The sequence below is a fragment of the Olea europaea genome, chromosome 20 (assembly GCF_002742605.1).
Source record: "Olea europaea var. sylvestris chromosome 20, O_europaea_v1, whole genome shotgun sequence".
NCBI lineage: Eukaryota > Viridiplantae > Streptophyta > Magnoliopsida > Lamiales > Oleaceae > Olea > Olea europaea.
This window is the reverse complement of record NC_036256.1, coordinates 13,803,705-13,859,564: the sequence shown is the minus strand read 5'-3', so window position 1 is coordinate 13,859,564 and position 55,860 is coordinate 13,803,705. Positions and strand designations below refer to the sequence as shown.

Sequence of the window (55,860 nt, the reverse complement as noted above, 5' to 3'; positions counted from 1 at the left end):
GGTGACGTCAAGATCCCGACCAATCGTCACCTTCTTATCATGCTCGAGCTCAATTTCCATCAATCCTCGAGATTTGCATGACGTCGTTATTTATTTCCCGAACACTGGCAACATAGCATTGTCTGGCAGCTGTCTGGTCTCCACGGACAACCCCAACGCCATTACTTGTTGGAAACTTCATGGCTAGGTGGAAGGTGGACACAATGGCTTTAATCTTGTTGAGGAGTGGTCTTCCCAGAATTGCGTTATAGGCCATTGAGACACGTACCACTTGAAAAGATGTCATCTCCATAACCTGCTTCTGGCCAGAACCCAAAGTTAGTGGAAGCTCGACGACACCCTCTGGAGTGATGACTCCTCCCCCAAACCCCTGAAGAGGAGTTTTAACCGCTTTGAGTTGGTGAGATGAGATTCCCATTTTGGCAAAAGCTTCTTGGGAAAGTATATTGGCCGCACTCCCGTCATCAACCAAGATCCTCTTTACTTCAAAATTGGCCAAAATTGCTGAGATTACCAAGGCATCATCATGTGGGAGTGATACGCCTTCTAAGTCTTCGGTCCCAAAAGTAATATTCTCCAGCTTTCCATGGGGCATCCCAGAGGCCAAGGCATATCGTCGGGCATATTGTTTTCTTCCACTGTTGGAGTCTCCTCCCGAGGCAATACCTCCAATGATGATATTGATGGTTCCAGCAGTGGTTTGACCATCCCTTTTTGCCTCAGGGACTTTTTCCCTGCCACGATCGTTCCTCGGCCGTTTGTCGTTACCGACGTAGGAACTCAAGAGTTCTCTTTTAATAAGGGCTTCAATCTCCCGTTGCCGGGCCTTACAGTTCTCCGTGTTATGCCCATGATCCCGATGGAACTCACAGTACTTGTTCATGTCCCTGGATTCGGGTGGTGACCTCATTCTGACAGGCCACTTCAATTCCTTCATATCCTTGATCTCCATCAATATATTGGTTTTTGACGTATTTAAACGTGTGAACGGCGTCGGGGGAACCTCTTGCCTCTATTTTTTTCGTTGTTGTTCTTCACGGGGGTTTGGATCATGCTGTCTCTTATGCTCGACCCTGTCATAGGATGGTCAAACCTTTCTCGGGTTCAGCGTTTCCTCCATATTTATGTACTTCTCAGCTCGGGTAAGAAGCTCGGTGACTGTCTTCGACGGAGTTTTGGATAAAGACATCTTGAAAGCCTCGCACTTTATGGCATATGTGAGGGCAGAAACTGCTGCAGTTATGTGTAGGTCGGGAATCTGAAGTCTTTCCTTGTTGAACCTGGTCATGAAGTCACGTAGGGTCTCATTTTGCCCTTGTCTAAGTTGCATGAGGGAAGCTGCTGTCTTCCTGATGCGTTTGCTGCTTGCGAAGAAAGCGGAGAACTTGTCCGCCAAATCCGAGAATGAGGCTATGGAGTTGGCCGAGGTCACATGTGGTATACCCGAGGCCCCTGCTCCGCCATTGTCAGGGGCATGTGTTTGAGCTCGAGCTCGAGCATCAGCCATAAAACCCCCCTGGGGTGCTGGTGTAGGTGACGAATGCGAACTTCTTTGACTTAGCAGCTGAGTCAGTGTGGCGTCCTGTTGTCTGAGCTCTTCAAAGGCTCCAGCAGTGACGACTACCGGCTGGGGCTCTGGCACTTCTGATGATTCCTCTTGAGGAATAGGGATATCCTCAGGAGGGGATTGGTTTGGAGCGGATGAGCTTGCTGGTGGAAGACCTGAACGTGTGTTCACCATGGCTTTTGGTAGCGTTTCCCACAGACGGCGCCAATGATGCTACCAAAAATCGTACCTGTAGATTTTCCGAGCTTGATGACGGATGTGGAGCACGAACGTGATCTTCCGATACCTGAAACAAAGGCAACGAGTTGTGTTCTCGTCGCCCCTCCGATGCTTAAGTCAGAAAGAGAAATATATGCGTGAGGCTATGTGCTGAAGAACAATGTAAAACGTACCTGAATAATGGCCCAAGGTTCTGTTTTTATAGGAGTAGGTAGTGTACTCCTAGTAGGATTGTGTTGGTTGGATGTTTTTATCCAAGGGAATTTCTATTATAAAGAGTGTCCTACTTGTAATGGAATTGTTTGACAAGTGGTGTTAGGGTTGATGTAGAATCCTTGGGTGTTTAGATTTGTTAGTTAGGTACCCAGGTCTTAGGAGGCATGTTGGTGGTGTATGTCTCGAGGACTATTCTCGAGGACATTGAGGGAATGTAAACGTGTCCTCGAGGTATCTCGAGGACTACAATATCTCGAGGACTTAGGTGACCCCGAGGACCGAAGAAGAGAAATGAGGTGGGGTATAGATTGAGTCCTCGGGATACACTCCTCGGGGTATATCAATATTGGCATAGTCAGTGACAAACAAAAAGAGGGCTTGGGGTTGAGGTCAAGAAGCTAAGTGGTCAGCGGAGGTCATGGTGTCACCGAAGAGGTTAAGGTTCAGCATGGGTTTCTTTAATTTCAGATTTTTATCTTGGTTTTGTTAAGGAATATAGAATTCATAAGTTGCACAGAAATAAGGATATCCTTCTTTGGACAATCAACAATTGCCATTGATTTGTTTCTTGATTTGTCTTCATTTAAATAGGAATGTAAATATGTATTTATAATATATATACTCTAATTTAGGATCTAAATTATTCATTGTAACCTATATTTCCAATGATATGAATCGATAGAAAATACATAGAAATTCATTTCCACTTTCATGGTATTAGAGCAACCACATTCTTGAACCTTCTAGTTTCTTCTCTTTACACAAAAGAAATTACATACTTTCTTCTAGCCAATACATATGGCAGAAAAAGGAGAAACTCAAGACTCGGCCAAGTCTGAAGCCAGCAAGTTTGATAATCCAAATGATCCTCTTTAATATCATCATTCTGATCAACCTGGTCTTGTACTTGTCGCACAACTGGTGAATGACAAAAATTATAGCACCTGGAGCCTTGCCACAAGATATTGGAACAAGCATAATGAAAGTGCTTATGAAGTTTGGTTTTGTAATATTTCAAATCCGAAATTTCTCAAGAACACACAGTGTATAAAATGAACACTGACACCAAGAATGGATGATTTAGAGCTCAGAACGCATTGTACCCATCTGTACAATACCAAAATGACCACAAAACCCTAGCCTCAAAGATCAAAATAGAGGCAGCTATTTCTATGGTTCACAAAGATCACCCAGAATACAAAATACACCTCTCAAACTATACATCAAAGAATCACCAAGACTTTGTATGTACAAATCTCTCAAAAACCGGAAGTTTAGAGATTACAGAGAAGTTACAGAGACGAAAGACGAGGGGAGACACAAAGTCGAAGAGAGAGAGACTAGAAGCTTCTTCCACAAGAAAAAAAGTCAGATGAATCGTTATTATGGCACCACTTAGGGCCTATTTATATCACAAGTCATCACCATAGATCTCAAACCGGGGCAATCCAAGGAACCAGAGCAGCACACGTATTTATCTCATTTGGGTTGGGTTTTGGGCTCAATTTCGGGTCGCGTTATTGGGCAATGGGTGTAGTATCTGATTAAAAAGGTGGGCCTTTATTTCATCATTGCCCACACATTGGACTAGGCCAATTAAATTGGCATTACAGCCCAATAAAATCTCCCCCTTGATGCCAATGATGAAGAAAAAGAAAAGAAGAACAATGATCTTTCACTGCTTCAAACTTTCCCATAATCATTAGCATCCAGAAGTTTTATACTTGTAACATCACAAAGAATTTACCCAGTATCAATTCTTAACATTTGTAGACATGATTTAAACTTAGAAGGGGGGAGTACCTTAGTTCCCATATAATTTGGATTAAATTGAGTTGGTATTTTCTCAAGTAATATGGATTCCTTTTGAATTATATCCTTTATAAAATGCAATCTAACATCTATGTGCTTTGTTCTTTCATGAAAAATATGATTTTTACATAAATGAATTGCACCTTGATTGTCAGAATAAACCACAACAGGATTAACAAATTCAATTACCTCTTCCAACAAACCTTTTAACCATAAAGCCTCTTTAATGGCCTCAGTTGCTACCACATACTCAGCTTCGGTGGTAGATAAAGCTATAATAGACTGTAATTGAGATTTCCAGCTAACACATGTATCACATAGAGTAAACATATAAGAGGTAGTAGATTTTCTGTTATCTCCATTTCCAGTATAGTCCAAGTCTACAAAACCTTTTAAAATAACACCTTCTTTACTGGGTTTATAACACATGCCTAAATCAGCTGAACCTTTTAAGTATCTTAGTAACCATTTCATGGTAGACCATGTTCAGGACTAGGGTTTGACATAAATCTACTCAAAGTACTTATAGCATGAGCTACATTTGGTCTAGTGCACACTATGGTATACATCACAGATCCAACAACATTAGAATAAGGAACCTTTTCCATGTATTTAATGTCAGATTCATCATAAGGACATTGATCCTTACTAAGCTTAAAATGACATGCAAATGGTACATTAGCAGACTTGGAATTATGCATGGCAAACTTAGATAACACCTTTTTCACATAGTCAGATTGTGTTAAAATCAATGAGTTTTGGGACCTATTTCTATTGGTATCCATCCCCAAAATTCTCTTAACATGTCCTAAGTCTTTCATTTCAAATTCAGAACTTAGAACCTTCTTAAAGTCACTGATATCACTAAGATTTTTGCCAATTAGAAGCATATCATCCACATATATCAGCAAATACACACTTACGTCATTATTTTTACCCCTTTTCAATTAAAGACAATGATCAAATGAACTTCTCATAAAACCAACGTATGACACAAAGCTATCAAACTTTTTGTACTATTGCCTAGGGGATTGTTTTAGGCCATATAATGATCTTTTCAAAAGACACATAATTAGGTCTTTTCTTATCAATAAATCTTTGAGGTTGACACATGTATATAATCTCATCAAGGTCACCATGTAGGAAAGCAGTTTTAACATCCATTTGCTCAAATTCAAAGTCATATTGTGCTACTAAAGCAAGCATAACCCTTATGGTGGTATATTTCACAACCGGGGAAAAAATCTATGCTAGGTTCTTGAGTAAATCCCTTTGCTACTAACTTGGCCTTAAATCTAAGGGGCCGTTTTGAAGAATTTCCTTCCTTAATGCTATAAATCCACTTATAGTCCACTAAGGACTTTCCTTCAGGTTTAGAAACCAAATCCCAAGTGTTATTCTTTCTTAAGGATCCCATTTCTTCTTTCATGGTTTGTTGCCACTCTTTTGAGAGTTGGCAACTAACAGCTTTATCATAAGATTTTGGCTCTTTAAAAGCCAAATCTTGATATGACAAAATAGTTAGGGACAAATAATCATTCATCCTCACAGGTTCCTTAATTTTCCTTCTTGTTCTATCCCTGGTAAGAAGATAATCATCTAAAGGGTTTCTTTGATTATTATTTGCCTCCTGAACACTGCTTTCATCTTGCACATTTGAATTTGACACATCAGCCCCTTCAAACTCACCTTGACCCTCTATGTATTTAGGGGTAGTCTGATGTTCAACATGCAGCCTATTAACTTTCTCATCTTCATTTTCATGAACTTCTTTGGGATTTCTTTCACTATGACATGGCATATTAGTTTCATTAAAGGTCACATTTCTACTTGTCAACATCCTAAAGCCCTTATTTTCTTTTACCCAAAACCTTTATCCTTTCACTCCTTCAGATAATCCATGAAAACACATTTTTGGAATCTAGGCTCTAATTTTCTCACATTTTGGTGGGAATAGGCTACACAACCAGAGGTCCTTAAGGGGGTATAGTCTGGTAATCTTTTTGTCCGTACCTTCTCCGGTGTTTTTCCATCTAAGGCACTAGCTGGGGTCTTGTTTATGATATATACAGCTGTCTTAACAGCCTCTTCCCACAATACTTTTGGGACACTTGAACTAATCATTATATACCTCACCTTCTCTAAAATTGTTCTATTCATTCTCTCAGCTACTCCATTCTGTTGTGGGGTATATGTGACTGTTTTATGCCTTAAAATCCCATCAGTTTCACATAGTTTATCAAAATCCGAATTACAGAATTCTAAGCCATCGTCAGTCCTTAAAATTTATATCTTTTTACTCATTTGATTTTCAATTAAAAATTTTCAAGCTTTAAATTTTTCAAAGGTATCTGATTTTTTGCTTTAAAAGAAAAACTCACACTTTTCTTAAAAAATCATCAATTAAGGACAGAAAATATTTATTTCCCCTTGAGAGAGAATAGATGATGGGCCCCACAAATCAGAAAGGATGTACTCAAGAATCGATGAAATGCTGTGTTTCCCAATATTAAAATGCAACCTATGCTGTTTACCTAAGGTATAGTATTTACAGAAGGGAACTTTTGAAATGATGTCTCTATTAAAAAAACCCTTTCTTACTTAAGATATGCAAGCCTTCTCACTTACATGGGCCAATCTATTGTACCATTTCAGAGTTGCATTACTTTCAGTATTAGAGGATTCTGCAATGTGACTTAAGATACTGGCCCTAGTGACACACATCCCATTTCTTTTTACGCCTCTGAAGATAACTAAGGAACCCTTAATTATTTTCAGATGACCATCTCCAAACCTACCTTGCAGGCCTATGTCATCTTGGTTACCCATGGAAATCAAATTTCTATTCAAGTTAGGGACATACCTTACCCTTTCTAAGATAAATGTATATCCATTTTCAAATCTTAAAGTCACACTGCCTATTCTTCTAACCCTGCAGGCCACATTATTACCCATGACCACCTCTTCCCCTTCAACGTCTTTAAAGTCTTCTAACCATGTTCTTTTAGAGGTCATATGAAAAGTACAGCCTAAATCTAATGTCCACTCAACTGTCTGATCACTGTTATCTGTAAAATTTGCAATATTCAAATAAGATGTAGGGTTAGTCACTACATAGACATTCTCAGGTTCTTCACTTAAGGGTTCAACAACATTCCCTTCATCTACTTTGCCTTTCCCTTGTTCATTCTTTTTCTTGAAACAGTCTTTGATGTAATGTTCAATTTTACCACACCCATAATACTTCCTATTTCCATTCCTAGACTTTGACCTAGGCCTCCCTTTTCCCTTCGTAAAGGTATTATTCCCTTGATTACTTTGACTACCTTGACCATTTCTTTGCCTAATAAGTGGTCTACCTCTAACCAACAAAAATCCACTCTCCCTACCCTGTCTCTCAACTTTAACCTCCAATTCCTTAATATTTAAGGCATTGACAACTATTTATGGGTTTAAAGTCTCTCTACTATACTTAATGGTGTGTTTGACATCTTTATAAATATCAGGTATGGAGTTCAAGAAGATCACATCTTTGTATTCTTTAGACACTTTGTCACCAGTATTAGTGATATCTTGTACTAATTTATTAAAGGTATCAAGATTATCATTAAATCTTTAAATAGATCAATCTTAAAGCTTAAGAGTCTTTGTAAAAGGAATATCTTATTGGATAAAGATTTTACCAAATAAAGTTCTTCTAATTTTTCCCATAAGTTTTTAGTATTATCAAGTTTCCCTACTTTTCTTAGTACTTGATCATATAAATGAAGAATAATAGATGTATAGACAAGTTCATCAGATTCAATTTTTTGTTCCTCAATCATAGTAGCGGGATATTCTTCAATAATAGCCTTTGAAATTTTCTATTGGACAAGAACTCCTTTCATTTTTTGCTGCCAAATGGGGAAGTCCCCTTTTCCATTAAAAACACCTAATTCAAAAGTGGTTCCAGTCATTTTTGAAAAACAGATATTTTAACCAACACAAGAAACGTTTGAAGTCAATGTCCAACAGCAGTTCACAGGCATTACAATCACAGTTATAAGAACGGTACACAAAGTAAAACAACTATAGCAGATATCAAGTACTATAAACTGATAACAACAGAATCAAGAAATATCAAAATTAGCAAGGTAATCACAAAATACAGACTATATAAGGCCACACAGTATGTTAGGATTTACCAGGATTCCGTGAGGTTCACGACCTCAGGTCAAGGCTTAATCCATAACACACATAACCATGGAAGGGGAAAATACGAACAATTAAAGAGGCACAATATAAGGAATAGGTTTAGGATGAGAGAAATTTTAACCAGCAGCTTAAAAAAATCACCCACAAAGTATACTGGTGACTCGATTGATTCACAAGAAAATCCCAGATCTGAGTTCGATCACCAAGATCCACACAAAAAATACCAAGAATCAACAGATCTCACAAAAGAACTTCAACCGGCACTAAGATCCACAACCAACTGGGTCTAGGGTTTCCCAAATGTTTCAAATCCTTGAAGATTCGGTATGGAAATTAGTTATCCACAATTAAATCGTAAGGATGATGACTCGAACAACCAAGAAATGGCTCTGATACCACCGTAATATTCCGAACTCAAAATTTTCTAAGAAGACATAGTGTCTAAAATGAACATTGACACCAAGAATGGATGATTTAGGGGTCAGAACACATTGCACCCGTGTGTACAACACCCAAACGACCATAAAACCCCAACCTCGAATATCAAAACAGAGGTAGCTACTTCTATGGTTCACAAAGATCACCCAAAACACAAAATACACCTCTCAAGCTATACATCAAAGAATTACCAAGACTCTGTATGTGCAAATCTCTCAAAAACCAGAAGTTTAGAGATTACAGAGAAGCCACAGAGACAAAAGATGAGATGAGACACAAAGTCGAAGAGAGAGAGAGAGACTAGAAACTTTTCCCACAAGAGAAAAATAAGATATATTGTTATTAGGGCACCACTTAAGGCCTATTTATATCACAAGCCATCACCATAGATCTCAAACCTGGGCAATCCAAGGAACCAGAGCAGGACACGTATTTATCTCATTTGGGTTGGGTTTTGGGCTCAATTTTGGGTCGCGTTATTGGGTAATGGGTATAGTATCTGATTAAAAGGCTGGCCTTTATTTCGTCATTGCCCCACACATAGGACTGGGCCAATTAAATTGGCATCACAACCCAATAGGTTTGATTTAAAAGATCATTTTTCGTGTACTAATAGTGTCCATCTTTTCCATGTAGAAGAAGCCATTTATGATTGTAAGCAGGACAACATGACTATCGAGGCTTATTATACCAAACTTAAAGGCTTTTGGATAAACCTAATGTATTATGTTCCATTCCAACATGCACATGTGGCACCTTGAAGGAAATTCTACATTTTCAGCAAAATCAAAAGACAATAAAATTCCTCACGTATTTATCTCGTTTGGGTTGGTGATGAAGAGATAGACCAGCCTTGGTGTACTGTCGATAACGAAGAAGTAGGTGTGCCCCATTTGCTTTTGGATGGCCACCATTCTGGATACCTAAGAATCTCGAAGCATCAGGTGTGAGAGTGGCACACTCTTCACATAACGGTGTGCCGACTGGCTAGACACGGCGTGGACGGCTTGGGTTATCCTGTGAGCAGACGAGCATAGCCAAAACTGCTAGGCGAGAGGTGGGCTGGACCAATCTCTGGGTTTTTTCTTGGTGAAGAATGGCATATCAATGCCCAATTGAGGGTAATGGATCAGTGGCTAGAATTCATGACCGGAGTTGCTGGAAACTGTCATTTAATCTCATGAAAAATTGATAAACTTGGTCTAAATCTTGAGTTTAAGACATGGTCTTTGCTGCATCGCACGTACATGTATTGACGGGTTGGAGGGAGGCTAATTCATCCCATAATTCTTTCAATTTTCCATAGTAGTTAGTAATTGATTAGCTTTCTTGGTGGAGATTGGCAAGGTCACATTTGAGGTTGAAAATTTTTGCCTTGTTGCTTTGCTGAAATCGGGTTTCCAATTCAACCCATAAGTCATTAGGTGTTGCACAATAAAGAAGGCTTCTGATGAGAGATCGATTAATAGAATGATGCAACCACGACATTATCATGTCGTAACATTGATCCTAAAGAAGTACAGTGGCTGTATCTGTGGTTGGGCGTTTGATGGCACCAAGGACGAAACGCAATTTATTTTTGCTATTCAAGGCGCGTGTCATCGATCGACCAAGCAGGGTAATTGTCACCATTTAGAAAGTCATACAAAGAATTGGTTTGGTTTATCTGATGAATGTAAGAAGTACGGGGAGGAGGTATCTGTAGGTGATTTGGTGGCGTCAAGGGTATGGACAGGGTCGACCATAGGAAGGTATGGACTCCTTCAACTATGCTCTGATACCATGATAGAAATAGATATGAAATGAATTAATTCTCATTTGTATTAACCAAACGTACATCATCATTTTATAATACAACTAGGAATCAAATCACTAATCTAGGAAAGAAAATAACTATTGTATAAGGAAAGAATCTCTATAATTATTAAGTATGGTAACTTCCTTTAATAGGCCATGAGTGATCTCTCAGGTACAATCTTCTGTGTTTATGTTATTGATAAAGAGATAGGTTGGATATTTGACAAAGGAACCACAAATCACATAGTTAGCTCTGCTGATTTATTGAGTACAAACTCCCATCTCACTATCCAAACGGTGCATCTACCTAATGGAGCTGTTGCTGTTGACACACACGGGCAGAATTCAATTTCCTAATTTTATCTTGCATGATGTGCTGTGTCTCTTCTTTTAAATTAATCTCAATCTCCATTAGCAAACTCATTCACAGTTTTCATTATTTTGCGACATTCACTAATGGTACTTGTATGCTATAGACCTATGATTGGGATGGGAATTGAGCGAGGAGGACTCTACTACCTCGATACTCCACAAAGAAACAGATGCAACACAGTCACCACTCCAGCCTTTTGTTCTTCAAGACTTTGGCATCAACTCCTTGGTCACCTATCAAATTTGATACTTCATTTACTTTCTTATTCAACAATAAACATTCAATTCTGTTATATTTTTGATTGTTTATTTTGTACATTAGCTAAACAAACTCGAGCTCTATTTCCAGTAAAGTTCTATTTTTTCTAGTAAAGTTCTATTTGCAGTAAAGCACCTTTTGAATTAATTCATGTTGACATCTATGGAGGATACCATGTTCCTTCGATTATTAAAGCATAGTATTTCCTTATTATTATTGATGATTATACTCGTTGCACATGGATCTATTTGATGTCTTACAGATCACATACTCTAGCACACATCACTACATTTATTAAGTTCGTTGAGACACAATTCTCCTTGAAAGTTAAAATTCTTCGAAGTGATAATGGACCCAAATCTACAATGGGAGAGTTTTATTTAGATGAAGGTATCATTCACCAGACTAGTTGTATCTACGCTACAACAAAATAAAGTGATCGAGAGAAAACATCATCATTTTCTCAACGTAGTCCGAGCCTTATTATTCTAAGCCAACCCTTCGAAGAAATTTTGGGGCGATTCTATCTTGACTGCTACCTACCTCATCAACTGAACTTCCACACCTCTATTCAAGGTAAAACACCTTATGAAATGCCTTTTCACAAACAACACTCATATGATCATTTGCGAGTATTCGGCTGTTTGTGCTTTGCCTTAACATAACACCACCATCCTACCAAATTTGATGCTAGAGCCACACGATGTCTTTTCTTGGGGTACCCATATGCTCAAAAAGGATATAGGGTTTATAATATCTCAACTGGTAAAGTTTTCATTTCATGTGATGTTATTTTTCATGAAGATATTTTTCCTTTATCATCTTCCGCTGTTAACTCACATCCAAAACCTCCTCATTCATCAACATATGATGATGAAAACACCACCACACACTTTTCTCCTAACAATAAAGTATTTTCACTCGACCATCTTCCTCAAGAAGGAACTCAGTCGCATTCTAATAGTGAAGCTCCTTCCCAAGTCATTCATTTTCTTGTGAATTCTTCATTCATTGATCAACCTGCTCCAGGGTTACCTTCGGATCAACAAATTCTTCCATCATGACTGACACATACTACAAAAACACTTGGTTATTTCCACGAGTATCATGTTGGTATTTCTCTTCCTTTACGAGCTGTCCTAGCATCTAACTAGGCATTAGTAGAAACTGTAGGTATCACCTATCCCTCATCTAATGTTCTTTTATAGGATAGATTATCCCTCAAGCACCTTATCTTTACGACTTTACTTTCAGTTGAAAAAGAACCATCTTCATTTGCACAAGTAATTTATGATCCTAAATGGTGAATTTCTATGCAACAAGAACTTGCTGCTTTCAAAGATAATGGCACTTGGTCTCTACAACCATTATCTTCTGGGAAGATGCTAAGAGGTAAGCAAATGTGTATACAAGATCAAACTCCACTACGATGGCATAGTGGAACATTATAAAGCCAGACTGGTTGCAAAATGATATAACAAAGTCGAAGGCCTAGACTATCAAGAGAATTTTTTTTCCCGTCGCAAAACTTTTGACAGTCCATCTTTTTCTTGCAGTGGCTTCAACTCAAATGCGTTATCTTCTCCAACTCGATGTCAATAATGCCTTCTTACATGGTGATCTTGATGAAGATATTTACATGCCATTACCTCCTGGTTTCAGAGTTTGCAAACTCCAAAAATCATCGTGTGGTGCGTCAATGGTTCATTAAACCCTCTACTTCTCTCAAGCAAGCCAGCTACAAGCGATCCCAAAATCATTATTCTTTGTTCGTCCAATACCAAAATGGTAAATTTACCGCTCTTCTCATTTATGTAGATGATGTCATAATAGCAGGAAACAATCTACAAGATATGTAAGACACCAAGTCATTCCAGAAGAACTGATTCAAATTGAAGGATCTAGGACATTTGAAGAATTTTTAGGTTGCATGGTCCAGTAAAGGCATTGCTATTTCACAATGAAATTATGCTTTCAAGATTCTTGAAGATGTTGGATATCTTAGTGCAAATCCATCTTATTTTCCCATGGAACAAAACTCATCTCTTAGTAAGTTTGAAAGAGACTACATCAGTGATCCATCTTCTTATAGAATACTTGTTGGTCAGTTAATTTATTTGACTATCACACGGCCTGACTTGGCATATTCAATACATGTTTTAAGTCAATTTATGGACAAGCCATGAGTACCACATTTAGGAGTAGCTTGTCGTGTCTTAATATATGTGAATCAAACGCCAGGACAAGGAATATATCTTGCCACAAAAAGTTCAAACCAACTGAATGCATTTTGTGATGCAGATTGGGCTAGGATTCCTGAAGCTAGACGGATAGTTATTGGTTATTTCATACTTCTTGGAAGTTCATTAATTTCTTTGAAAACTAAAAAGCAGACAACAATATCATGACCAACCACAAAAGCTGAGTACCAATCTATGGCTGCAACCTGTTATGAATTAACCTGGTTGAGAACAATTTTACAAGATTTGGGCATTGAACATTCACATCCTATCAATCTATATTGTGACAACCTGGCAGGGCTCCATATTGCCTCAAAACCAGTTTACCATGAACGAACAAAGCATGTTGAAATTAATTGTCACCTCATACGAGAAAAAGTTCAAGAAAGAATGGTCAAGATGACTCATGTAAGCATATCAGACCAGCTAGCAGACATTTTTACAAAACCATTAAGTTCTTCAAATTCTCAACTCTACTAAGCAAGTTAGGAATTATCAACATACATTCCAAAGGAGAGTGTTGCGCGGTATATAGAATTCAACAGTTGCATAGAATCTGGGATATCCTTCTTTGGACAATCAACAATTGCCACTGATTTGTTTCTTGATTTGTCTCCATTTACATAGGAATGTAAATAGGTATTTATAGTATATATACTCTGATTTAGGATCTAAAATATTCATTGTACTCTATATATTTCCAAGTCAATGGACAGAAAATACCTAGAAATTCATTTTCACTTTCAGGTTCTTAAATTAAGATTTGCAATTTAGAGCTCAACTTTAAACCAGGATTTGGATGGCTAATTTTCAAACAAGAAAGAAACCAAAAATCTTGGCATAATGAGTAGCACATGCCATTCGACTAAGAATAAAAGTGATTTCAAGTTTAATTTAAGTTGGATCAAAGTGGCTCTGATATTAAGTTGAAATTTAGTCTAAATTGATTTAATCATACAATCAATCTTGTACAAACTAGTCAATCCTACTTATAAAAGATGAAGTTAAAATTTTATCATATTATTATATTAAGTCCCTACTAGACTAGAATATAAACTAAAAGTTAAAAATGAATCTCATATTGTAATTATCCATGTAGAACCAATAAATGTTAACTAAATTTGTTGAATCATAAATTAAAGTATTGAAATAAAAAATCACAAACCTTGGGCATAAAAAATATTTTACCTTCTAATGAAGTGAACGAATCGATTTGATTTCAAGCGATTTTTAAATATCGAAACCTAAATTAAACCATTTATAAATGATTTGCTTCGATTCAAATAAAAATATTGATGGTTCCTTATGGATTCAAAACAATGATTTTGAAATAACAATTTCGTTTGATTTGCATTTTCATGAATTTTTTGTTTACATTAATTTTTAAAATTTCAATTCGAAATAATACGACAATGCTTCCATTTATCGCGTAGTTTTATTTAATGTTATTGAAAAAACAATTTTTGCAATGAAATTTCCCAGTTCACCCTTATTTAATCATCAACAACCAGTAACAATATTTAAAAATAATGGTGATAAAATTATTGTTTGAAGTAGTAAAGAAATTGAATGATTTAACTTTCAATTCTCAACATTCATAAATTCTTCTTCTCTGAACATTAAATTGAATGATTTTTATGCTTCTTAATTGTGGTCCCACTACCTCACAAGTCACAACTAATTACAAACGTCCCAAGCAAAAACCTTTTCAGATTGATTAATTTTCAGTTCTCAAATCCAACCCCCAAAAGCAGAAAAACAAAGGGAAAAGGGGGATTTGATTAAAAAAAAAAAAAAAAGTTTTTAAAAAAAAAAATTTTAAAAAAAAAAAAAAAAAAAAAGAAAAGAAAAAAAGAGCAGTACATCAAGAACTATCTCCATTGATTTGAATTTTTTGCCTAAAAACATACCTTCACCAAATGATAACTATTCACATTTTCAACAAAATTTTCAGATTGATTTGAATCAATCTCTAGATGTTGACTCACTCTACGACACCAACTCGGTGTCTAAAAATATGCATCATCCAAATAAGAAGAAAAATTTCACCTGTGATAAAAAAAGCTGTTTTTGAAATGCTACACCATGAAAGACAAGATGAAAAATTAGCAAAAAGAGTCATTTCGAAAGTTGCTAATTGCTTTTCTGTATATCTACTAGATTAGTCTCTAGAATTTGGAATGAAGAAAAATATTTTAGTATTGCAAATAGTGATGTCCAGATTTCTTTTCTAAGTTATTGAATAGGAGATGTCAAAAGAGAGTTGAAATAGATTTCGAACAAATGAAAGATATCATTTCTCGTTGTGAAACAAATATAAGATCTTTATCAAAAGCTTTGGATACGTCAAAATCAATCGTACATAGGAGAGTCAAGAAAGGACATATTCGGCCACATGCAAATCCGATGAAACTGTATTTGTCTAACGACAACAAGAAAGTAAGGTTGGAGTTTTGCCTATCAATGGTAGATGAAGGTACACTTGCATCTATACCTACTTCCGTTAGCATGCACAATCAAATTCATATTAATGAAAAGTGGTATTATATGTCTAAGACATCACAAAAGGATCATCTCCATCAGGATTGTTGGAAAATATAGATAATGGGTCGTCCATGTGGGGTGACCCGACCCGACCCGTAGGATTTTAAAAGGGTTGGAGGGAGTGGTTTGAATTCTAAATTCAGACCTATAAGTCCCAAGTAAGCACTTGAAATTTCCATATAGAAGTTGTAGAAAAAGGAACAAAAATGTGGTATGAAAAATATGGTCAAAATTCGTATGAAAAATCACACCAAAATTGAAAGGACCCTAAAACCACATTTTTGGCATAAAATCTCACAAGAAATGACACTTGAATTGTGGATAATAATCCCTTTTCATTGTGATCGGGATTTGGACCATCGGAGCACAAGAAAATGCAAATTTTGGAGATTTGTAGGCAAGGTGATTCAACCATACAAAGATCTTGAAATTCATCATTACAAGTAAGTTTGTTGACCCGAAATTCATGTCAAAACATGCTACGATTATTCTACATTGGTATCAGAGTCATAAGGTTGAATTTCTTGCTGTAATTCATGCTTAATTATGCCATTACATGATAGAAATGGGTTATGAATCTTGTATGCAAATTTTTGAAACCTTATGTGATATTTAGTGGCATCATTTGATAATTTACTGTCATCTATTCATCCATCTTCATGCAGTAAGATTAGTTTTGTTAGAAAGGTCTTCTCATAAGCTTTTCAACCATATAAAGAACTCAAATTTTGGACTTGAAACGAAGAAGTTATGAGGTTTTGAAATTCGGACGATAATCTGAATTTTTTGCATGGAACTTGATAAAATTCGAAACTTCATCACGTGATAACTTTTTATACATTAAGTTTCATACTGTCCATTTGGTATAGTTGGATAGATCTTCTCAATACCTTTCCAATGATATAAAGATAATTAATTTTGGGTTTGAAATGAGAAAGTTATGGCCTTCCAAAGTTTTGACAGAATATGAAAAATCTGCAGTTTTTAGGGACGATGAACAGTAATTGAAAAAAAAAATCTGAAACTGTTGCTGTGGAGTGGGATTCATATTTTGAAAATTGCATGTTGGTCCCTCAATTATTGTAGATGCAATTTGAGAAATTTCATGTTAGTCCCCACACTTTTAAATATTTCCAAATGCAATTTGAAAAATTGCACGTTGGTCCCCAACTTTTTTGAATGTTGATTATTCCAAATGTAATTTGAGAAATTCATGTTAGTGACCACGCTTTTGAATGTTTTCAAATGTAATTTGAAAATTTGCATGTTGGTCCCAAACTATTTTTGCTATTTTTGGATGTTGTTTATTCCAATACCAATTTGAAAAGTTGTATGTTGGTCCCAAAATTATTTTTTTTCGAAAATTGATTATTTGATATTCAATTTAAAAGATTATAAATTGGTCATGCATATGGGGATGCATGCAAGACCCGACTTCAATTTTGAAAATTACAAAATTGGTCCTTCAAATGTTCTTGATTTCTGTGTTCAATTAAAATTAATTTTCAGATGATCAAAAATATTTTTTATGGATTCAATTAAATTCTGAAATTTTTTTGTAAAGGTCAAGAATATTTGTTAAGTGGTATTTGCCTAGTGGGAGTTATTTTTTTCAAGTGTTTGATTTTTGGAATGAAAATACTCCGAAAGTATTTAAAATACCACATTTTATATACGTTTATGAGTTATATGGGTCTTGATTAGGTTATGTAATCCATTATGACTTGTTTCCAATTTTGTGCTTGATTATATATTATTGGATCTATGCACACTTATAGCATCCTTAAAGGGAATGCTAAAGAAATAAGGGTTATGGAACTTGTTAAAAAGCTACATATTTACTATAATTAAAAATAAATGGATCTGAAACATAACTTAGTAGAATACGTGAATATTTTTGGGGACATTTTCTGTGATAAGTAGAATATGATAATTCTGATGTCACTTCCCATTTGTTGGGATTGCGTTGCAACAGATATTAAAGCGTAGTTGACAATCATGATATATGTCATAATTGCACATTATGAAATTTACATTATTAGATAAATGTGCATATTTATGGAAATGCACGATATCCATTAACTCGTGCATTGTTATAAATGCTAAAGTCAGTTGAATTAGTGAGATTCTTACTATAGACCTATTGATTATCAGTTGAGTGATAGTTTAAGGATTGGAAGATTTAGAGAAAATCTCACCAAGAACTATTTAATTCATCAATTGAGTGGGAGTTCTGAAGTTGGAAAAATTAATGTGATTCTCACTTAAAACTCATGGAATTTTGCATTATTAAATTAAGTTTATGATAGTGAAACAATAGGACTGCGGACGATGATTGGTAACATAATGAACTTTTGACTCTGTGCCTAATGTTGAACTATCGTAAATGTTAATTTGCGTTAATGCAAAACTAAATATGTGCATAAATGGGTGTTGATTAAGAATAACATGTCTCTAAAAATCTGATAGATCATAGCATCAAAATCTATAGAAGTTAACATTAATAAAGGTGATAAACTAAATGCGATAACATTTGGCATGATAAGATTTTAAATGTACTAGAAGGACATGATACTTTAGAGAACATCAATCACGTAATAGACGATCTTATGTAGGTCATACTATTTAGAGAATAAAGATCAGAATTTTGTCGAGAATGGAAAGAATATGGATTTTATTACTCGAGCATTTAAAGTTGTTAAGTTCTGTTATAAATAATCTTTTTCTCAAATGTGACTTAGTTGGTGGTTAGCATAGTGTTAACATTTTTTTTGGTCATATTAATTCTAGATGAGTAGTAAGTTCAAACTAGTCTCTTCTTAATATATGGAATTTAGAAAGTCATTGTGACTTACAAATAAAAGTGTTAAATTTTTTTTATTGATACTACCCGCTATGTGAATTAAAAGACGTGTGACTTAATGTTGCTAACTCTTGAGGACATGCTTGTGTAGCAATGTTCTAGCTTACATAAGAATTTGAATCTTAAGCATTGAATGAGCTAGAACAAATGCGGGATGAATGTGGGAAACTGGTAAAGGGACTAAGAAGAACTTTAGATAGTAAGTGAATGAAAGTGGTTTTGGTAGAGGATCAATATTATAAATGTTCAAGTGCTTCAACTATATGGTTTAAATTTCTTAGCTCGAAAGCGGTTAAGTTAAAAGGATATTGCACTTGAATATATTCTTCTTAGTGTTGTTTACGTATCAACAATATACAAATTGGATCTTATCTTGTGTAGATAATGGATTCAAGGTTTAACAACCCACTTCATATGAGATCAAGAAGTATATTAGTCTATTGTTGAGTATTTGACTTGATACGAAATAGATATGTACAAATAGTGAAGATGGAGTAGAGGTTTATATGACTGGTACTGCAACTTAGTGTTGCAAAGTGGATAAACTGACCTCCTACTTGATATTGAGATAGTATCAAAGACTCCACTAAATTTGATCTGAATTATTGTTCTTCTAAGAGGGGTCTCTTACTTGTATTTGTACGTGATATTTCTGTTCGTACTCATAATGGTGATGTTTATTATGGTTTTGGATATTTGTGCAATGGTTTGAGGCTTTGAGTTGAGAAAACCATTCAAAACTGTAAGAGCTGAACTTCTATAGAATAAATCAATCCGAATTTCTTTGTAGGTCGTGATCAAGAGAGATAGAAATGGAACTTTACTTTTCATTACATTTATAGATGAATTCACGCACTTCAGTTGTGAGACCAATTTTTTTAAGTTGAAGATATTGTATTGATTTAGACTTTTATGAAGTCGAGTAGAATATCAGATTATGGAAGTGAAGATTTTAAGAACTGTTTGACAGCGTGAATCTCTATCACGAGATATCAATGATCTATGTAATGAGAGGAACTCTTATTGGATTGACTATTCTTTAATATCCAATAATTATATGGTGTATTGGATTAAAAGAATGAAATATTGTTGAATATGATGACTGATGAGGTTCAAGATATGTAATACAACTTACGTATTTGCTTTTGGAAAGAGCGTTGGTTAACTACAACATATCAATTAATGGAGTTCTCTCAATGTTGGTACCTTCAAAATATATAAGTTTTGGACATGTAAATAACCGAATATATGTTATCATAGACTCTTAATGGACCATATATGTTCTCAATAACGAGTGTGGGAATATGAGTCTATTGAGAACTAGATGTGTCTTGATGACAAACACGTAATCCAAAAAGGTACTTAAGTGAAATTTTGGATGGACATCGAGTTAAAAGAAGTGACTTTTGACATATTTTTCAGTAAGAGAGAAAAGATTGGAGAACATCATTGAAATTGATATTATATGTACTGATGAATCAATTTTGAATATATAAGTGAATATTCGAACTTTTTATTCAAGTAGGAATAATTTATTTTTGAGTTGGACCTATCTATCCGAGTGGGAGCCATCCAAGAATTATCTAATTTAATGATTCCTAGTTCCGAGTTAGATCTAAGAGCTATTTAATGCCAATGATTCTTGGTTCATAAAATCAAAAGATGAATTTTGAGAAAAACGATGAAAGTATATATATGGAGTATAGAATTTCGACCTAATTTGAGCTATAGTGAAAGTTCTATTTAGACATTATGTTTACCGAGAATATTCAGACTCTTGAAATTTAAGTGGAAGACTAATGAATTTCTAATAGATAAAGTTCATTTTTGAAAAAGGTTATGCTCAATGTGAGTGTATTAAGTTGGATAAATTTTTTCATAATGATGGGATTCGCTTCTATACATCAATGCAAGCCGTGATAGTATGTTTAAATTTAGAGTTACACCAAATCGACCTAGAGACTATATTTTTATTCTCAATTGAGAAATGATTAAAGATATCAATATGAATCGACTTTTAGATTTCATGTTAAAGGCTTTTTTTGTATAGTGGTAACTTTACAGTTACACGCATGACCAAATACAGTCATCTTGACAGTCACACTTGAGTTTTTAAGAGGGTTAAATCTCGTACAAGAATTTTGTCATATGGGCGAAAATTACTAGGTTGTAATTCTAACTTTGATATTGATGACATTGGATTGGCTAACATGATAAGGAGTGTATAGAGACCGTTTTGAAATGGTTGTCCTCAATTTTTGAGAGAAAAGACATGGGTTTAGCAAATTGTATGATTTGTGTTAAGAATACTTTTCGTATGTTCTTGCTCTATTATAAGAGCTTAATACTATAAATGCTCATGTGGAATTGCGACTATAACCATATAAGTCTTCATAAATGTCCAAAGATTTTATAAGTGCAGAAAGAAATATCCAGAGAATCATATCTAGTACAATTAAGAGTTATGAGATAGAAGTATACTATGATATGTAATTTTTCTAACAATGGTCATGCCATGGATCTAATCAGCATTTATCAATATTATCTTTAGAAAATTTATTGTGATATCTGAAGGGTGCTGCTGTCAGTTATTCTATTTCGTTGTCAAACGAATAACTTGTGATTGGAATAGATATACAATTGTTGACTAAGAATGAGAATTAGTCGAGCATAATTAGTTTTTTGACTTGTGCGCCTTTGCTATATAGAGTAGCAAGAAGCATATGTTGTACTATATATCTTGGCAGCTAAAGAAATTGTTTGGTATGGATGCATTGAACATCTAATGATACTGGTTGAGAATATGAGATCGATGATAGTTACGCAACTATCTTATATGTTAAGATCTCAAGTATCAAAATGGAACCAAACAATTAATAGTAATTCTGTGAGAGACATTAGCAAAGAAAGTGTCTTTGTGATATATCTACGTAAATGATGATATGTAATCATCATACTCTGAAGATGTCTAGAGATATATTTGTTGATAATATAGGAATCTCTAGAATTTCGTAGAATATGATAATTGGTGTATCAGACAAACTCTTGATTGGGTTTTGTGTGCCCATAGATGAACAATTTTGAGTTAATGTGTAATCTAATATTGAGATTACGAGATAAATGATTTGTATGCACATATAAAGTAGGTCGAAGGTTGAGATTGGCTTACTCACACAAGCAATCGCCTCAGACATTTCAAGATCTGCTAAGATGAGACACAATGATTATGTTGTGTACATGATCCAGTCGCATTGATAGTGATCATTTTGTTTATATGATCAAGTCTCTTTGGTAAGGTATCAAGATGATATTATAACAAGTAATCGAAATGGATTTCGCTATCCATTAAACTCGTTTAGTAGCCAGATCGAGTTCTCGATTTAAGGATGCTTGAAGGAATGAACATAAGGAGAACTCAAGTTAGGTATCGAGGAATACTTGAACTAAGATCTGTACGATATTATTTGTTCACAAATAATATAACATATGCCCTAAGAAAGGGAAAAAATATCGTAGCACGTGTTTCATACCGCTTGTGCTTTTACAACCAATATTGGGTAAATGAGTAAATGGACCCCTGCTTCCTCATTGTGTGAGACCCTAAGGTTTATGTAACCTCATATATATCCTTATAACTTTTGACTGTTTCTTAAGGTTTTATTTCAGTGTTGCTATTTTAGCATGTTGCCAATGACTATGATTGATTCAGTTTGATGGGGCATGTTTAGGAAAGTAGCTGATTTAAAATCGAAGGATTCAAGTAGGAAAGGAAAACTATTTTGACCAACATTTATATTGTATTTACCGGCCGAACAATTGTATTTAACCATTTGGGATATAGAATGCAATTGTGAATACAATGATATGATGCGGGGTTCAAGTATGCTCCACAAATACTCGAAGGATCGGAAATACTTGAATTAATGTTGAAAAATGAGTTTGCAGTATAGCGAGATGTGATGTTCCTCCTCTAGTAGAGCTACTATATATCCTTAACAGGTTTATAGCACCGTGAGCTCTAATATTACTCGTTGGTCGTACGATCTATTTGCCGTATGAATTTTTGTGAGATAGATCTTGAGAAGGATCTAAGGTGTGACATTTGTTGTCACTTGTGGTTCGGATCAACCCCATCATGTGCGAGTGAGAGATGTTGGAAAACACAGATAATGGGTCGTCCATGTGGGGTGACCCGACCCGCAATATTTTGAAAGGGTTGGAGGGAGTGGTCTGAATTGTAAATTCAAACCTATAATTCCCAAGTAATCACTTAAACTTCCACATGGAATTTGTAGAAAAAGGAACAAGATGGTGGTATGAAGAATATGGTGAAAATTCGTATGAAAAATCACACCAAAATTGAAAATCCCCTAGAACCACATTTTTGGTATGAAATCTCACAAGAAATTACACTTGGATTGTCGATAATAATCCCTTTTCATTGTGATCGGGATTTGGACTATTGGAGCACAAGAAAATACAAATTTTGGAGATTTGAAGGCAATGTGATTCAACCACACAAAGATCTTGAAATTCATCATTTCAAGTAAGTTTGTTGACCTGAAATTCATGTCAAAGCATGCTATGATTATTCTACAATGAAACGGAGCACTTTTGCACATGTAAAACTAAAAGAATTATTGCCAAGATAATGTTTTCGTTTGCCGTTTCTAGTCCACGATTTGATGCTACTACAAATGAAGAATTCAGAGGCAAAATTGGAATATGGCTATTTGTATCTAAGGAAACAACCAAGCGGAGTAGTAAAAACCGCGTAGCTAGAACTTCCTTTTGTGTTGGTAACTATAGATGTCATCTGATTATGTGTAATTGAAACTTTGTTGCCTTCAATCAAAAAAATAAAAAAAATGGCCATGTTCAAGTTCTAGGACCATCTTCATTCAACAAGACAATGGAGAGCCACATTTGGATGTTAATGATATCAATTTTGTAGAAGAAGGGAGATAAGATGTATTCAATATTTGTTTATGTTGTCAACCTTCGAACAGTCAGATACAAATGTCTTAGTTCTTGGTTTTTTCGGAGCCATTGATTCCCTTCAACATCAAGAGGCTCCAGCTACAATTGAAGAATTTGTTTTAGCGGTAGAGAATGCTTTTGAAAAATTTTCAAGTGAAGATTTGAACAATGTGTTTTTGACACGACAATCATGCATGGTTGAGGTGATGAAAAATTTTAGGATAACAATTATACGAGTACACATATGAACAAACAAAAATTGATTAGAAATTCAATTCAAATCTGAAGTTCTGGACGTGGCTAAGGCAACTCCTAATTGAATTTGGTAATTTTGTAGATTGGCATACGAGCTTTGATTTGAGCCCATAATACTTTTCGGTAAGGAAACAACAAGACAGACCGAACAAGCCGCTTTGCTGCTGCATATGATAGATTTTAGCCAGTCGAGGTCATTTGAGACTCAGAAACAGCACTTTTGTCTTTTATTTTATTTGCATTATTGTACTGTTTTCCCAATATCCTAGGGTTTGTAGGATATTTAAACATGTTTAGAACTCGTTTTAAGGGTTGGCTTTTTATTATTGAAAATTGTTCTCGGAAGATATTTGAAACTGGTATTATGCACAATATATATCTTTTGTAAATTAACGTTGTGTTAGTGATCAATCAATATACAAGAGGGAGGCAGAAGCACTGATGTTGAATTATTAATAAAAAGATACATTTTCTTTGTCATTAATTTCATCCTTGTGGTAAAATAGACATATCCTTATGGTAAATATGCATCTGTGTTGTAAAAATGTTGCAAAATCAATCATTGTCATTAAATTGCTCTAAAAAACTTGTGACACCACCTCATCCAGATTCATGGTTATGCAACGGGCCTTTGAGAAATTTACTTAAAATATTGGCACTGAACACGACATACCATTTCTTGATATCAGTATCAGCTTTATTAGCAAAAGCATCAATCTAATCCTCATAGAATTTGGGTAGATAGATTTTGATCATATAAGAAACAACACGTTAATACTGTTGAGAAGCAGAAATATAACCATATTATATTCTTTCGATAGAACATTTAAATCAAGCAATGGCCTCACCGCTTTCTTCGAGTCAAGATCAATTCTAAAAATTGTTGTATAGGCATCTTCACTAAGATTGATGAAATGTGGATGATTTTTAGATATCGTACTCATGGCTTAAAAAGTTGGAGATATTAAGTGAGATTAGTTGAAGGAATAAAAAAAAAAATCACGTGTAGAGAATCACGTGCACATTTTCAGAAGACGTGGACGTATCTTCGTTTTTGTGTGCATAATGAGAGTTGTGTGTGAATGTATTTTTGTCCATGTTTCCAAAAAGAAGTGGGAAATGCTATGAATCACTTAAACTATACTCTTTTCAAGAACCGTGTATGTATTTGGATGACTCCAAGGAATATGTAAATTAAAATCTGAACCATTTCAAAATTAAGTCGGGAAAATTGGTTATAACTAGAGAAATTAAATAAGGGTATATTAGTAAACGAACAAAACAAATACATTCTCAATAAAGAAACAGAGCTATAATTTGGAACAAGAAAATAAGAAAAGTCAACCTAGATAAACGAGGCGGTAAAAGTATTTTTTTTTCTTTTATTCTTGGCAAAATAGCTACCTCACCTATTTGGAATAGGTTCTACTCTTGCTTTTTTTTTTTTGGCAAAATATCTTAATGAGAAAGTTTAATTACAAATTATTTTAATCAAACAAAGCAATTTAAAGAATTATTAAAACATGTCTAAAAACAATTTTTTAACATGCCCAATGAAAATATGAATTGCATTCAAAAAGTAGCCACACAAGTTAAAATAGAAAATGTGTGCAAAGTTCCTTTTCAATGCAACATCTTGGACTATGTATAGAAGATTGAAGACGTGGTAAGAAAAACATAGACAATGCGAAGAAATTAGTCCAAATGAAAGACACTTCTTTAACGCTATCTCTCTTTTTCTTTTCTCTCTCTTATTTTTTTATTTTTTTTCTTTCTCATGTCTATTATTTTCCCGGTCTCCTATTAAATATACACAAGATTAAAACTTGAACTATGGAGGAAACTCATCGGAAATTAAAAATGATTAACATCTATTCATTATACATCAATACCATGTAAATTTAAAGTCTTTCTATTTACGTGTCACCTAAACAGCAATCCATGAAATACATTGAAGATTAGTCTTAAAAATAGCTTTTAACTTTTCAAAATTCTGAAAAACATGCCCGCTATTCTCCATAAAAACATCCAAATGTTTTAGAAATTAATTTCCAGATTTTTGATTAAAAAGAAAGTAGATGGGAAAGCCCTAACATTTGAGTCAAACGATATATACAAAGGTTCAGTTGTATTTGCATTAAAAACTGAGGATTGGAACTTTCCTTTATTACCCTTGTTTTTAATCACCTAGAAATAGATGGTCGATCTATTTGATAGTGTCATTTTGGCATTATTATATTTAGGATTATTCTTGGTGTATATCACCAGTTACGATGCGCCACTCCCCAAGGTGTCCATGAACACCCTTATGTACCCCCTATGTACACCAATAATAATCCTTATATTGTTTAGTAGGAATTTAAATTTAAATGCTAATATAAATTAAAGTCAATAATTAAGTTTAACCAAATATTTAATGAAACTCTCAATATTTTAGTCACACATTTTATCTATTTTTATCAAAATCTATTAAAATTTAATTTTAATCCCCCATCAGCGTTTAATGGTTATTTTCATATTTTGGATGGTAGCACTAAATAGTAAATACTCAAGTAGATATGAAATGGATGGTTGACTATAATGGCTACAAGTACAGAAGAGTTCAAACGTTGGGTACCACTGTGAAATTTACTCTTGTCTCATGTGTAATCATGTATAGATTATCAGTATAATCATTATCTCATTATTATAAATCAATGGCTGTTAGCAATTCTTTTCAAATTGAATAAACAAAAATAAAAATTCTGCAAGCCATTAATGACCTGATTTATGTGTAATTGAATTCAATATTTTACAGTCCAAACATCAGATTTTGAAAAAGATGGCCGCTACTTGCATTATTGTCTTACCAATATTCACCCGTCAGTTCATCTACTTAACCCTTCAACGGCGACTCGGTCAACCCAAATTTCTTCTCTCGCAGAAATTTAATGGCGACCCAGAAATTCAAAAAACCTGCAGAAACTCCTGTCTCCTGTAATTATTCCATAAGCATATTTATCTTGTATTCATTATTTTTTCCTGACAGTAATTGCAGACATGTTTTTCTTCATATTTGTTTATTATTAGTTTACTTTCGTCGTGAGTTGTTATCACCCTTTTGTTAAAGAATATAATAAGTCGTTTACTTTTGCGTTTTGAAATTCTCTTAGTTCTTTCAGCTATCTCAAGGTGTTTGGTTTAGTTCAATCCTTGACTTTTTATGCTTTCCCAATTATTAGCGTTGGGTTAATTTTGAATTTTATTTTTCTTGATCATTATATCAGGTGTGAATTAAGCATTGAAGGTGTTTGGTGATTTTTGAAAAATGGGTTTTTCTGGAAGGTCCCAGCCAAGTTTTGTCAAGCTTGGATTGACTTTTACTGGGTGTCTGTGCTGGATTTTGTTGCTTATTGGTGCAAATAGCCAGAAAACTGATCCTGAAGAAGGTAATTTGTGCTGTTCAAACATGCTAATGGTGAATAGGCTCTGATGTTTAGATCTACTGTGCTTTTTGGAAATTTTGTTCTTGTTTTTCATGTTTAATATATATGCATGTTTGCTATATTAGACTGTACTGACAATGGCAAGTAGACTGCTACTGAAAGGTATTGTCTTCTTGATGCAAGACGATTTGATTTCATTGAATTTGATATCAATGTATGTCTCCATATTTCTAAATGTTTGACTCTGTCGTGTACAGTACTTAAATATAACATTCGATGAGTGATTTGGTGCCTAATTTCTTCTAAATTTGGGATGAGTTTACCCATTTAACTTACCTAGTTTTTGCATGAGTTTCTGTGAATTCATTTGTTGGAAAAGATTGATTTCATTCTTAATTTGAATCTTTATTTAAAATGTGAAGGAGCAAATAACAGCTGCTTTTCTCCATTAATTCTTAAATTCAACACTTAACTAAATTAAAAAAATAAATTAAAGTAAAATAAAATGATATGGGGTGGGTACCATATTATCCGTCCCATCCCGATTACCTATTGGGGCGTGGCAATGCAGGGTATTTTGCCATCCTTAGTTTTGATTGGTGGTCTTTGGAAGAACTTTGCCCATCTGCATACTCTAATAGGTTTGAAACGTTTCAACATAATTTGATTGCATCTTCAATCCATGAGATATATGCTTGCTTACTAATAGGGCCTATCTGGATTTTAGTTGGTGGACTTTTGAAGAACGTTCCTCATCTCCGTACATGATAGGGAATTCAACATTTCTCAACATCATTTAAAAGCTTTTCTTCTGATATCCAGCTTCATATGATATAAGCCTGGATAAATAACTGACGAAAAAAGCTGAAACCATTATAAAAATGGACAAGTAATGACCATATGATACAGGTTTTAAAGCTTGAAACCATAATTTTCACAGTTATGTTTGTTATGCTGACAAAGAACATTGAAAGTATAGGAGTTGCTACATGAACGAAATATTTATCGCTTTCCCTATTGTGCACCAATATGACAAGAAAATATGATGTTTATTGTAGGAAGAGCATGAGACAAGATTACAGCAGTTACATGGTTACTGTTCATTTCAAAAGCTTTTTATATAAGCTTGTCTCTCGTTCTGATATCATTTCAGGACACCAGACCAATGACAAGAAGTGCTGGAAAGGCTTAAACCTAGCCATTTTAAATCATTTTATCTTCCTGCAAAGCAACTATTTTTCTCCCTTCAAATTGTTTTGTTTTACGATAACTTGTTGCTATACACTGCTAAGTCAAAAGTCACTTGTTTACCGTGTTTTTTTCATAATGCAGATGTTGATATATGAGTTCATGTCTAATGGTAACTTGAGAGACCACCTATCCGGTAAATTTGAACTCGTTCTTTTTTAAATTGATAATCTATATGTTTCAATAATTTGGGCTTTATGGAAGCATACTGCTTACTACTATTTGGCTGGATATTTTTGAAAGAATCCTAACCGGCATCAAGCCTTTTGGGCGGAAAGTAGAATGACACTTATGGACATTGTTGAAACCACATTTTTGATAAAAGTAGAATGACAGAAACTATCAAGAAATAAGCAGGAAAAGAATTGTAGAACTTAAATTAAACATCATTGTGGTGATCTGTAATTGTTGGAACAAAGACATTTTTAGGTGGCCAAACAGAGTCAGAGATATTCAGACCCACAAAAATAAAGTATCGGGGAATCTCAAGCCTTGTTGTTCTTTTTTCTTGTCATATTTCCTTCCTTTCCCTGACTTTATCCTCCTTTGAACTTAAATTGTCATATACCGATTGTACTTAAAACATGTCCTAAGTTTGTCGTCATTGCATCCTCCTTGTGTTCCAATCAAAGCTAAAACTAACAAAATAATATAAATATTTTGCGGGCATGTTCACTATCCTTGTATATTGGACACTATTGCATGAGGTAATGAGCTTTCCTAATTCTCACTATATCAAACAATAAAAACATTTAGAATTTATATAATTTTTATTTTGTGTAATGGGCACAATTGTGTTAATATTTGAGATATTACAGGTAACTCAAAAGTGCCTTTGACTTTTGCTATGAGATTAAGAATTGCATTGGGTTCAGCCAAAGGTATACTTTACCTACATATGGAAGCCAATCCTCCAATATATCATCGTGATATCAAGGCAAGCAACATATTATTGGACCCTCGATTTACCGCCAAAGTTGCTGATTTTGGACTATCCCGACTTGCTCCAGTTCCCGAGCTTGAAGGATTGGTACCTGCTCATGTATCTACGGTAGTTAAGGGGACCCCTGTAAGTATGATTGCACGACCAAGCTCAAATGTGTTTTTCAATTAATTTTTCCAGCAGGACTGATTTAACGGTCAAACCGGAACAATTCTAATTCAATTAATCTTATGAGCTATGCAAAAATACTGATGTGAGATTTCTGCAGGGATACCTTGATCCAGAGTACTTCCTAACTCATAAGTTAACAGACAAAAGTGATGTCTATAGCCTTGGAGTTGTATTTCTGGAGCTCTTGACTGCGATGCACCCGATTTACCATGGCAAAAACATTGTTAGGGAGGTACTATCTCGCTGCTTTGTCATTGTTTCTGGTGCATATTTCGTAGTTTACTTTAAAATATATAAATAAAATAAATTTTCTTTGCTTGAAAGTTGAAAATAAGCGATTCACTTGTTTAGGTAAGAGTTACTTCTAGAAGAAGTAACCTTAAAGTATGAAACAAGTTATCCAAACTTGTTTGGAGGCAAGAAGTTACTTACCATTAACTTCATTTTTACTCAAAACTTAGCCAAAATGCTCGTGTAAAATAGAAAGCAATGTGCACGAAATTTTGTGATGCTATATTTTATGCCAGCTAATTGCTGATGCAAAGTGGTTCTATTTTACCACTCCGTTCTTGACTATATGCTGTTGTACCGAACTTTCACTCAAAAAAATCGAATTACTGGACAGTTAAACTTTACTTAATTGTTGTCTATCTTTATCAGGTCAACATTGCATATTCTTCTGGAATGATATTCTCTATTATCGATGATCGGATGGGATCTTATCCTTCTGAATGTGCAATGAAATTCATGAAGCTGGCTCTTAACTGTTGCCACGATGATACAGACACCCGACCCTCAATGGTCGAAGTGGTTAGAGAACTCGAAAGCATATGGTTAATGATGCCAGAATCCGATACCATGATGTCAGAATCCGTAGTATCTGGTCCTGAAAAGATGTTCACTCCAACATCTTCGTCCTCTACACTGAAAACTTCTTATGTTTCGCAAGATATATCTGGCAGTGATCTTGCCTTTTCTTTTTTTTTTTTTTTTTAATATAAACGACAAGTCTTGGGAGAAGGGCTTGAAGTAAGAAATATTTTTGACCTAGAGGATCCAATCTCTTGGAATTGATTTTTATTTTATTCAAAATAATATGTATATGTCAAATTATTTTTTATTGTCTTTAACAACTCTCAATTAGACTCGACTAAATATCACTTGGACTAAATCGAAAAGAGGAAAAAGTTAAAGGAATTTGATGGAAAACTAAAATTTAGCATTATAAAATAAGTTCAACAACAATTACAGAAGTTCACAAAATTTAAGTATTTTTTTGATACTCTTTTTCCTTTTTTTTTTTTTTTTTTTTAATATAAACGACAAGTCTTGGGAGAAGGGCTTGAAGTAAGAAATATTTTTGACCTAGAGAATCCAATCTCTTGGAATTGATTTTTATTTTATTCAAAATAATATGTATATGTCAAATTATTTTTTATTGTCTTTAACAACTCTCAATTAGACTCGACTAAATATCACTTGGACTAAATCGAAAAGAGGAAAAGGTTAAAGGAATTTGATGGAAAACTAAAATTTAGCATTATAAAATAAGTTCAACAACAATTACAGAAGTTCACAAAATTTAAGTATTTTTTTGATCTATTTAGATTCGAAAGTTAAATAATGTTACATATTTGGTCACTTTGCTTAGTTGAGTCATCATATTCAACGTAGTAGTCGTTAGAGCTTCACGTAGACTAACAATAGTTAAAGCGATCAATTTTATGGTTAAAGGAAGCGACTTCAAATCTTGGTTGAATGTGATTCTTTCTCCTAAAAATCGTTTTTTATTTTGATTATCTGTAATTTTACGATATGAACACAGCTATCATAAATTGATGTTCAAGGTTGAATGGTTGACATTGGATCTAGAGTGGATATTGCCAAAGTTTGGCTAAATGCGAGCTTTTTTGCTCTTGAAATCACATTTTGTTTTGATGAATTTGTCGTTAGAGCTTCACGTAGACTAACAATAGTTAAAGCGATCAATTTTATGGTTAAAGGAAGCGACTTCAAATCTTGGTTGAATGTGATTCTTTCTCCTAAAAATCGTGTTTTATTTTGATTATCTGTAATTTCACGATATGAGCACAGCTATCATAAATTGATGTTCAAGGTTGAATGGTTGACATTGGATCTAGAGTGGATATTGCCAAAGTTTGGCTAAATGCGAGCTTTTTTGCTCTTGAAATCACATTTTGTTTTGATGAATTTAAAGTCACAACATTAGGTTCTGGGCATAGGGTGGGTCAATCCTGGTATTTCAACAATAAAACTATCCCTTACATTTCTAATATTTTGTAAATGAAATTATTTGGGCTGGAGCTAAACATGAAATGTCAATTCTTATACGGGTGTGTTAAAAACAACATAAATTCATTTCTATAGAAAACAAAATAACAGTCAACATTCTCATCGTTTCCTTTGCATCCCATCGAGTCAATGGCTCATGTGAATAATTTATTAAAAATAAAAATTTATAAAAAATTACAAATTCCCATCTAAATTTGGGCATAGGGTGGGTCAATCCTGGTATTTCAACAATAAAACTATCCCTTACATTTCTAATATTTTGTAAATGAAATTATTTGGGCCGGAGCTAAACATGAAATGTCAATTCTTATACGGGTGTGTTAAAAACAACATAAATTCAGTTCTATAGAAAACAAAATAACAGTCAACATTCTCATCGTTTCCTTTGCATCCCATCGAGTCAATGGCTCATGTGAATAATTTATTAAAAATAAAAATTTATAAAAAATTTCAAATTCCCATCTAAAGCCTGGGTTTTGATTTGAGAACTAATGACCATTCAAACCATTATCGATTTTGAATTTTGATTTCTAATTTTAATTTGTTTCGAGACCTCCATTTTTTATTCGGTTTTGGTTTAGGAGGTTCAATTCCGGTTAAAATATACACTTCTACACAACATGTACATTGTACACAACAATCATTAGTCGTTGTTGAAGTTTAACAAATTAAATCTAATATGGAGTGGATTTCATTGAAGGAGTGATCATTAGTATAATCAAGCTTTAGTTGTTAAATGGGTCAAAAGGTACTATGATGGACAATTTAAAATTTCACTTAAACTTCAGTGATCATTTGTAAACGTAGCTCGTCTGAACTATTCAAAAAAGAATTATACATCTATACTTGAAATTTTAGTGCTATTTGTGTCAATTTGTTTGTATAGTAATTTAAAATCCATTAGGACTATAATACTTTAGCCCAGAAAAATCATCGGGAAACATAAGCCCAATATCCCCCAATCCAACCCTAACTATATAAACAAAATTTCTCCAAATCTTGGAATCGTTCTCCATTTCTTTTTTTTAGGCTGCGTATCAGTAATCCGGAGAATTTGCCATGGGGAGAAGTAAGCCCTTCACCGCCATATAGATTCTTAGACGAATATGCATGTATATGTAAACGTATAGCTAGATTTATAGATATATATTGTTGAATTACATTTTGATTTTTGATGAAATGATTCTCTATGATGATGTAGGAAATATTTTGTGCGTTATATGTTTGATAGTTTGAATCAAAGAGATTTTGGAAAGTTTGTGTGTTGCTGACCTTTTTATTACGGTTGTTATGTTGGATCCATTGTTTTTATTGATATTTGAAAGCCCTTTTTAGGTTTATTTGTAGGGATATTAGGCTTTGGTGATGCATTTATGGTATTAGGGTATATAATTCTTACTCTTTGTGCTGTGTTGGTGAATGAGATAGTATTTTCAATTATGATGAGTTATGGGATTTTTTTTTTCTTTAGAAATGTGGATATTTGAATTTGTAACCTTTTTTTGGGTGCTAAGTAGGTTGTATACTGGTTGACTGGAAAGAGTAAGCCCTCTAATTACCAGTGTGATGTGTAGATTGGGCTTGTGCAGGTTGTACTTTCATGGGTTATGGTTATGATGAGAGGGGAAACTTATTGGCGAGGTTGAAAAAGTTGATTCTGTATCAATTTGTTGTAGTTGAGTGATTTTGTGTTTTGTATGAAACTTTCGTTGGCTTTGGCAGGTGATATGTTGTTTCTCATTAATCTTTGATAGGGCTGCTTGTCCTTGATGTAATTGTTTACATTTCATTGTATTATTGTTTTATGAGACTATTCTGTTTTTCCATCCGTGTAGCATTACTGTAGTGGATTGTATTTAATTCGTGTAGCATTACTGCAGTGGATTGTAAATCATACACAATGGGAAATGAAAATACCATTCTTTTTTAATAATCTTAGGCAGTAGAAAGCACAGTACCTTGTTTTGATGGGTTGAATTCTAATGCGCAGGACCTGCCAGGTGCTATCGCCAAATCAAGAATAAGCCATACCCAAAATCACGGTTCTGTCGTGGTGTACCAGATCCCAAGATCAGGATCTATGATGTTGGGATGAAGAAGAAGGGAGTTGATGAATTCCCCTTTTGTGTGCACTTGGTGAGTTGGGAAAAAGAAAATGTGTCCAGTGAAGCACTTGAAGCTGCTCGTATTGCCTGCAATAAGTACATGACCAAGTTTGCAGGAAAGGATGCTTTCCACCTGAGGGTGAGGGTACACCCTTTTCACGTCTTGCGAATTAACAAGATGTTGTCTTGTGCCGGAGCTGATAGGCTCCAAACTGGCATGAGGGGTGCTTTTGGCAAGCCTCAAGGTGTTTGTGCTCGTGTTGCTATTGGCCAGGTTCTTCTGTCCGTTCGCTGCAAAGATAGCAACAGCCACAATGCCCAGGAAGCATTGCGACGCGCAAAGTTCAAATTCCCTGGCCGTCAAAAGATTATTGTAAGCAGGAAATGGTATGCTGCTTCCCTATTGACTTCTTTATGTATCGTATTTGGATAAATTGAGACGTGTGCATATGTTAAAAGTACTGATCTCCATCTTGAATTTCAGGGGGTTCACTAAATACAGCCGCACTGATTACCTGAAGTGGAAATCTGAGAATCGTATTATGTCTGATGGTGTGAATGCTAAGGTCAGTCGTTACCTCAAAGATTAATTAAAATATTTGCAGCGGTTTCCCATCTTTTCAAGTTTATCTTTACGTTTGCCCCTCTATTATCTAACTTATTGGAGGCTGGGCTTGCTATTCTTCTGCAGTTCGACTTTATATGAGAATTTCTATTTGATTTTGCAGCTTTTGGGATGTCACGGGCCACTGGCTCTGCGTCAACCAGGAAAAGCATTTTTATCTCAGGCTGAATCTGCCTAGGATTTCTGAGATATGTGGTGATAGGCTCCATTCTAGCACATCTTGTTATTGGGTTCCGCTGTTCTGTGACTTGACTGCCTGATTTTTAAACATTTTATCATGTTTTTGGCTGAAGTGTAGGAGCTTGACTATTAAAAATGTCTTGAAAGTTTGTTTCCAGATTTTGATAGAATTTTGGCTTGGTCAATTTTTATTTCCTATGTCAAGGTTTTTATTTTTTGTACTTAGTTTGAACTGTTTGTTTATGGGTATTTTTAACATGATAGGAACTTCGTAGAGCTTGCTAGTGTTTTTCGCTAGCCATGATGTGGGCTGTTGAAGTTCAGTAGGACCTGGCCAAGATATAATCTCTTGAACTTTGAAGGTTAATTGAACTTTCAGACGTTGCTTTGACTGTGAATGTATTAATGCAAAGATTGAAGCAGCTTGACAAGAAGATATCAGATATTTTAATCAACTAACAAACAGCAAAAGATTGTAATTGCCTGGGCCAATAAGACACAATGATTGGGTCTTCAATTACATTCTAATATCACCAAATAAAAGATTTTTTTGTCGAACTTTCTATATGTAATTGTATTATCTGCTAACATCAAGAAAGAAACTCAAAATGTCAGCAAAATCGAGTATGGACCTCTAAATAGACTCAAAATTCTCGTTGATTTTCTTGATCGGTAAAAGTAGACGTTTTTGAAAAAACAAAAAGAGAACTTGGTTACTATGTCCATCTACTCCAACCGTCAAGTGAGCAAGAAACAAGGTAAAATAGTGGAATGGGTACGTGAGATTTCATATTGCCTATCATTGTTTAGTATTGTTTTTCGAATTATGTGACACGTACATAGGGTTTGTCAGGCAGTTTGATAGAATGTCAGGTGGCAGCATTGCATTGATTTGTTTAAATCCGTATTTTTATCCAACATTCAATACAGTGTTGCCACCTGACACTATTTTTTGAATCATGCTTACATGTACAAAGAGGTTTGCCAAGCAGTTTAATAGAATGCTAGGTGAAAACATTGCATTGATTTGTTTAAATCTGTTTCTTATCCAATAGCACAGTGTTGCCACTTGATGTTCTGGCATACAAACAATCCTGTACAAGGGGAAGGGGTTCAACTTTTGTTTTTCTATCATGAGTATGGGAGATGTAACATCGCCTATCCTTGTCTAGGATTGTTTTCCTATCGAACGTTACATTGTCAACTGAATGTTCTTATGAATCCTCTGCAACTATATGCGGTTGGCTTGGCATATATATTATAGCTTCAGGCTGCTATGTGACACGTACATAGGGTTTGTCAGGCAGTTTGATAGAATGTCAGGTGGCAGCATTGCATTGATTTGTTTAAATCCGTATTTTTATCCAACATTCAATACAGTGTTGCCACCTGACACTATTTTTTGAATCATGCTTACATGTACAAAGAGGTTTGCCAAGCAGTTTAATAGAATGCTAGGTGAAAACATTGCATTGATTTGTTTAAATCTGTTTCTTATCCAATAGCACAGTGTTGCCACTTGATGTTCTGGCATACAAACAATCCTGTACAAGGGGAAGGGGTTCAACTTTTGTTTTTCTATCATGAGTATGGGAGATGTAACATCGCCTATCCTTGTCTAGGATTGTTTTCCTATCGAACGTTACATTGTCAACTGAATGTTCTTATGAATCCTCTGCAACTACATGCTGTTTGCTTGGCATATATATTATAGCTTCAGGCTGTCTCGAAGGCCTCAAGGGATTGCTGTTGCTTAGTCGACTAATATGGCACCCCGTCTTGCCACAACCCACATAAACTATTGGTATAACGATTTTGAAATGATCACTCACTAGTTGAGATTCACTAACCTCTTCAGTCATAAATTCTCTTAAAATCCTGATGGGTGCAAGATAAATTCTTGGCTGCTGCCGCGTCCTTGGCTTGTTGGGCATGCCTGCACTAGGTCGAACTCGTCGCACCTGAGCCCCAGGCAAGGCACCATTTAGTAAGCGTAAGGCTTTCACCTGCGCTAGCTTCTTTGAAATATTGGACCTGAGCTCTTCAATCTGGTTAGAGTAGTCTCATTGTTTGGCTAGAGCATTTGCATTCTCGGAGTGAACAATGTGGCTTAGACTAGAAACTTCAGCTTAATAGTGACGGTTGACTGGCGTCGTTGTAACAAAAGTTGGAGCTCTTTTCTTAGGTTCAAGCAACGATATAACATGTCTACCATCCCATGTTGTCAAATTTTGTCACGATATATTATTTGTCACAATTTGTACACTAGTGAAATGAATGAACAGATTCCAAGAACGAGAACTAGCTCTTTATACATGGAATCCACCTCTCGAATGAGCAATGTCCTAAAAACTCCTAAGCAGGTAGGGATCATGAACCTGATACTCTGAACTTTGGCTATCGATAGTCTCATATATGTCTTGTTGTGCATTAGACTGGATATTTGCTATGCCATTGAGATAGTCAGTCGGTAACAATCTAAAGCTAGACCAGAACACTAAGTAGCTGTGAAGTATATATCCGAGTATCTACACGAAGAATTATATCCTAAGTACTAGGCTTTACGAGCTAAATCTCGTGGGCTATACAGACTCAAATTTTCAGTTGGGTGTCGACTCTAGGAAGTAAACGTTGGGATCAATGATATACTTCATGGCGGAGCTACGATATAAAGGAGTATCAAGCACTCATGTTTTCTGATTTGACCATGGAGGGTGAATATGTGGGAGCTAGTAAAACAACCAATGAAGCAATCTGGCTTAAGAAATTTCTCATACATCTAGAGGAAAAAACATGAAGAGTGAAAATACCATCTCTTAATGAGAGATATGGTCCATAGTGGGCTGTCGACCTATTTACCAAGAGCTTGCTAGCTAAGATTTTTTAGGGTCATGTAGAAGGCATCTATATTGTAAACACAACCTTACACCTTCCTTACATGGAGGGGGCTCACACATATTTTATATGTGTGGACTCCCCTCTATGTGAGGGGAGTGTAATATGGTTATGTACACGTAGCATTGCCCAAAATTTGCTATAAAATTGCTAAAAATACTACCAGTAACAAGCCTTATTCCAGCAGCTGTTTTAACTGCCATATATTTTATTGAACCGAATAAGATCTTCTTTCATCTCTTTCTGAGAATATTTTCTACATAACTATGATGTATGAAGAGCTAAAGCAAGTAAATAGTAGGTTCCTCTCAACTTCTACAATCCAATTCGGCATTATTTTCATTGAATCACTAACCATGAACATTGTTTATCATGTTCTCTATTGTGCACTACACCTCGAATCTTTTATAAATTATTTATTTTAATTTTATCTTCAAAGCATTAGATCATTTATGAATATAAGGAATCAAATTTGGACGTATAGTTTTAACTTCTATTAATGTCCTAGTCTTTGCCAGACAAACCAACATGAAGCATCCTATATCATGGCCATTGCTGGTGGTTGTTTGAGGTTCGATTGTTTTATATGTTTTCAGACAACTGTGTATACTTAGTACAAAGACACAAGCACATGGCCTGCCTACGTTATACCAGTTTCTTTTTGTAAATGAAAAAGAAATCTTATCCAAAGTGTCAAATAATAAATTCAAGCTGGGTTTATTACACATAAAAATATATGTAGGAAAATAAATTGGAAGCCAAAAGTAGACGATTTCCATGAAAATTCATAGACACTAGATCATCTTTTACTTTCGTTTTAAAGAAATTAATCTCGTTATAGAATGACGATTAGAAGTCGATCTAATGTCTTTTGACTTGTAATTAGAAAGAAATTGTTAAAATCAATGTAGAGATCGCTAATAATATTTTTTTCCCTTTTTGTGTTGGGACAACGGGCATCTCCATAAGAAATCGTCTATGCCTTCAAATTTGTTTATAATGAATTAGAAAAAGTCCATGTTAAACTCTCCATTGAATAAGAGCCTGTATAAATAATATATCACTTGTCAAAATTTATAAGGTAGAAGCTTACTCTTTTGGGCACAAGATTCTTAAATCAAGAAAACAAGAGTGATATTATATGTGCAAGTAACTCAAAAACATTAGGAATAATGGAATTGATATAAAGAAAACCCAAAAAAAAATAAAAAATAAAAAATAAAAAATTTAAGGACCAATTCAACAGGGCCAACCAGAGAGAAAAAAAAAAAAAATCTTGAAATTTCTCTCAAAAGGCTATAAAAAGTGCTTTCCGTAAAGTCTTGAAAAAGCTCCAAAATTTAGAATATTTTTGAATAAAGAGGTGAATTGGACAATATAAACATATATATTAAGCATGTATAGTAAGCATAATTGGACCGACCGAGTAATACTACGCATTAATAAAGTAATTAAATTAGCAATCAAGAAGAATATTGAAATTCAATTGAAACAAGTAACTACTTATGAGGCTACGTTGGTCAAAAAGAAACAAAAGAGGCATTTAAATTAATATGTTGTCAAATATGTGTGAGGTAACAAAGAAATTGACAAAAAAAAAAAACATTATGAAATAAATTAATTAGGACTAAATTCTTATCGATATGCTATTGTTATGTATTAGATATCGATGTACACACAAAAGTTCACATTATTCGTGAAATGACGGTCTTGAGTTTATTAAGGAATTGTACCCCTCCTCATAAATTAAGCTATAATAATAATAATAATAATAATAATAATAATAATAATAATAATAATAATAATAATAATAATAATAATAATAATAATAAATCAAAGTCCCAACAATTGTATCAAAGTTATTCTTTGAATACCCAATAAATCTCTCGGAAGGTTTGAATGAAGATGGGACCCTAGTTAGTCATGATATGTAGCGACTTACACCCCAAGATTGAACTATACTTTTTTTCATGGGATGGATTTAATTAACAAATGTTCAAATGAAGATGGGGCCCTTGTTAATCCGTGACATGTAACGACTTATTCCGCCATAGTGAATTTTCGAAGTGGTGGAATCTCTAAGGTGATGGGGGCATATATAGTACGATAGATATGATGCAGATTTTGATTAAGTGTGTGATCTTCTTAACTAGCTGCAATTGGGATATATAGAAAAGTTCATAACTAAAGAGGGATCGTGTTGATGAGTGAATGATGATGTGATTTTTCATTTTAGAGTGAATTTATAGAGAGATACATAAATAAAAGTCTCACATTAACTTGACATGGATGCTCTTGGATGTATAAATGATTGAAATACTCTTCCTAATTGCTTATTGTTTAGGCACAACTCCAAGTCCTAAGACTTATCAATCAAAATGAACTTGTTTTCATTTTTATTTTAAATTTTTTCACAAAATTAGCTAAAAATTAAAAAATATATATATAGAAAAAGAAAAGTCGGCTTGGAGGTCTGCCCATCCGAGTCATGCCTCGTGTTTTTGGTTTTATCAGCCGACCAGATTAACCTAGGGTCTTTGGTTGCTGATCCATCCCCATCATGCGAGATACAATTCAAGGTAATTCTTTAACCCTAATCTGGCTTCTCCAGTAGTTTATATAAATACTTGTAGACAAGTACGTACACCCAGTGGTAGACAGGCAAATTTTAAGGGCTACGGTCAAAGAAAACCACAGATGTTTTTTTCCTCGACCCCAGTCCCCACATACACTAAGTTCTGCCTCTCTCTCTCTCAGAGAGGGCTTTATTCATCTGTGTATAAATATATATCCAATTGCAATTACAAGATCACCTGAGAAATCCCCTAAACCCCATTTCTCCCTCTTTTTCCAGATTTTGTAGAGATCTTTATATCGCTCTCTTTCTCTGACTCCCATGAAGACAATGACCCATCAACCTCTCCCCAAATACAGCTTTTTTCTGCTTTCTGCTTTTCTCTTTTTCACTTTCTATTACTTTCTTCTCTCTATGACTGTTTTGTGGCTGTTGGGGAGGGATGAATTTCCCATTATACTTCATTCACGCTCTCTCTCTCTCTCATTTTCTTGAACTCTTCTTTGTCGAGATTTCATTTTCCCCTTTTTTGTGTTTTAGACGAAAGGAAGTTACTGGCATTGATCTGTTACACCGTTTAACATCAGTAAGTTGAGTATTTTTCCTCTTTTCTTATAATTGGTGTTTGTTTATGGGTATTTTTAACATGATAGGAACTTCGTAGAGCTTGCTAGTGTTTTTCGCTAGCCATGATGTGGGCTGTTGAAGTTCAGTAGGACCTGGCCAGGATATAATCTCTTGAACTTTGAAGGTTAATTGAACTTTCAGACGTTGCTTTGACTGTGAATGTATTAATGCAAAGATTGAAGCAGCTTGACAAGAAGATATCAGATATTTTAATCAACTAACAAACAGCAAAAGATTGTAATTGCCTGGGCCAATAAGACACAATGATTGGGTCTTCAATTACATTCTAATATCACCAAATAAAAGATTTTTTTGTCGAACTTTCTATATGTAATTGTATTATCTGCTAACATCAAGAAAGAAACTCAAAATGTCAGCAAAATCGAGTATGGACCTCTAAATAGACTCAAAATTCTCGTTGATTTTCTTGATCGGTAAAAGTAGACGTTTTTGAAAAAACAAAAAGAGAACTTGGTTACTATGTCCATCTACTCCAACCGTCAAGTGAGCACGAAACAAGGTAAAATAGTGGAATGGGTACGTGAGATTTCATATTGCCTATCATTGTTTAGTATTGTTTTTCGAATTATGTGACACGTACATAGGGTTTGTCAGGCAGTTTGATAGAATGTCAGGTGGCAGCATTGCATTGATTTGTTTAAATCCGTATTTTTATCCAACATTCAATACAGTGTTGCCACCTGACACTATTTTTTGAATCATGCTTACATGTACAAAGAGGTTTGCCAAGCAGTTTAATAGAATGCTAGGTGAAAACATTGCATTGATTTGTTTAAATCTGTTTCTTATCCAATAGCACAGTGTTGCCACTTGATGTTCTGGCATACAAACAATCCTGTACAAGGGGAAGGGGTTCAACTTTTGTTTTTCTATCATGAGTATGGGAGATGTAACATCGCCTATCCTTGTCTAGGATTGTTTTCCTATCGAACGTTACATTGTCAACTGAATGTTCTTATGAATCCTCTGCAACTACATGCTGTTTGCTTGGCATATATATTATAGCTTCAGGCTGTCTCGAAGGCCTCAAGGGATTGCTGTTGCTTAGTCGACTAATATGGCACCCCGTCTTGCCACAACCCACATAAACTATTGGTATAACGATTTTGAAATGATCACTCACTAGTTGAGATTCACTAACCTCTTCAGTCATAAATTCTCTTAAAATCCTGATGGGTGCAAGATAAATTCCTGGCTGCTGCCGCGTCCTTGGCTTGTTGGGCATGCCTGCACTAGGTCGAACTCGTCGCACCTGAGCCCCCAGGCAAGGCACCATTTAGTAAGCGTAAGGCTTTCACCTGCGCTAGCTTCTTTGAAATATTGGACCTGAGCTCTTCAATCTGGTTAGAGTAGTCTCCTTGTTTGGCTAGAGCATTTGCATTCTCGGAGTGAACAATGTGGCTTAGACTATAAACTTCAGCTTAATAGTGACGGTTGACTGGCGTCGTTATAACAAAAGTTGGAACTCTTTTCTTAGGTTCAAGCAACGATATAACATGTCTACCATCCCATGTTGTCAAATTTTGTCACGATATATTATTTGTCACAATTTGTACACTAGCGAAATGAATGAACAGATTCCAAGAACGAGAACTAGCCTCTTTATACATGGAATCCACCTCTCGAATGAGCAATGTCCTAAAAACTCCTAAGGAGGTAGGTATCATGAACCTGATACTCTGAACTTTGGCTATCGATAGTCTCATATATGTCTTGTTGTGCATTAGACTGGATATTTGCTATGCCATTGGGATAGTGAGTCGGTAACAATCTAAAGCTAGACTCGAACACTAAGCAGATGTGAAGTATATATCCGAGTATCTATGGAGAACGAAGAATTATATCCTAAGTACTAGGCTTTACGAGCTAAATCTCGTGGGCTATACAGACTCAAATTATCAGTTGGGTGTCAACTCTAGGAAGGGATCAATGATATACTTCATGGCGGAGCTACGATATAAAGGAGTATCAAGCACTCATGTTTTCTGATTTGACCATGGAGGGTGAATATGTGGGAGCTAGTAAAACAACCAATGAAGCAATCTGGCTTAAGAAATTTCTCACACATCTAGAGGAAAAAACATGAAGAGTGAAAATACCATCTCTTAATGAGAAATATGGTCCATAGTGGGCTGTCGACCTATTTACCAAGAGCTTGCTAGCTAAGATTTTTTAGGGTTGTGTAGAAGGCATCTATATTGTAAACACAACCTTACACCTTCCTTACATGGAGGGGGCCCACACATATTTTATATGTGTGGACTCCCCTCCATGTGAGGGGAGTGTAATACGGTTACGTACACATAACATTGCTCAAAATTTGCTATAAAATTGCTAAAAATACCACCAGTAACAAGCTTTATTCCAGCGGCTGTTTTAACTGCCATATATTTTATTGAATCGAATAAGATCTTCTTTCATCTCTTTCTGAGAATATTTTCTACATAACTATGATATATGAAGAGCTAAAGCAAGTAAATAGTAGGTTCCTCTCAACTTCTACAATCCAATTCGGCATTATTTTCATTGAATCACGAACCATGAACATTGTTTATCATGTTCTCTATTATGCACTACACCGCGAATCTTTTATAAATTATTTATTTTAATTTTATCTTCAAAGTATTAGATCATTTATGAATATGAGGAATCAAATTTGGACGCATAGTTTTAACTTCTATTAATGTCCTAGTCTTTACCAGACAAACCAACATGAAGCATCCTATATCATGGCCATTGCTTGTGGTTGTTTGAGGTTCGATTGTTTTATATGTTTTCAGACAACTGTGTATACTTAGTACAAAGACACAAGCACATGGCCTGCCTACGTTATACCAGTTTCTTTTTGTAAATGAAAAAGAAATCTTATCCAAAGTGTCAAATAATAAATTCAAGCTGGGTTTATTACACATAAAAATATATGTAGGAAAATAAATTGGAAGCCAAAAGTAGACGATTTCCATGAAAATTCATAGACACTAGATCATCTTTTACTTTCGTTTTAAAGAAATTAATCTCATTATAGAATGACGATTAGAAGTCGATCTAATGTCTTTTGACTTGTAATTAGAAAGAAATTGTTAAAATCAATGTAGAGATCGCTAATAATATTTTTTTCCCCGTTTGTGTTGGGACAACGGGCATCTCCATAAGAAATCGTCCATGCCTTCAAATTTGTTTATAATGAATTAGAAAAAGTCCATGTTAAACTCTCCATTGAATAAGAGCCTGTATAAATAATATATCACTTGTTAAAATTTATAAGGTAGAAGCTTACTCTTTTGGGCACAAGATTCTTAAATCAAGAAAACAAGAGTGATATTATATGTGCAAGTAACTCAAAAACATTAGGAATAATGGAATTGATATAAAGAAAACCCAAAAAAAAATAAAAAATAAAAAATAAAAAATTTAAGGACCAATTCAACAGGGCCAACCAGAGAGAAAAAAAAAAAATCTTGAAATTTCTCTCAAAACAAAAAAAAAAAAAAAAAAAAAAAAAAAATTTAAGGACCAATTCAACAGGGCCAACCAGAGAGAAAAAAAAAAAAAATCTTGAAATTTCTCTCAAAAGGCTATAAAAAGTGCTTTCCGTAAAGTCTTGAAAAAGCTCCAAAATTTAGAATATTTTTGAATAAAGAGGTGAATTGGACATTATAAACATATATATTAAGCATGTATAGTAAGCATAATTGGACCGACCGAGTAATACTACGCATTAATAAAGTAATTAAATTAGCAATCAAGAAGAATATTGAAATTCAATTGAAACAAGTAACTACTTATGAGGCTACGTTGGTCAAAAAGAAACAAAAGAGGCATTTAAATTAATATGTTGTCAAATATGTGTGAGGTAACAAAGAAATTGACAAAAAAAAAAAACATTATGAAATAAATTAATTAGGACTAAATTCTTATCGATATGCTATTGTTATGTATTAGATATCGATGTACACACAAAAGTTCACATTATTCGTGAAATGACGGTCTTGAGTTTATTAAGGAATTGTACCCCTCCTCATAAATTAATTAATAATAATAATAATAATAATAATAATAATAATAATAATAATAATAATAATAATAATAATAATAATAATAATAATAATAATAATAATAATAATAATAATAATAATAATAATAATAATAATAATAATAATAATAATAAATCAAAGTCCCAACAATTGTATCAAAGTTATTCTTTGAATACCCAATAAATCTCTCGGAAGGTTTGAATGAAGATGGGACCCTAGTTAGTCATGATATGTAGCGACTTACACCCCAAGATTGAACTATACTTTTTTTCATGGGATGGATTTAATTAACAAATGTTCAAATGAAGATGGGGCCCTTGTTAATCCGTGACATGTAACGACTTATTCCGCCATAGTGAATTTTCGAAGTGGTGGAATCTCTAAGGTGATGGGGGCATATATAGTACGATAGATATGATGCAGATTTTGATTAAGTGTGTGATCTTCTTAACTAGCTGCAATTGGGATATATAGAAAAGTTCATAACTAAAGAGGGATCGTGTTGATGAGTGAATGATGATGTGATTTTTCATTTTAGAGTGAATTTATAGAGAGATACATAAATAAAAGTCTCACATTAACTTGACATGGATGCTCTTGGATGTATAAATGATTGAAATACTCTTCCTAATTGCTTATTGTTTAGGCACAACTCCAAGTCCTAAGACTTATCAATCAAAATGAACTTGTTTTCATTTTTATTTTAAATTTTTTCACAAAATTAGCTAAAAATTAAAAAATATATATATAGAAAAAGAAAAGTCGGCTTGGAGGTCTGCCCATCCGAGTCATGCCTCGTGTTTTTGGTTTTATCAGCCGACCAGATTAACCTAGGGTCTTTGGTTGCTGATCCATCCCCATCATGCGAGATACAATTCAAGGTAATTCTTTAACCCTAATCTGGCTTCTCCAGTAGTTTATATAAATACTTGTATACAAGTACGTAAACACAGTGGTAGACAGGCAAATTTTAAGGGCTACGGTCAAAGAAAACCACAGATGTTTTTTTCCTCGACCCCAGTCCCCACATACACTAAGTTCTGCCTCTCTCTCTCTCAGAGAGGGCTTTATTCATCTGTGTATAAATATATATCCAATTGCAATTACAAGATCACCTGAGAAATCCCCTAAACCCCATTTCTCCCTCTTTTTCCAGATTTTGTAGAGATCTTTATATCGCTCTCTTTCTCTGACTCCCATGAAGACAATGACCCATCAACCTCTCCCCAAATACAGCTTTTTTCTGCTTTCTGCTTTTCTCTTTTTCACTTTCTATTACTTTCTTCTCTCTATGACTGTTTTGTGGCTGTTGGGGAGGGATGAATTTCCCATTATACTTCATTCACGCTCTCTCTCTCTCTCATTTTCTTGAACTCTTCTTTGTCGAGATTTCATTTTCCCCTTTTTTGTGTTTTAGACGAAAGGAAGTTACTGGCATTGATCTGTTACACCGTTTAACATCAGTAAGTTGAGTATTTTTCCTCTTTTCTTATAATTGGTATGTGATTATATTTTTTATGGTTCCTTATTTTGTGTTAGATTTCATTACATGTCATCGCTTTTAATTCTAAAGGAGCCTACAGGGTTCGGATATTTTTTTATCCAATGGCAATGCAGGCGACATATAATTAATATGAAATGGATATGCATGTCTAAGGAAAATGGTTTTGCTCCCTGTGATCCCTGTCACTTGTAAAAAGGCCTAGATGTAAGTTTACAAACACAATTATGAAAACTACATTATACAGAACTCACTTTTAAAATCAGCTGGTAATAGGCGAAAGTTTAAATGCTTATAAATCAACCAAATATATATTGCAAGAGAAAGTCAGAACTCAAAAGTAGTCACTACTGATACTTGGTTCCATCTTAAAAGGTCAACCAACTTATATGTTTTGCTGGTAATTAGTTTAAGCTTTAGACCTATTCATCCCACATTTGAACATTGTGGTCTTTGATACGGTATTTTAACTTGGGTTCAACGAGAGTAATCCAAACCCTAATATATTGTTTATTGTTTTTATATTTAACTAATGCGGGATTATATTCTTTAACAATTACCGATGCTTTTGCCTTGTTATTTGGTAATTTAAGATCTCCCAGGCAAGTGGTTTTGTTCCTATTGTTGTGGGTATCTTTTCCAGGGTTAGGGTTAGTATTCATGCTGATGCTGACATTTTTCCATCTTGAAAAACTCAATTCCTTGCTAGTTTAGATTTTTTTAATTATGATTTAAATATAATTTGAGGGTGAACATATATATTAGTCGCTTTAGGGTTTATTATGTTGTTATTATCGAGGAGTGCCTCAGCAGAACTAATAAAATTTTTTGCCTTCTCCACCCGGAAGCTTTTAATAGGGATGACCCAATTTCTGTATTTTTTTGCATGAACCAAAAATATTTAGTTTTACAGTATGCTCTTGCCTCAGGGTAATGCAGAATTTCAGTTGATATTGTGGCTTAAAAATTAGTTGACCTCACAAAAGGTTAATTCAACAATAGTTTATTTGAGAAGCAATCCTGCAACATAGCGTGACAAAAGGATCTTCGACTTGACAGATCTACTATTGAAAGCACTTTATTACTGCAGGTTTTTTTAACTTGTTCATATCTGAATGGAGCAAAAAATTAAGATTAGATAGTTCTAGCTTTTCGATTCTTTAATGACTTGCACTTTGAATACTAGTTTAAAAGAGCTTCCTTCAGTCCACTCATGGATAGGTGAAGGGATCGAATTATCTGCTGACTCATTCATTCAAATGCAGTAGAAGGGAGATGGCTTTTTACTACTGTGAATGTGTGAATGATGCAGGAGATAAATTTCATCCTATTCTTCTCTGTGCTTGGACTGAAGGGAGCTCCCTTTTACTAGTTACTTCAATATAGTTGGTACTTCATTTGTCTATTTTTCAATCTTTTAGTATTCAACCTACTCATTTAAGGGAAGTGTTGAACATCTAAGGAAATTTCTGATGATTATGAGTTTGTATCAAGGGCATTAAGGGGTTCAATTACTACTCGAAGAGTCTGTTTCGTATGTTATAGTAATGTTGTATGCCTTAAAAAGTTTTGGGTGCAATAAAAGCGTGATTCTTTTTAAAAATCCTAGATTTCTAACTTCATCGGCAAATTATAAATCCCATGTAAATTTTGTCGATGTTTCTAGTATTCAATGACCACTTTTGTACTACTTAATTTTATTTAATTTAATGTCGACGAGCTTTTTAACTCTTTCATGACTAACGTGAAATTCCCTTATCAGTAAAATGTGAAAAAGTAACTTGTAACATGCCCCTCCATGTAAAGATAATAGAACCACAGGATGTTTCTAGTTTACACTGTTCTATAAAGTATTTTCCAAGGTCCAAGACCGTTCTTCAAGGGCACCTAAATGGCGAAGGTTAGCTCTCTGCAACGGAGAAAATTAGTGAAGTCACGAAACTGGCTGATTCGGCTCCAGCAAGTGCCCTAAGGTGGTGGCTAAACTAGTTTCAGAGTTGAGACACATACAAGATAATCTTGGTGTAAATGTGCCTTCACACTACATAATTCGGTTTTGTTTCGCTAAGCAAATCCATTTTGTACTTTTTTTTTTTTTTTTTGATAATGCAAATTAAATAAGTCGTGGATGGAATAGAAGATTGGCTGCAAGAGTCATCTTCAAAACAAATATACAAACAGATAAATTATTTGAATAAATAAATATTAAAATTATTCTTTGATAAAGTTGTCTTCATTTGGTTACGAGTTTTCATTTTTTATATCTCTAGCTTTTTATGCCTATTACATAGAATCCGGCTTTTGCCTAACGAAGGGTTCTGGTAGCCTAAGAAGCGTTGGAACTTGAAGCTAGCATAGCATCAAAGGCTGTTTATTGACATTTGTGAGCTTTATTCATCCAATATAGGGTTTTAGGTTTTTCTTTTTCCTTTGAAGCACGTTACTGCAATGAAAATACATTTTTGAATAGTATTTATGAAAAATATATGATAAAAAAATAAAAAATAAAAAAGTTTTAAATTTGTAATATTATTTTATTAAAAAATATGTTGTTGAAATGATATCAAATCACAGTTAAAAAATGTATTTTTTTTAAAAAAATGTGGTTCAAACATGACCTTAATAATTAATACCAGGTATAAACATATCTAAATATAATAATACAGATATTATAACATAAAGTTTAATTACATAAATAAATTTGCTTCTTTTTTTTATAATTTAAAATTTAGTCCTTTTTTGTGCTCCATTCTTTTCATAAGAATGAATTTTTGAATAATGTGTTGATGGAAAATGTGTGGTTAAAAATAAGGAAAAATTTTGAATTTGCCTGTAATATTATTTTATTGAAAAATATGTGATTTAAATAATGTCAAAATATTGTTTAAAAATATATATTTTTTCAAATAATTGAGCTCAAAATATGGCCTTAAGGTTAGTAGTTTATAGTATCATAACATATAGAATCCTCAAACCTTGTCTTTTCATCGCCATACTTATAAAAACTCTATATATAATGCCTTTGATGAAAAATAATTTAATGGTATATGAAGAAATGTGTTAAATAATTTTTTACAACTTAAGTTTCAAAGAATAAAACTTATGTTTAAAAATATTTAAGTCACTTTTTATCTATACATGAAGTGATGAAATTTTAATGAAAATACGAATATGATATAAATGTGATACGGCATATTAAATATTAAATTTAAGTATATAATGTGATCTCTTTATATTGATGTTTAAACTTTTTACGTGTGTCGTATAATCTATACATAAAAGCAAATATGAGTATATGTAGATTATAATTAATTTCTAAACTAACAGTGGGTTAATTAACCTCGTTTTGCGATGAAGGCTAGGGTACGGTGTGTCGCCGTAAATTAATTCACTTCTTTTGTTGAGTCAAAGCCATTTTTAAAGTTCTTAAACAAGGTTTAATCAGTACTCAACTCAAGATTAATGTATATAAAAAGGCAGTTTACTGTGTGGATCGAGGATTTAAAGTACAAGATTTTTGAAAATATAAGTGAAGGGCATGTCATGTGTATATATAATAACTTATCTGAAAAATCTCGTGTTTGATTATGTGTGGAGGCTGTCATTTAGGATAGCTGGTTGGCCCTGAGTTGAAAATTATCAGTTCTCTAGAAGTTTTGTAAAAATGGTTACTTTTATTTACCCCCCATTTGATCTTAGATTAAATTCAAACTTTTAGTAATTTTGATAAAAGCGTGTAAAATTTGTAATTGAAAATTTGATTTGATTTTTTTATTTTATTTTTTGTGGATTTATCAGAATCTTGAATTTGCTCTCTTTCTTTTCTAAGCCCTCCATGTTTGGCTCCAATTAAAATTATAATTCATTTTTATCTATTCTTATTAATTGCACATTTTTAATAAAATAATATTATATAATTCCAAATTTTCTTCTTCTTTTGAATTGTACATTATTTGAAAAAGTTACTATTCCTACCATTAAAGTTTCAAATAATGAGGACCAAATCGGAGCTAAATGAGCTGATTTGTGCAAATAATTCTTTTTTCAACTTTTCTTCCAATTTTGGTCGACATTTTAGTAATGGAGGAGCTAGAGATTGAAAACTTCAGAAGTCCGCTCCTCACAAACTACTAACTGCTGTAATTTAAGTATAAAAGTTTCAACTTTTCAAATTAATACCTTTTAATTTTCAATTTTAACATAGAATTAAAACACCATAATACATATTATAACTTGTATTTTAATGATATGTATGTGGGTTGAAATTTTACCAATAAAAGGTGATTAGATTTCATCGTTAAATATATCTTAAAATCACTTGAAAGTACCTCATATGCATTTTATGTCCATATACATTTGGCAACTTTATAAATATTCATCCACTTATCTCCCTATGATCGTGTTCACAGAAGGATAACCAACTATGAGCAACATGAATTTTATTTTGGAGTAGTGTAGTGCCAAAAGACTCGCACAAAGAGGATGCAACACAATTTTAGGATAACGTCCTTTACGTAACTCTCTAAAGTTTGCATTTCTAAAGGTTTAGATCCAGAAAAAGATCGATTCCGGCATCAGTAGCTCAAATGAGCAGTGATTCGGGCGGTTGGTGGTCCCTTCGAGAGCCTCTTTTTATAATTGAATTATAATGTTTATATTGCTATAATATTGTTAAATTTATGCAATTAAAAAATTATGTTATTTATATTTATTATTTGATAATTTATCTACACATAAATTACCCATTTTTCCAATAATCTAAAGTCATCTTGAATGATTTGTGTGTAAATGACCATTTCTCATGGATTGTTTAATATGATTTCTGAAGCTGTAAGTGGGCAGTTTTTGATTTGAACATCTTAGCAATTATTTTGTACTAAGGTGATCCTTTTATCTATAATCTTCAAGTGGTAAAGTTATTTACCATGATTTGATGCTAAATTGAGCTCTTGTTTGAGCCTCATTATTTTCATCAAAATAAATTTTTCAAAAGTGATTTGATCCATTTCAAATATAATTTTTCATTAAAATAATATTACACTCAAATTCAAAACTTTTCTTTATTTTTTAATCACATATTTTTCATCAACACACTATTAAAAAATGCATTTGTTGGCAAGAATGAGGTTCAAATAAGGGCTAATTTATTTGTATTCTAGTAAAATTTAATGGAAGACTATATTTTTGCAAAGAGTGGCCTGTAAAATAGTATTGGATTGAAATGAAAAATTATTTTTGCTGATTTTGCATTTTCTTTAGTGATTTAGTTACATGATTATAACTAAAATCACCAACATTATACTTTCATTCTAATTTTGTATTTAAGTTGTATGGTCCAATTTGCTGCCATTAGCATAAACCATTAAGAAAACATGGCAAGCATTTTTAGACACTTAAGTATTTTCAATAATTGATTTAGAATTATTTAAATTGGTCTCCAGCCTAGGACTTCTAATTGATAAAAACTACATACGCACTATGCTGCTCATGGTAAATTTTAATCAACTGCACTTCCTATGAATGTCCTGGTGACTTCTCGAAGAGAGGTTTCCTTGTTAAAAGAAAAAGAAAAGCTAGTCAAAATGGGTTATAAAAATTTATTTTCATTGAAGCAGTGAACCTGCTAACTTATATGCCTTAATTTAGAGAAGTGATTGAGTTTACTCATTAAGATGGTTCATTGATGACTTTCATAACTCTCAAGTTCTATACCTCTTTGCATATATTTGTAGAATTGGACAATATCCATACTCACCCTTCATGTACTAGTTTTAACATGACTCATGAAATAATCCATTTTTCTTTTATATTTGTAAAAGAACATAACCAGTGTGCATTTCAATTTTTGATGTGACTTTGTTGAAAAGTTGCACTCTTTAATTTGATGCTTAGGCGTTGGGAGTATAAACCATTTAGTATAAGGTAACAATTATGAGTATTTAATTGAGAAAAAATTTGACAATTATATTATTCAATTTATATTTGCAACTCATATATATTGTTATTAAGATATGTTACTGCATTAAAAAATGATTGAAAAAGTGTGAAATATACATCTTATACTATTATGATGTTAATTTCTATTTGCTTACTTGATGACCACTGAAGGGAAAAATATTTTCCAAGCTATCAAGCTTAAGTTGAAGATTAGATTACATGATTTTTATAGTGATTAATACTTGTGCATATACATGAATTTTGCAGTTGTTTTTTTCAATGACTAGGTGAATAATTGATCATGATATAAGCTTGCTAGTGATATTTTGAAATTACCTACGTTCATATATGTTCGAATAGAAACTTATTCAACAAATTATGCTAGAACACAATTGTTATTCATTTCAAATTTATTTGTTTAATTTTAACCTATTGGCAATAAAGATAAGAGTAAATGTTTCAAAGAGAAATTTTATAATTTAAATAGAATAAAATGTTTTAACCAATTGTATAAAATGACTTAAACGACTCTTAAATAATTGAGGTTATAATATAGTATACGATATGTTGGATTTATTTATTTATTTTATTTTTTTGATTTCATCTCCTTTTTATTAATAGACTTTACAAATAATTGTTGCAGAATGAATATTAGTAACCAGAAAAAAAGGAGTGATATATTGGTGATTATATATGATGGTGTAAGATGCAAATGGGTAAATTTAACTCGCTCTTAAGAATTCCCAATGAAGAAATATACCAAGGTGTGATCCCCTGCACACATGTACTCAAAATGTCAAAATTGGCATATATTTTTACTTTGGTCATAAGTATAATGTATGAGTACTTGTAGTTATAAGAAGAGTTAATAGTGTCTCTTAGCATATTCGACTTTATTGCCCTAAAATATTAGTTGTGGACTTTTTAGGTTTTACTTTATTATTTTGAAAAAGAAACACTTGATGATGCTTAGGTTGTTAGTCATTTTCTTAGTATGAGATGATTATAAAATTCTGAAGGAAGAAGAAAACTTATTGAAAATCATAGATGAGTTATTGTCATGAATATTGTAACCTAAACTTATAAGTTTTAAATATCAGAATTAAAGGTAATTTTAATTTTTTTTAGTTTTCTATTTTAATTATCTTTTTAACACATAATTAAAAACTCATAATTTATATTGTATCCTATGTTTTAATGGTCTAAATGTTTCTTTTCCTCCAAGATATAGTGCAAATGTCTTAAATCTGGGAGGCAAAATATGATGAGAATGTGAATTTGATTTGTGGAATTGTTTTAATCTCATTCATAATTAGTGGTACTTCTACTTCGATGGGTATTCTAAATATAATCAATTAATGTGTTTAATAAGAATTTGTGTATGAAAAACATGAAAGTGTATAAAACATGTGCATTAACCATCTCTACACAATGTTGGATCTTATCAAAAGAGATAAATTGTAAGATTATATACTCACTCTTTTCAAGATGGATATCTTTGGAATGTGGGGGTGCTTAAAATTTCAAATAGATACACCTTACATACTTTGCTGTAAAACCAACTTTGAAAGTGTTGAAATAAAATTGTAGGCACGCAGGTCAAATGCAAGAGGTCAATGGATACATTAAATTTCATTTGTTTATATCACTTAAATACGTGATATTGATATTTTAGAAATTTTAAGAAAACTTTGCAGGTATGCAAATTGCAAGCCGAGAATAAGAACTTGTAAATATTATGGTATCAATTTATTGTCCAAGAGGAATATGAATAAATATAGTTTAAATTGACAAATATAAGTCATCGAGGGGGAGGGACTTAAGCATATAACGGAGTCACTTCAAAAAGTAACCCAACATTTGTGATTGGAGATATTATGAAAAATGTTCAATGTGGTAGAAACAACCCACACTTCGTGACTTGTAATAGGACTATTTTATTTGTGCTTATCCATATGGTGATAGTGCTAATAAATGTGATGCTATGAAGGGTTTAACCTTAAATGAGTACTGAAGTGAGAATTCTCGCGAGGTATGGGTCATACGCACTCTCGAAGGACTAACCTATAAAAGAGTTGCCATGAGACCATGGCTATGGTATTGGGCACTTTCTTAGAGATTCTTACTAGAATAAAAATTAAAGCACATGGCCATTAAGAGCACTACCACTATGTACTAAAGCCTAAATCGATATTGTGTGTGGAACAGTTGCAGGCCAAAGAAACCTAATTCCAGATTTAGTCCATTATGGCTCTCTCAAATGAAAATTGTTATCACTATATATTATTTTTTTTTTAATTTTTTTTTTCAAAGTTTAAAATTTGTGGGGGATTGTTGTAACTTAAGAATAAAAGTTTCAACCTTGAAAATTAAAACCTTTTAATTTCAATTTTAACATAAAATTAAAACACCATAATACATATTGTAACTTGTATTTTAATGTATAAATGTAGGGGTTGAAATTTTACCTATAAAAGGTTATTAATTTTCATTGTTGTATATGTCTTAAAACAATTTGAAAGTACTCCATATACAGTTTATGTTCATATACTTTTTACAATTCGATAAAGATTCGTTCACTTATCTCCCTATAGTCGTGCTCATAAAAGGAGAACTAGTTGTGAGCAACATAAGTTTTATCTTAAAGTCGTGTAGTGCGGAAAGAATTTGCACGAAGAGGAGGTACCACGACTTTAGGACAAAATCCTTGACGTAACTTCCTAAAACTTTTATTTTTAAACATCTTCTTATTATTGAATTATAATGTTTATATTGCTATAATATTGTTATATTTATGCAATTATAAAATTATGTTATTTATGTTTATTAATTGATAATTTATTTACACACAATTCATTCATTTTTTCAACAAGACCTGATATATGTACACTAGATTTGTAATGTACAGCCCCCTCACATGAATAATGATTCGCAAATTTTTTAATCACTGTGGGTTCCCTCTCATATGAGGGGGCTGTACACTTACGAGTGGAATTTCTCTTTTTCAACACTTAGCTTTTGTTTGAGTCCCATTTTTTTAAGAATGTATTTTTTCAAAATATATTTTTAACCACACATTCTTCTATAAAATAATTATACACATATTTTAAAACATTTTCCTTACTTTTTAACCGCACGTTTTCTAAAAATTCACTTTCTATAATGCATTTTATCCTAAAAATGGAGACAGGGCTAACTAAAACCTTCTTAGCAGGTTGACTTCTTCCTCGTTCAAGAGGGCATGAGGCACTGCCTTGTCCGTAAGACACTCCAAAAGCAATAACATCGGCATTCTGGGAATCTTGGTGAGGATCTATCATTTCTAAATGCACGATAGACAGCAACACGAGTAAGAGAGGATGGGAATTGAACCAGTTGGTTTGGTCCAAAATCTAAGACTCGTGGCTCATAGGACTTTGTGAGAAGGATATTAGACAATTTCATGTTTCCATGGGTGACATCTGGACCTTGAGAATGCATATATTCAAACACCAAGTGCAATCC

At 33.7% G+C, this 55,860-nt stretch overlaps 3 protein-coding genes across 3 annotated transcripts; 2 read left to right on the top strand and 1 right to left on the bottom strand.

The window, feature by feature from the left end:
* Window positions 1-49: 49 nt before the first annotated feature.
* LOC111369090 lies at window positions 50-952 on the bottom strand. The gene has a single exon (XM_022990574.1). It carries the CDS (start codon window positions 950-952, stop codon window positions 50-52), a length of 903 nt encoding a protein of 300 aa, XP_022846342.1.
* Window positions 953-27,664: 26,712 nt separating this feature from the next.
* On the top strand, window positions 27,665-30,539 carry LOC111369089 (probable LRR receptor-like serine/threonine-protein kinase At1g06840). Its single transcript, XM_022990573.1, has 4 exons — window positions 27,665-28,565; window positions 29,248-29,498; window positions 29,641-29,775; window positions 30,204-30,539. Exons 1-4 carry the CDS (start codon window positions 28,211-28,213, stop codon window positions 30,537-30,539), a joined length of 1,077 nt encoding a protein of 358 aa, XP_022846341.1. The 5' UTR covers window positions 27,665-28,210.
* A 2,272-nt stretch (window positions 30,540-32,811) lies between these two features.
* LOC111369714 (60S ribosomal protein L10-like) lies at window positions 32,812-35,042 on the top strand. The gene is made up of 4 exons (XM_022991335.1): window positions 32,812-32,925; window positions 33,847-34,348; window positions 34,446-34,527; window positions 34,690-35,042. The coding sequence occupies exons 1-4, from the start codon at window positions 32,916-32,918 to the stop codon at window positions 34,762-34,764; spliced, it is 669 nt and encodes a 222-aa protein (XP_022847103.1). The 5' UTR covers window positions 32,812-32,915; the 3' UTR covers window positions 34,765-35,042.
* Window positions 35,043-55,860: the final 20,818 nt, after the last annotated feature.

Coding starts and splice junctions, on each gene's coding strand:
- LOC111369090 (XM_022990574.1), bottom strand. CDS start 952: ATGGAGATCAAGGATATGAAGGAATTGAAGTGGCCTGTCAGAATGAGG.
- LOC111369089 (XM_022990573.1), top strand. CDS start 28,211: ATGACAAGAAAATATGATGTTTATTGTAGGAAGAGCATGAGACAAGAT. Junction 29,499..29,640: donor CGGTAGTTAAGGGGACCCCT/GTAAGTATGATT, acceptor AGATTTCTGCAG/GGATACCTTGATCCAGAGTA. Junction 29,776..30,203: donor GCAAAAACATTGTTAGGGAG/GTACTATCTCGC, acceptor TATCTTTATCAG/GTCAACATTGCATATTCTTC.
- LOC111369714 (XM_022991335.1), top strand. Junction 34,349..34,445: donor ATTATTGTAAGCAGGAAATG/GTATGCTGCTTC, acceptor CTTGAATTTCAG/GGGGTTCACTAAATACAGCC. Junction 34,528..34,689: donor CTGATGGTGTGAATGCTAAG/GTCAGTCGTTAC, acceptor TTGATTTTGCAG/CTTTTGGGATGTCACGGGCC.